The sequence below is a fragment of the Sciurus carolinensis genome, chromosome 8 (assembly GCF_902686445.1).
Source record: "Sciurus carolinensis chromosome 8, mSciCar1.2, whole genome shotgun sequence".
Taxonomy (NCBI): domain Eukaryota; kingdom Metazoa; phylum Chordata; class Mammalia; order Rodentia; family Sciuridae; genus Sciurus; species Sciurus carolinensis.
In genome coordinates this window covers 77,789,248-77,861,336 of record NC_062220.1, presented here as the reverse complement: position 1 = coordinate 77,861,336, position 72,089 = coordinate 77,789,248, and positions in this window count along the sequence as shown.

Genomic DNA, 72,089 nt, shown 5'->3' with positions numbered 1-72,089 from the left:
TTATTTTTCTTAAATCTGTATATGTAGTTAATTACAAGGGTACATTAGAAGAAACAACTTCATACTTCTGGTTGAAACTCCCTTGGTCATGAGGTATTATCCTTTATATATGTCACTGGATCCAATTTGCCAAAACTTTGTTGAGGATTTTTGTCTTCTGTTGGTAAAGAATATAGGTCTGTAGTTTTTGGTTTTGTTTGTTTGTTTGTTTGTTTTTTGATTCATTGTACTTTCTTCATCTGGTTTTGGTGTCATGGTAATACTGGCTTCATAAAATGAACTGGAAAATGTTCCCTCCTCCTCTAGTTTTTGGAAGATTGTATATGTAATTCATATTATCTCTTCCTTAGGTTTCTGATAGAATCTGCCAGCATATCCATATGGTCTTAGTATTTTTCTTGTTGGAAAGTTTTAACTACAAATTCAGTTTCTTTAAGAGGTTTATAGTTACTTTGGTTATGTGTTTCTTCATGAATGAGCTAGTGTTTTTCAAGAAGTTTGTCTATTCTGCCTGAGTTGCTGAGTTATTGATATTTGTAATCATATCCTCTTCCTCTCTTCTGCTCCCCCATCTCTGTCTTCCCTCTTTCTTTTTCTGTCTGCATGGTTTATCACTTTTATTGTTACTTTAAAAAAATCCAGATTTGGTTTTGTTGGTTCTCTCCATTACTTTTCCTTCATAATTTGATTAATTTTCTCCTCTTCATTATTTCCTCCCTTTTGTTTGCTTTGTTTCATTTTCTCCTCTTTTTAAAAATCTTAGTATTGAAGTTTAGATCCTTGCTTTGAGTCCTTTCTTCTTTCTGATGTATATTTAATACCATAAATTTCTGTTTACTCACTGCTTTCTACAGGTCTTTGTCATGTTTTTACTTTAATTCAAATAAAAATATTTCAAATTTCTCCTTTGGCTCTTTTGAACCTCTGAGCTATTTACAAGTTTGCTGCTTAATTTCCAGGTATGTGAGAATTTCTGCTATCTTTTAACCACTGATTTCTAGATTAATTCTCTTAGCATTACAGGGCATACTTTATATGATTTGCATTGCTTTAAGTTGGTTGAGGTTTGTTTCTTGACCCAGAATGTGACTTGCCTTGTCGAATGTTCCTTGTGCACTTGAAAGGGATGTGTATTCTGTGGTTGAGGACATTTTCACTTCTGTTTCTGTGTCTTTGTGTCTAGCATTTTCATTTGACCCTTTCTCATAGTTTTGATGTCTCTGTTGAACTTCCGCCTCTGCTTATGCCTGTCAACCACTTTTTGGGTTACAGTCTTTAATGTGTTTATTATAATGATTCTAAATTCACTATGTTATGGCTCAACATGTGGGTCCTCTTTGGTTTTGCTCATTATGTTTTCTCTTGTAAAAGGTCTTTGTCCTTGCTTTTTTGTGTGTGTGTGTCCCATAATTCTGTCAATGAATGGTGAATATCAGGTGTAGAAAAGTAGAGCATAAGAATCTATTATTTATGCCTGGAAATGGGTATAGCTGTCTTCAGCTAGGTTGCTATTATAGGGTATTTGTTCATTCTACTCAGTGGGTTGGTTTTGGCATTTTGTTGTTATTGTTGCTATGGGTTCATTTACTGCATCTTTGGCTTTGAATTCCTCTGGCATTACCAGTGTACAGGATGGAGTCTGGTTTGCTAGTGGGTTTTTCTTACTCCCCTGCCCTTGTCCTGAGACTCTGTGCAGCTGCACCTCAGTGAGCATTTGTCTCCATTTTTGCCACTATCATAGTGATAGACTGTTGTTGTTGTTTTTTATTCAATTCTTGCTCCCCAAAGAGGGAGAGGACTTCTGTTTCATTAATGCAGAATCATGAAGAATGACTGATAGGGTCTGAATTTCCCTCGTGTCAGCAATTTCTAGGTATATATTAGCCTTGCGTTACTATAACAAAATAGTGTTGAGGAAAGGTTTATTTTGGCTCATAGATTTGGAGGTTTCAGTCCATGGTCAGTTGGTTCTGTTGCTTTTGTGTTTGTGGTGAGGAAACATATCATGGCAGGAGTGCAGAGGAAGCCTGTTTGCCTAGTAGCTGGGTGTGAAGAGGGGGAAAAAAGCAGACAGGGTCCTTTGAAGGCACACCACTGATGACCTAAAACTTCCCACTAGACCCCACCTCTTAAAGGTTCTACCACCTCCCAAGAATGCCAAAGGCTGAGGACCAAACCTAGAACACATGGAGTTTTGGGGGTCCCTTATCCAAGCCTAACCACCAGGGCTTGTGTATTCCCATAGTGGTCTACTCTTGGACTTCAAGCATTTATTAAAACTTTTAATTGAATTTGTCTTACCCACTTGTCTAGTGCCCTGGATTACTTCTGTTCTCATTAGTAAGGCACTGCTCATTAGTAAGTCCCTCCTTGAAGACTCCTTTTTTTTTTTTTTTTTTTTGCATTCAGCTAGTTAAATAACTTGTTCCCTCAGTTCTCCAGGTTTGGTGAAAATCAAGACTTGTAGAATATTCAGCTTATTTTTGGTTGATAGTAGTGATATTCTTTCTATACTTGCATATACAGGGCAGAATCTAGAGGTCAGTATAAGTTTAGTGTTTTTCACTTTTATTAATATCAAAATAAATGTTGAAACTTTTTTATCTTAACCATTTTGAAATTTATTTTGATGAAAAATGGATCTTGGTTTATGAAACCCTGAGCTCAGTCTATAAAATTCTCAAAATGAGGTGCTTGGTCTATAAAATTGTCAAAATGAGGTAACTATAGATTCTATAGAAGGTGATTCTACTTGAAAGAACCATGTCTTTGAGTAGAGAGTTGGTCCCCTTAGTTACTTTCCACTCTTCACTGCTGAATTATGAGTATAATGAGTCATAGGCACATTTCTAAATATATCGACAGTCCTGCAAAGTATTCCAGGGGCACATCCACCAATTATGGTCATGGGAAAGGTCACAATGGTACAAGCTTTCATCATAATCCACTCTTCCCTCCCCAGTTTGCCTTGGGTATGTTGAAATACTGTGATTGTCCTGTTAGGAGCATTGTTCATTTTTGAGGACTACTTACTGGAAATGAGTAAAATATCTGAGGGAGGCCATTCCCATTTAAAGGCCTATTTCTTCATTCAAAAGCTTGTTGTGTAATAAAAGTATTTCAAAAACTCTTCTGTGAGATTCACCAATCTCATTTCTTCCAAACCATCGATTACAATCCACAATTTCAACTGAAGAAAAGATTCACTGTGGACTTGGATGCCAGCCATTTTCACTGAATCCCCCTCTCGTATACTCCTGCTAGTAACAAAAGCAGTGTAGTTCTCAGTGCTGTGGCCTTTCTCTCCAGCATGGTGGGTATTTCTGAAAGTGTAACGCTGGCAGCATCAGACAATTCATAAAGCGCTCTGACATTTTAATGTGACTATAAAATTGGGTGGAATCTGACAGAAACCTACTCTAGAAATTAGCCTTGGATAAAAGAATATTGTTCTGAATCCCGTTACTTTGAATAATGTTCCTTTTTAACCAAAAGCAGTGATCCTGGCAACATTCCACAGCCTGTATAAATAAAATCAGATACTAGGAATCTGGAAATCAGAAAACATCTCAAAAAAGATCTTCTAAAGTTAATACTCTTAGCATTTCTTAGTTTTATTATTCCATTGGCAAACTGTAATTTAAAGCATTCCTTTGCTAACTTTTAGTTCAAAATGATACACATTGGTCAAACCTCTGGAGATTATTTATCAAAATAATTTCAGTAACCTGTTGCTGTATTCTGCCCACATATGGTATATCAATTCTTCCCTGAAGAGTAAGGATCATATTTTCCACATGCTATTAAGATGCAGAAAGCATCCAAAAAGAATTCACACTTCTTGTTTATGTTTTTTAATTTGAAATGCATACATTTTTTTTCTTCCAATTAATTTGGAGATTTTTTAATATAGTACTTTACCACCTATTGTTATTAATTCTCCACCTATTCATATGAAGGATGAGTGGTGAAGTTCTTAAACTAGTAAGTTTATGATTATCTGCAGCTCTGTGAAAGTCTGGAACCACATCATAAGTCTTTTGACACAAAAGTAGAAGATATTTATTTTGGAAGAAAAGCAACACTAGTGAAAACCAAACCATTTGGATATAGTTTTGTTTGTAGTAGAACTAAATTAATCAAGCCAGAAAAAGATTGCCTAGCAACGTCTGACATTAAAAAGATTCCACAACAAAAAATAAACCACATGAAGGATGAGATAGAAGACAGCCCCAACCTCATCCAGATAAGAGTCAGTCTGTAAATGGAGCTGCCTTTAACCCTAAATAGGGAAAGGAGAAAAAAAAAAAAAAAAGAGTTAAATACAAAGGAAGACTAAGTTAATGTAAATAGGCATAGATTTCAGATCCTGCACCAGGGGGATTATATTCACTTCATTTAATTCTCATATAACTAATTATCTTCATTTACAGAGAAGCAGAGCAAGGTAATTATAGCCTATTCAACTCAGAAAGTCAGTTAACTAGAATGTCCGGTTTTTCATACTGATTGACTTCTTATTACTGAAAGACAAATGGCTGATGTATCAATCTTTAGGTAGACCACCAGGGAGACTACACTGTTGGGAAAAGCTGGCTACAGCCCCCTCACATGGGGGGAGGGTGGCCTGACTGAGACTCAGGAAAGGACATTTGGTGCTAGGTTTGGGGAATTTTCCAGAAACAAAGCTAAGTTTTCTAAATAGCAGGATTATGATTTTTTTTTATTCTGAAAAAGTCATAGGTATCAATAGAAAGTTGTCACAGAGAAATGAAGGTAGATGCTAAAAATTGTTTTTAAGATGTAATATTCTCAGGAGTTTTAAGATGGATTAATATGCGAGCACATTTCTGTAGTAGATGGAGACCCTGTAGTGGTCAATACTTGGTGACATAGATGACCTGGTTTCTGGGATATCTGGCTTATAGGATATTGGTTGCTTTTCCATTATTTGTGAGGCTATAGGGAAAGTACCCATCTAGTGAAAAAATGGATTTTTTGTGAGAATTTCACACTGCTTAGTAATCTGCATACTTAACATTTTTCATTTTATTTGCTAATGAATCTTTTCTTATTTTTAAAAATGATTTGGCAAGCCATTAGATTTTTTTTTTTTTTTAATATGGAGACACTCTTGAGCTAATAGAACATGAGGAGGAGAGGACAGTAGTGACCTATTTAGGGTTCTGAACCTTTAACCATGACTGACTTTTAGCATTTGATCAACCACTTGTGATTTTCATGATTTAGGTATTTATGTAGTTGGTTACTTTTTTAGAGTGTGGATAGCTATGTGTGTATGTTCATAGTTTTTTGTTCTTTTGTTTTTTCTTGTGCATGTGGTCCAAGTCACTCAGCACCCAGTAGATTTTTACCTTAGCCTTCTCCAGGGATTACAAGGTTCAGAACCTATGAAGGAGCAGAGAACTTTGCAAGGCACAATCTGTTCTGTGGGTTTGGCTCCTCTTATTACCCCATTTGCTCTCCTAAACTGTCACTCTGCTTTCCTTAGAGTGGGAAAATCTAGGATTTCCTATATACTCTTTATCCAGTTTACATGGAACTGTCAAGAAGGTTATACTAAATTCCTGCAGAATTCCAAACGTCGAAAGAAAAAAAAAAAAGGAAGTCACATTATCCAGGCCAGAAAGGAAAATCAGAATGAGATAGAAATGAAATCTAGAAGGGCTCAATGAGCTTAATCCTACTCTTCAAACTTGGCAGGAAGAAAATTTTGTCTGTCTTGGCATATGGGAAGAACATTTTTTGTGTTCATCTCTACTCTGAAATTTTCAAGAAGGGACAGGCTAATGAGTTGGCTCCCCTGAGAATCACTTGGCTTTCTAACAGAATTATGAAAAAATACATTATTGTTATGGATTCTTTCCATCTTTAGTCTTCCTTCCCTCATCCTTCTATGCACCTATTACCCTACCCCTCCAAAAACTAAAATTCCATACAACCAATGACATCTTCCTAGAGACAACATCCCGCCCTGGGTCAGTGGGCTCAGGGACACAGTACCCTTCTTCCTGTGTCTCTCAGAGTTGTCCAGAAGCACCTCTGGTAAGCTTCTTATTGCTTTGTGAGGGACTAGCCTCAAGAAGTCTGTAATTCTCAAATTTACTCTAGAAATATTATTTGATAATTTTTAAGCTTCTCAAGTCCAATAGCAACATAATTATGACAGGCTTCTAGACTGTCTTATAAAAATGACACAGATCAAATATACATTTATCCTCATGGGAAAAAAGGAACTTATATTTATATTTATTTGGTTTATAAGTAATTTTTTTAAAATAGTAAATCCAAAAGTTTTGCCTTAAAAAAGGAAATGACAACAACACTGGAAAATGTTTAATTATGTTGTCTAAGAACCCTAGGTTTTGACAGTTACTCTGAAGTGTACCCACAGCTTCTTACAGTTGTCTTCCCTAGAAACTTGGATTTTAGAGTAAATATTTTACATGTGGATAATATTTTTGCAGATTTGCATTTAGATAGAATCTCTGGATACAATGGCTTATTCTAGTGAATCAGTTTTAAAGAACTCATTTACAGCTGGACTAGATGTAAGTTAGTGTTGGGGCTAGGTTGGGTAGACTGGAAAGCAGACAGAGTTCAATTCTGTTGTTCTTTTTGCTTTCCTTGCTTAGTAGCACATCCTCCTCCCACTCAGTAATCTAGAAACTTCACATCGAGGTTCCATAGAGAAGGTGATCCATAGCATAATCTTATTGGGGCTACCTTTGAGGTTCAAGGATCTTCTCCAAGTTGGGATTGGGTTCTAATTGACTCAGGCCTACTTCATCAAATGGTCATTGCCAACTAAAGATTTCTTTTGAAATATGTGTGTGCCCAAGAGAGAAAACTGAGGCATGGAAAATGTGGGGAAATGGAATGGACCTGTGATCTGCAGACCCAAATGCCTCGTAACTGACCACTACTTATTTTCTTTCCACATGCCTCACACACAAACACCCCTGTTGAGTAAATTTGTTAAACATAGTACCACAGGAATGTTGGTTTTCTGTTTACTTATTTCAAATTGATGAGGGACTGATTCAAATGGAATCCAAGTTTTCAAACAATACTGAGTGCCATGCCAATGACTTGACTTGGTGAGGAGGACCTAGCTAACCCATTCTGTTTGTCTGCAATTCCTCTTTAATCCCTGCAACTGAGGATTCAGCATTATGATGAAGGGGAGAGCCCCTGTGGAAAAACATCTCAGTAGTTACACTGTGATCCTTGGTTCCTTAGTCATCTATTGTGCTTTGGAAACAGACTTGCTGTTATATTGATACTGAAGGCAGGTTAGTGATGCACATACAAACCTACTTGTTTCGTTTCTATGCTTAAAGGAATTTAACTTCAACTCAGAAAATTTGTATGAATACAAAGAATGCAAAAACAAATCTATAATCAAACAACTCAAATAACTGTTATTGATGTTTTGAAATTGAAATATACTCCCAATCCTATTTTTTTTAAAAGGTGGTGGCGAGGAAGGCAAGCATGTTGGTTATAATAGCTTGTAGCTTCCTCTGTTCATCTTTTAGCTCATTGTGACAATAAATATTCTATAACAATGATTCTTAACCAGGGACAATTTTCATGCCCAAGGGACATTTGGTAGCATCTGGAAATGTTTTTTGTTATTGGCATCTGTACTAGATAGAAGTTAAGGAAGATGTCAAACATCCCCCAGGGCACAGAGGAGCCCCATAACAAGGAATTGTGTTGTCCAAAATGTCAATAATGTTGGGGGTTGAGACTTTCTGTTTTGTAGCACTGTTTTAAATAGTTACCTATTATTCTATCCTATGACAGATTTCTTCATTGCTTTCTTGTTGGAAATTTAGATTGTCTATAAGAACATGAAGTTTGGAAGCAATTTGTTGAATATTCTTGGTCACACATTTTTGTACAAACTTCTGCTTAGGTTGAACTAGAAAAAAATGTTAGATAAGGAAATTACTGGTCAAAGGAAATGTATCTTCTGAGACTTGAATCAATGCTATCAAACTGTTTTCTAGAAATGTGATTTAATATGAGATCCATATCTTTATGCCTGTTCTGTTACTAATGTCCCCCTTCTTAGAATGTCTCAATTTACTTGAAAGGACATTTGAGGTTTTGCTAAATTCATACAAGATCCATCAGAAAGGAATAGGAAAAGTTAGGTAGCATCCATGTGGTCCTGGTGACACTCCCAACTATTCACAGGGTGTTTGGAAGAGGTTTGTGGTACTTGTTAATTCCAGATCTGTCTTCTGACTAAGGGGGTGGAGTGTCTAGACTTTGCCATGGCACCTGGGCAGAAAGCAAAATGGTTTTGACCAGAATTTACACAGAAGCATTTGTCAGGCTACAATTTACACCGTTAGTTGAAAAGGAACGATATGAATTAAGTACTTAGCATAGAGTCTGACATATAATAAGTGCTTCATACAGTTTAGTTAACATTTCGACTTAGAACAGCCAAGTTCTCCAACGTGGCAAAATTCTCTGGGTAGGATTAGCAGTAAATCCACATTGGTATCCCTTTGTCTTTGGACACTGGTTATCCTTTGAGGTATGAGATAACCTCTCATGATTCTATGTTATGATGCCTCTCATGAGCCTACTTTATGCACCTGAGGCTCAGGTCCCCAATCCAGTGTGCAACTGAGCTTGAAAACTGTTGAGAACAAAACCTCCAACTTTTCAGGAAAAGCATTCTCCCATGGCAGCATATTATGAATTTTTTTTTCCAAAAATGAATATAGGTACATATTTTTGTACTTCAAATTAGTCATTTTTTGTTTTTCTTCAAATTGTTAGTTTGTATTGATAATCTAATCCCTTTTCCTTGTTTCTTTTCATCAGGAACAAACATAGATCTACAATATTGTCAAGAAATTCATTTTTGTTTTGAACTTTTTATATGCAGTCTTCACTAATTTTTAAGTGTCTCTTGATCTGTGCTCACTTATGTGTAAAACACCTTTTTCATTTGCCCAGAGTAATACATTTATGCTTCCAATTTCCACCAAACTCAAAATCCCTCACAAGGGAACATCTCATGCCTTTCTTGTCTCTAGAACCAGCACCTACCATGGTACCTGGTGAAGAATAGGTGTTCTACACATGTTTATTGAACCAATGGAATATGATACATCTGCTAGCATCTGTAATATCAGCCTTTATAAAAAGGTCAAGTAAAAATGAAATGCTTTGCTTTTTCTTAGCTCATAGAATCTTATCTTTTCCTTCCCTCCCTCCCTCCTTCCCTTTTTAAATATTGAGGCTTCTTACATTTCTGGGGCTAAACAGACAATAGAATGTGGCAGAATAAAAAAAAAAATCAGAATGACCAGTCCTTTGGATGTCTCAAATTTAACCAGTTGTGTGTACGTGTGACTTCCTCTAAGATCCTTTGAAAGATACTGCTAAATAGTAGGTACAGTACATGAGTGTTTTATGTTGTTTTTTCCTTAAAGGACCAGAAAGTACTGACATACCAATTTTCCTTCAGTGTTCTGCTCTGAGGTAGATTGCTACCACTGTTCCAAGAAAACAAAATCAGTCTAATTCCAAAGGGTGCGAGCTGTCATCTCATCAGAAATATTACATTGCTAATTGTGTACAATAACCAAGGTTCACTTTGCATTGCTGAGATTCCTGGGAGGTGGTGATATTCCCTTGAACATCTCCTCTAAAGATGTTAGTAGTAGCCACATGTCACAAAGTGGTCAGCTGTTTGCTGCATCTCTGAGGAAGCATATTAGGGTGGGGGTCTTGAGCTCCACCACATTCTCTCCATTGCCAACATGTGAAGCACTTAGAACCCTGCTTGGCACAGCGGTGAGCGCTGTACTAGCTCTGTGGGAAGACAGCGGGCATGCTTGTCTTGTCCTTGCTGTGAGAAAAAGAGTGTTTTCATATTTTGCCACCAAACACCATATCTTCCATATACTCCTGAAGACTCCCTTTCAAGTTCCTCACTATTCCTAATTTCCTAAGATGTAAAAAATGAAGAATCATGAATAGATATTACTATTTTGAGAGGCTGAGCATGTAATTTTAAATGTCTTAAATAGCCAGCTTTGAACGTCTCTAAAGTTCATACTTGATGAGCAAATGAGGCAGATGGTCATCGCTCCACATTACATGGAACTCCTAATGACTCTGTAGTGGCCTCTTTTTATATCTGTTTCATGAAAGATACCATCATCATGAAATCATTTCTTTCTGTAAGGAAAGGTTTTAGCCCTTGATGTTACTCAATCCACAAACTAATTAAATTATTATTTCCTGTCTTGTCTTTCCAAAATGCATAAATCATCCATCTGTAGTGTAACCATACTTTAAAGGCCTTATTAGTAGAAACATAAGACTGGGTGGGGTCTTCTACCTACTTGCTTATACATAGCAAAAGCTAGATTTTATACTCGGTTGACAATTATATTTTACTATAAAATAAAGCAGAAGGAAAGCACTAAATTTGAGTCAGATTCACACTTCCTATTAAGCGCCCATGCAAGACATGTATTTTAGTACTTTTCCAATACATTTGAGGATTTCTTCTGCAGGAAACATTTTCATGTTTAAGGTATGTTTATTTATCTGTGAATAAAAGATTACAATGAACTGCAACTGGCTTTTGAAATTATAGCTATGATCTTAAAACAACTAAGTGATTTTCTTCCTTGCAGATAACCTAAATCATTTTCATATATATGGGGATTTTAAATTATCTATGTAAAAAAATGTCTGGCTCATTCTAGGCATTTAATAAACTTTTGTAGCATAAATGAAATTAATGACATTTTGATCTGGGAATTCATCCTATTTATCTCATTGATGCCAAAGTGTTTTTCTTGTGGAGGGGCATAACTTCTATGATCTCAGGAAAAATATTTTGTAATTCAATCAGTTACTCTTAATACCTGTAGTAGTGGGTGATGGGGTTGTGGAACCCTGCCTCTTATGCATCTCCACTAGTCTTGAGGCTATATGTAGAACTTGGTTGTAGTCTCAGTCCAAATTGTTTTCTTCTAGGTCAAAAATCTATATAAGGACATGTGTCTGATATTTAATCAAGTAAAAAATACTTCAAATTCTTAGAGCTGTCAATTCTGTTTCTTTTCTGAAGAATGAGCCATTAAATTCTCTGTAAATATTTCTTTGATCTCCCCAAATCTCATCCTATATAATATGGTTCCTGATGTAGTAAAGGGATTGAATATTTTTTTACCCATTTAGCAATGTATCTGCTATTTTCTAGGAGTTTTAGAAAGGATAGAAGAGCTGGCCACTGGTGACTTTCACTCCAGAAGTGAAAATGTCATTAACACTGGAGGCTATATCTTAGTTGAGGACAAGAATCACCATTGAAACTTTATTTATGTATTAGCCAAGCACCCACCACTAACCTAAGATCATCAATGAAACTGAAATAGTTTTTGGTCAGAGTGAAGATGCTGGTTTTGGTATGTTATGTTTTCAGTTTAGTAAGGTGAATTGGAAATGAAATTAGTTTCAATGTGACTCCAACAGGAAGAAGAAATGGTTTTCTAAAAAGCAGAGATTTTTATTGGCTTGTAATGGACAAATGGTATTTAAAATGGATTAAGCAATACTTTGGTGAATATAATGTGGCCATCTCTGGGCAAGTTCCTTCTCTTAATCTTACAGTCCTGTGAGTGTATCTATCATGATAGTAAGTTAACAGCAAGTTTTTTTTAAATTTGTGTTTTCATAGTAGCATCTCCACTTCCTTTTTCTTTACTTTCCTCACTCCTGTTTCTGTTTCCAGGCTCTTTTGTCTCTTTGAGCGCATTTTATATGCTTACTTTCATATTTGCTCGTGGTCTATAAATTCTACTTTTTACCTTAATGATTGTGTTCCTAAGATGCCACAATGCTCTTCTCTATGAATTCATGTTGCACAGGGCACATCAGCTGCTTAGATAGTGATATGTGTGAGGGTGATTCTTTTGGGGAGCTTAGTTGGTTTGGTGATGGTGCTTATTTTTCCCAAGGAGAGGTTTTAAAGAAGGCTCTTGGGATGGGCAGGGCCTGAGTGGGAGGACAAGGGGGGAAATGCTCAGGAGTGGTGGACAGATGTTCTTATTCATGCTGTTAACTCTTCACTGCCCAGGCAGGCTAGAACTGTGCTCTGATTGTACCCTGCTACCTCCTGTGGGCACTGGACCAGCCCCAGCTTGCCTGTCTCATGATGGCGAAGGGCAGGGCAAAGATCTGCCCAGAGAGAAGGAGGAGAGGGAACAAGACACACAAAAATCTTTTTCTTCCAAATCCACTCTGCCTTCAGTTCTGGGGGCATGTCTGAGTCCTAGTGGAAGAAGATGGATAATGGGTGGTAGGTTCAGATAAGGGGGAAGAAACTGCAGGCTGCTTCAACAGTGTGGCTAGGCACCCTGTGTGGCAAAGAATGAGGAAGTGGACATTTGTGACAAATATCACCACTTCCCTGTGCCTGCAAGCAGTTTTGAAAGCACTCCCTCCTCTGTACCTGTGTTCCATGTTCCTGCAGCATACTTCATCCTGCGTGGGATGAAAAAATAATTCCAGAAAACTTTCCTTGAACCCTTACCTTCACTGTCCCCTGATCCACAGGGGGTCATGTGGTTCCTTGGTGGTCTTTTTGCTTCATCACCCATATGCCTGTCCCATGAGTAACCCTTTTATGTTTTAGGCAGTTGATGTGGCAGTCACATCAACAGGCAGCCATAAAAACTAAGCATTTGTAAATCCTTTTAATAAATATTTGTGAAGTTTCAGAATCCCTGTGTCTGACCAGGGTAAGTCAGCCTGCAAGACAGTCTCCGAGGAAAGCCCTTTGGAGACAAGAGCAGTTCATTCTGGCCATGGGAACTTCCTTGTGGGGTGAGGGGCAGGGAACTCACAGGAGATTTCAGCAAAGATAGAGCAGCCTTCTCAGAAAGCAGGGGCCACAGGAACTGATATGACCTTTTATTGAGAGAGGGGGAGTGGAAGATCAAAAGTATGGTTGAAGGGGCAACATAAATCTAGAAAAGTCCCTAGGGTTTGCTCTCACATTTTCATTAAATGTAGGCAAAATTCCACATTGAGAGAAACTATAAATATGCAAATTAAATATACTTTAAATAAATACACCCTTTAGGATCTTTCCCTGAACTTTTAACATAGACAAACATATCTTAAGTTTTCTACTCGAGCTTTTCCGAATACTAGCTGACTTAATCACTTAAAATTAGAAAATAAACTCCCAACTAAACCAACTAAATAGGTTGGACTCAGTAGTATAGAGTTGGAAAATAACTTTATTTTTCTCCTATCATTTTTATGACTCTGTCAGATATTCCTGATTTGTTTTTGTTTTTTTTTTTTGCCACTTTCAGTTTCTTATTTGAGGTATTAAAAGTGTAGCCTGCACTAACTTCTGATCTGCACTAACTTCTGATTTCCAGTTCCACACTCTTCCCTTGGGCCTGGGCTTGGAGGTTGGGCAGGGATGTACTGAGCCTTTCCTCTTATTGTTACTTCAGATCTTCCTGACTTGTTAACTTTTGCTGTCTGACTTTCCAGAGTTGGATGGGACAGAGGAGTAAGACATCAAAGACAAATGAATCTTATTTACTTAGTGGTGTTGTCTATAATTTTTGGCTGTCGAGAGCTCTCATGGCTGACTCCTAAGTCTGGCCCTTTCTCTACCAGGGCACCACTGTGGGTTTTCTGATCAACCCTCGCCTCTTCCCCTGTCTGACATGGCACAAGTCCTTGCTGCTGGCATCGCTCTTTCTGGCTAAACCCTTTCCTTCTGTACTTTGACTGATATAGTGGTACCTACCAGAACTTTCTTGCCCTGGGTGGCTCAGATGTAGAAGTGACAGCTTGTTTTGCCTGAAGTTTTTTCAAGGTCGCTCACCCCACTGGTCTTCTGTAGTCGTCTGACTCTGGTAATCCAGAGGACTTTTAAGAAATATTGGGTCAGGACCACAAGTTCCTATAGCTCAGGAAGCATGAGAGCATCAGGTATGTGAGTGTGTAAGAGGAAGACATCAGAAGTGACCTCTTGTCCAGTCATGTTCCATAAAAGGCACAGTGAATGTGAGGAATCATAGTTGAACCAATTAAAGGCATTTACGTTGTTTTAGCTCAGTATCAAACCCAAATTCTGGTAATATGAAGTTTATATGGGACAAATACGGCAAGACTAGGATGTTCAGTCAAGATGACTGTACATTTGATGAAGACTGCTTCTGAGACTAATCAATGTGTTTTAAGACTCAAGGGACAGGAGAAGTTCACTAACCATCGTTCTGTATACAGGGCTTCATGATTGGGTCAGTGAGTGTTTCAGAGAATTGAGAATGTTTTCCCTGAAAGAGCCTGTAGATGTCACTAAAGTAAATGACTCCTTTAACCCTAATTTGATAGTGCAGCAAAAAAGCCCATAAGAGTGAAAAAGGATTTCGGGTGAAGTCCATTTATCTTGTTATATTAACAACACTGCAAAACAGCAACACCACCACAATTCACAGTAAATTCACAGATTTTCCTTCGATTTTACAATTGCAGTTTATCTTAGACAGTGAAAGTGTACTCCGTTTTCAGTATATAGCAGAGAGGGAGAACTCCTTTTCCTCTCTGCAACCACATCTCCACAGGTAGGAGGCACATTTCTTCTTTACCTGATGCCAATTACTCATTAGACATTGTCCTCAGGCTAAGAAAATTGATGCCTCATAAAAGAAAGAAAAAATATCACATGCACTGGTAGTAAAAGGAGAATGACATTGCAAAGACATTTGAGAACATATTTGGGCAGCTTTCAATTCTAAAAGCATTTAAATATTCTTTTCTCCTCACTGGTTTTGAAGACCTATACCTTTGGATCATGTAGGAAAGGTATTATTTCACCTCACCTTCTAGGAAAGGAAAACCCAGTGCAAAATGATCAGCAAGGCACTTCACCTCTGAACTTTCACAGCCAGGAGAGAATTTAATCATATTAAGGAGGAAGTTCTTGGCACTCTTCTTTGACAACACTGTGGATGTTTTTAGCTGGAATCATACTCTGGATGCCATTCTTTCATTAAGAGACTAGTAACATTTCAAACCAGAGTGGCCAAGACAGCAGCCGGAGACAGCAGCCCACTGAAGGGTGCTCAGCCAAGAGGAATAGACAGGGCCTCTGTGCCATGTTATGAACAGCCTTTCTTAAGTTAGCAAGAACTTCGTAGGCCTGATGAGAAAAAGAATTCTCTTTAGAGACTTCAGTATTTAAGTAAGTGAAAAAGTAGACATGGAGGATAAAGCCTCTGAAAAAAAGTTGTGTCACAATGAAATATGGCTCAGGACAAGAAAGACCTACAATGCTGAGAATTATTAGCAGAGTCTAAAAGAAAAAAATCCAGACAGAACAACTATTTGAGTTATTCTAGAATAAATATTATTACATGTCCCATGTAAGAAAGAATTTAATATTGACAATAGAATTCCATTGTATACTTTTTAAATTTTGTAATGACTAAGCAATATACAAATGGTGAAACATAATCTTATGTTTCAAAGGAATGTATTCAGACTCTAAGAATTTAAACATTTTCTATTGACCTTTTTTAGTCCTTATAAAAGTCTATACTAAAGAACTTTCTCTTGTGTCACTACCTACAATTATTCACAGAGAATGACCCTATTTATATGGTGCTGTCTAGATCAAAAAAAGTCCAAGTACATGGCATCCTTTACAAAATTCTGTTTTAATGAGATATATTTATGTTGGAAATATTTCCCCCCCTCTTGGCAATGTAACTAAAAAACCCTAAATTATTTCATTCATTAGATACAGTAAAACTTAAAAAATGTTATAAAAAATATTTCTCAAGAAGTTAAACACAGAATTGCCATATGGTTCAGCAATTCCCTAGGTATATATCCAAGAAAAATATGTATACAAATGTCAAAAGCAACACAATTCATAACAACCATAAGGTAAAAACAACCCAAGTATCCATCAACCAATGAATGGATAAATAAGATGTAGTATATTTATATAAAGAAAGTACTGATATCGAGCACAACATGGATGAACCTTGAAAACACTATACCAATGAAATAAAGAGTCAGTCAAAAAGAACACATATTGTAGGACTCCGTTTAGATTAAATGTCTGGAAAGTAGAAACAGGAAATTGGTGGTGTGGTGGGGGAGGGGAGATTAGGACAAGACCACTAGTTGATATTGACATTGGATTTGGGGAAATGGAAATGCTCATGAATTGGTGAAGATCACAACTTTGTGAATATATTAACAACCACTGACGTGCACACTTCAGAAGGGCAAGTTGCATGATACATGAATTGTATCTCAACTGAGAAAAGGAAGAGATGGATTGTTTGTTGGGCATCATGAATTCAGTTTGAACTTCCTTCCTTAATGTGCCCAGGAAGGGAAAGTTTCTTATTTGATCAATTCAAGAACAAAAGGTAATTATTATGATTCCATCTTTCTTTTTCTTGATAGAGACAAATGTTCTGGAGACACAATATACTGGGATGGAAAGAGGGACAGACTTTTTTTAGTCAGCCTGAAGAGGGCCATTTTCCATAGTGCAGTCTATTTGTTTAAATTAGTCACATTAAGTTTGGGGGGTGCTACTGGGGACTGATCTGGAGAAGATTATATTCCATGAATGCATGATTATGTCAAAATGAACCTCACTATCACTATAATGTGCCAATAAAGCATTTTTTTAAATGTGGGGTGTGGAGCAGGATGGGAGAATCCTCAAATACTGGAATTACATTAGAAAATAACAGATTTGCAAGAATTGTATGTACATGTATAGAAATTTTACAGGAAACCAATTTAAATCTGCATTTTGTGTTTTTTTCTATGTGGAATACAATTAGAACCAAACGCCTTAAACTCTAAAACTACAAGTTTAATTATTTTAAATACAATAACCTTTAACAGAAGTCAAGTTAAAGTGACTTCTGCAATAACCTCTCCTTCCCAAGTACTATGAAGAAATTAGATTCAAGTTGAGGCAATCCTGTCATTGCATAGTTTACTCCAGTGGCTTTGAGTATCAAGTGTGTTTATGAAAACAAATGGAATTTTGTAACTAGTAAAGCCCACAAGATGCTCCTAACTATAGCATGTGATGTGCAGTCTTTACACTGATGTTCTGAAAGCTCTTTTAGTAGACCCAGATGGTTCCTTTGGGTTTCAACATATGTGCTATTGTGCATCTGGTTCAGGATGGGTTCCTTTCATTTGGCATCAATAAGCAACACAATAATGACTGTACCCATGATGACACTGATTTTCAGCTTACTGGAATGTTTATCTCGCTTCTTCCTTAATGTTCTTAGAGTTCACTTAGAAGGTGTATAAGCAACTTTTTTCCTTTCAAGATCAAAAGTATAAGTATAGGAGCAGAATTTGTACATAGTTACATCAAAAATCATTTTAAAGTACAGGCGGAGTTCAAGCACTTCCAGGCAGCCTAGCATATAACATAGGCAACAACAGACAAGGGACTAACAGTAAAACAACCCTAAAGCCTCTTCTTTAAAGAAATCAAAGGAACAGCAGGTTTAGAATCAGGTGCTTGAGTATAAAGTCCTCCTCACTCTGGCACTGTAAGCCTGTGTCCCCCCCACCTGCCCTCCAGCCTAAACTTCTCCTTCTTCATGCCTGCTCCAAGGAGAGTCCTGCCAGTAGACAAGTTCTCTGCCTCTTTGCGTGAAAAGACCTCACCTTTTATTATAGAATAAAAATATGAAACAGAGGAGACTTCTAATTTATATTTTAGAAAATTAACCTGGTCCACACTACTCTTCATAAAGACAGCCAAAGATTATTTTAAAATATGAATAGAACTAGCAGCATGAGAGCAACCCAAACAAGAACATTTACTTCAGAAGGAAAAAATTATATATATAATATATATATATATATGATTATATATGTGTGTGTATGTACACACACACACACACACACACATATAATTTAGGAAAAAGAAGAAACTTCAGAAGCTAATTGTTTTCCTCAGGAAAATTTGAGAGGATGTTGCCTCCAAAAATAAAAATAGGAAATGATGGTAAAGGAATGAAGGAGAATGATGAATTCTTTTGTCGAGAAGATATGATTGTAAAAGTCCAAGATAAGAAAATGAAGTTAAGAAAATAAACACAACAAGAGAAAACCAACAAAATAACAATAAAGGGAATGAAAAAGAAAAGTAAGAAACTTGGAGGCTGAATCCAGGGAAACTGATACTGACTTAATAGGATTTCTAGAAAGAAAAAGTAGGGAGGAAAATGGTACAGAGGAAGTTGGCAAAGAAAAAATAGAAAAGTTTCCAAAACAGGCACAAGATATCTGACATTTAAGAACGTAATGGATTTTGAAAAGTACGTAAAAGTTTGTGGTTTGAATGCAAGGGATGTGTCATATTTATGATTCATAAAAGTGAATCAGATTGACATCAGACATCCTATGAGATGCACTGGGTCCTTCAGGCAATGAAGCAATGCCTTCAAAGCTCTGAGGAAAACTTCTAGGCTTAGTCACAGTGCTAATCAAGTGTGATGGCAAAATACAGCTATTTTCAGAATTCAGAAACTTTTATGTACTTTTTAAAGGCATTTACTTAAAAGAGTAACTACAACAAAACAAAACTAGAAACCAAGGAGGGAAAATATATGGGGTAAAAATACAGAAAAATTAATCCAGGTGTTTGAGAGCAAATACTAGCACATCAAGTCCACAGGTGATTTGGAAAGCCAATGACTCAAATTGCATTAAGGCCCAAGTCATGACAGAGACCAGCAGGCTGCATTAAAGATTTGGGGTTAGAGGAAAAGGACAGAAGGAACTAAGAACACAGGCAAGAAATCAGGCTGAAAAGTTGTAGGAAACAAGTTAAAGCTCATTCAGGTTATGATTTTTCTAAAAGTGAACATAGAGTTGAAATTTTTTTTGACAAAGACAATGTATGATTTAGAATTAGACTTGGAAGCTTGTGACATCAAAAAAAAATTAACAATAGTTTAAAAACACAAGGTTTGGTTCTCTTCTACAAGTGAAGTGCTGTAGACAGAGTTCTAATATAGAATTTCCATGAATCATCAAATCCCTAGGTTCCATCTAGCTTGTTTCCAAAGTTCATCCAGCTGCTCCTAGTGTATGGTCCTTGTCAGTATTGTTTACATTTCACCTAGCAAGGAAAAAAGAAAAAAAGACAAAGTGCACAACCCTTTTTTCATGGATTGCTCTGGGAACATCTCACTGACTAAAACGATGCATATACTACCTATGGGAGCTTGGATGGGACAGTATGCCTGCTAAAATCTGAGGAGGTTTAAAGCATGGACCAACTATTTGTAAAGGAAAAAAATGGAATAGATAATTGTGAACTCCTTTTCCATAGACCTCCAAGGAAAAGTTCCTTTGGTGATAATTCTAATATGCCTCAATGACCATATTTTATTAAAAATAATCATTGTATTCACATTAAAACTTTCATTGTCTTTGAGAAGATACAGAATGCAAGTAGCTTTAGAAAAAGTAGAGTTGCTAAGTCAGGGCATGAGGCTTTTTGCAAGAATGGCCTAGGAGATCAAATATTGTTATTAGATAAAACATTTGTACATTTATGTGCTTACTTCCCTTCATATGAATACATTTCTGATTCATAAAATATAGTTTCACTTAACTGAATTCATTCTCGTTTATTTGCGTATTTCATCAGTGGATACTTGTGCAAGTGTAATTGTGATCAGGGTCATTCCAGGGATTGTATTTGGGGGTTGGTCTATGAAAATTTCTAACTATAGAAAAAGCAACGTCACACTTAGAGGTTGAGAACCTTTCTGATCAGATATTATTGTAAAGATCACACGTTTTTCCTTCTTGACTTTTTTCATAAGTGCTACTTTATTTTCTCTTTGCCTTGATTCTTTCTCTTCTAATTTTTATTATCAGATTGCAGCATTTCTTTCTCATTTGTGGTAAGCCACTTTGTATTGTTTTTGGAATTTGGCAGATATAAGCAAAAATTCTGCTAATATATTTTCCTCTCTCTGTAGCCAGGTACTAGTCACCGGAGTTGATGTCTTTTGTGTCTAGAAATTGCAAAAGACCTCTCTCATAAGTGTGAAATGGGTTCCAAGTTGCACTGACAGTGGACTTTGGATGGTTAATTGTCTTTTGAACTGGTATTCAATTTTGCCCTCTTCTTCCTTGAAATAGCTGGAAATGTGGTCAGTTTCCAGCTGGTTTATGGTTTGCATTTCCTGGAAATTCTGGTTTCCTTTTAAATTCTCAGGGTCTTTCCTCAAAAGAACTGTGCCCTGGGTTTTTTTCAGGGCCTCCAGCTCTCCGCCACCTTGCTAATCCTCTTTTGTATATTTATTTTCTTCCCTCATTTCTTCTTTTTCATTCTCTGGATATTTAACATTATCATCTGTACTCAATTCTTTGAATCCACAATGGTACTTTGTGCTTCTTATTCTTTTTCTTCTTCTATGATGGGCAGGACATACTAAGCGTTTTCCCTTGGGGATTTTCAGTTTTCTTTTACATTTATTTTTAGCCTGCTTTGGGGCTATTAAATCCAGACTTCCTCTTAGTTAATCCTGAGTTTCTATGGATTATCTTGTCATCATATCCAAACAGAACTGCCAAATGCACAATCTTCATCTTGGCTTGGGTCAATCCCCCTGATCTTTTATGAGCCGCACTGAGACCTTTGAAGTCCAAGTTCCTCTCTCCACTCTTGGCAGAGATGCAGCTGCCTGAGATTGATGGGGGGATGGGCAGGCATCATTGCCAAATAGTTGTGGCATCGTAAACAATACAGAGTAATGCAGGGTACCTTGCCAAAGCCTGTGCTCTAACCCTGTTTGGCTCTGAGAGGGATGAGGTAAGACTGTTGAAATAAATTTGACATTGTGAAACAATCTACCATCAAATACCTAAAAGTAGGATCACCCTTCTCTGTAGAGTATGCAACACATTTTTAGAAAGAGAAATAATTGTCCCCACAGACTGTGGCTTTTTCCTTGTGACTTAGAGAATTTTCATTTACTATGATTTACCAAAATCAGTGTTGGTAAGTCTAAGCTGAGAGTAACCCCAAATGTGACTCTTAATAAAACTGCTAAGGACTTCAGTTATCCCATAGGGATGTAAAAAATATAGAAGAGAAAATATATCTGGTGTTAAATGTTCATAATTCCCTTTATATAGAATATGCAGGTTAGTTAAGGTTAAGCAGTAACTCAGGTGCTAATCAATAGCACAAAAGTCAGAGGACAGCCCAGCTGGAGATCTGATAAGGAAGGCAATATTCCACAGTGTTTAATAACACAAGTGCTTTTTTTTGTTTGTTTGTTTTTGTTGTTATTGTTGTTTTTTTTTTTTTTTTTTTGCATCTCAACCAATGTGGCAATTGGCATAAAGATGAGATCTTTATAGCTTTTATTTGTTAAATTGGCAGCTTACAAATTAGTATGATTTCACTATATGGTAAAATTAATTTTTCAGGAAAATAGATGTTGTCAAAAACATGTTAGAGACACAGCATGCTTACATGCACAGAGCATAAGAACCAGCAAAGCTCCTGACCTTAAAATAATGGCCAAGGCTTATCTCTGAGTGGTGCTGTGGCCTGTCACTGGTTGTTATAGAAAATATTTCCAGTTGTCTGGAGTTGGCTATTGGATATTCAGTCCTGCTTCTGGAAGGCTGTTATAACTGGCTTTAGTTAATTCACTATGTAGGGAGGGGGATCATTTCCATGTGATCATTTAAAAGGACAGCTAGTATTCCAGGGGAAGCACAGTACAGGTTGCTTTTTGCCTGCTTGTTAGTGAATGTTTTAATTTTAAGTGTAGAGGAATTTCGTGTGAGACTTGCTTGCATTGCAACCTGATAGATTGATTTTCACTCAATAGATAACTTCCAGACTAACTTTAAAAAACATAATAATAAAGTATGTAGATTGGGTATTCTTATTATTTAAATTTTCTATTTTGAAGAAAAAGAAATGTTTTTGTTCTTAACTTCTTCAATTATTAAAGGTGAATTTCACATGTGCTAGCCATGTGTGTTTCCTAATTTGTAAAGGCCCAGTTTCCGTTTATTGATTTATTTTGCAAATAAAAATTTGGGCAGTTTTCTTTTCTTTTCTTTTTTTTTTTTTTTTTGCTATTTATGTTTTCAATTTTTTAATAGGAAAAAATTTAACATTTTTAGAACTTTAAAGTTAGCAATCTGTTTTTTTTTTTTTTTTTTCCTGGTACCTAGGATTGAACTCAAGGGCACTTAACAACCCAGCTTTTTTTTGTATTTTATTTAGAGACAGGATCTCACTGAATTGCTTAGGGCCTTGCTAAGTTACTGAGTCTGATTGAGAGATCCTCCTGCCTCAGCCTCCTAAGCTGCTGGGATTATAGGTATGTGCCATTGTGCCTAGCTCTATTTTCTTTTTTTAAGGTTATTTTCCTCCCATGATCGGAAAATTTTCTTAAGGTTTTTAAAATTTTAATAATGTAATTAAAAAGCTTTTTGCACACTTTCTTCATTCGAGAATTGTTTCTGAACTATTCATCAAACAAATATCCCCCCCACCCTGCCACACACACTTAGAATGCTTTACTTCTTATTTCTTTCTCTATTTAATTCTTACATATTTGACAGTACCATGCTTTTCACAGTATTAGCTTTGTAGTATATTTTAAGATTTGGGTGAGGTAAATTTCCTTCTTCCATTACTCTTCTTTTTCGAAATTTCTTAAATCTTTTTCATCATCCATTCTTTTATGGTAAACCTTAAATATTTTATCTAGTCCCAAAAGATGCTTTTAAAAACACTTTTTATGTAATTACTTCATATTTACAAATAAATTTTAAATCAACTAACTTTTTATATTCCATTTCCTCAACCATGAACATGGATTTTTTACTATATATTCTATTGTTCATATGAATAATTTAGGAAAGATATTCATAGTTATTATACATTTGTTTAAAAGTTTTTGTCTGTATATTTTGTTTTCTCTTCTGTCTTATAACTAGCTATTGCTATTATGCTGAAGAGCAATTGATTTTTCCATTTTATCTTGAATGTATTTGATTGACCTTTCTTATGAAGTCTACCAACTTTTCAATTAATTATCTTGGATTTTCAGAGTTGAATATTATTCCTCATTTCCAATTTTGAAATCTTCAAGTTCTGCTTTATATTCTATGTAATTAGCTACTCATAGAAAAATGGTAACTATCAGTGGGGATTATGGATATCCTGTGCCTATTTCAGACTTTAATGCCCAGGGATAACTACTGGAGTTTTTTGCAAGAAAATGGCTATTAATTTTAGGTAGATCATTATTTTGCAAAATATAAAATGCTTTTTCATCCTACTTTTAAAAATATTTAAAACTAAGAATGAAACTGTCTTTTATCAAAATGATTGTTAGCAGCTGTTGAGATAATCAAATGTTTTTTGGTTTGTTTTGGGTCTTGATGTAATATTTCACATGAAAAGATTCCCAGTTCTTAAACCCCATTTTCCAACAATATGCTTTCAAAATGCAAACTCAGTGAACTCCAGAATAAAGTTATGTAAATAATAAATTGTGTAAACAATAAGATTATGTAACTTTATTAAATCTCTTGTAATAGATCATAATAGCATATATTTAAAAATGGGGATCTCACCTAAAAGTCTCTTTTTTAACAGTGCCTCAATTATAATGTAACTCTAAAAAACTACCTTCTTTCCATATTCTCAGTATGATAATACTAAGCTTTCCTTACCCCTTATTTATTTGTTGCCTCTGGCTCGGAAATGAATATTTAGTTTGGACGATTTTTCTCTTTTCAATTATATTTGGAAATTTTACTGTTTCACAAATGAATTGCTTATGTTTTTCTTTCACATAACTTATTCCTTCTCATTCTGGTTTCAGGAAATTATCTGTGGCCAACGCTGTTTTGTTATTTTTTGTTAGCATCTGACTCACGTCCTTTTGTCTTCTTTCTCCATTTAGTTTTAAACAAGCTTAAAGGAAAAGACTAAGGGATTGAATCTCTGTGGCAGTGACAACAAATTAAAAAATTATATAATCATTAAAATTGAAAGAATCGTTAGTTAACCAAGTTTGTATTTAATACAAATGAACTCTAGTTAGCCAAGGTATTTTGAGAGCTATCAGGGGCATGGAAATTATATCTTTTAAAATAAAAGTTTGTAGATTGAAGTGGCTCATACCACCCTTTTAGGGGAAGTCCACATTAATCACCTTTTTTCCCCACCCCTTGGGCTTAGATTTTGTGTCTGTGGTTCACCTTCTATACAAAATCAGGGTAAGTGAATGAGGTGAAGCAAGTCAATGTGCTTTAGAAACTCTGCTGAATCGCAGAGCTGGAATAGCCTGAAGATTCACAGGACAAAATATCTCTCTTTAGCTAGATGTTTGTACAATTTAGACTTAGGCCAGGTATTCTAGAAGATATTCTAGATATTCTATAGCATTGAGCATGATAGCTCTGACTTTTGAAATAGAATGTGAAAAATAAAAAATGGGAGCTCAATCACATTATGAAGGAATGTTATGCAGTTTTTTTTAACAAGTTGAAGAATTTGAAAATAACACCAACTTTGCAATGCTTTTCCACACAATGCAAAGAGTAAGGGAAGAAGTCAAGGATGGTTTTCAGTCCTCTGTGCCACTTATTTGTGTGATTGGACAAGATAACTTTATCCAGCTTCAGTTTTCTTATGATAAATTAGAGATAAGGATAACCATTTCATAAAATTGTTCTAATTATCTCATGAATTGCTCATGAATACACACACACACACACACACACACACACACACACACACATATATATGTGCCTGTGAGTTTATATATGTATGTGTGTACATAGGTGTATGTGTGCATGTATATTGGTGAGTCTCTGTGTGTGTGTTGTGTCTTGCTACTCAAAGGAGTTCCAGAGCAGTAGCATGAGTATCACCCATGACCTGGTTAGAAATAAAGAATCTCAGTTCCACTGAGGCTTCCTAAATCAGAATTTGCATTTTAATAAGATGCCTTAGGAGATTCCTTTGTATGTATAAGAAGCACTGCCTTCTCTAACCTAGTGCCTCACACAGGGTTGTTTAGTTAATGTAGATTTTTTTTTCCTTTTAAATAAATTTTAACCCATGAATCTGCCTTCCTTCCCATTAAAACAAACCCAACCCAACAACGACTACAACCACAAAATGTGGACTTGACATATCTCTCATTTGACTTTATTTCTGATAGCCCTTCCAAACAGTGTATGTTTGAGATATTTTTTTTTTTGCTAGAAAGCTTGTTTTTTGAAACAGTATATTAAAACTGAGTTTTGAATCAAGAGAAAAATACATGAATTTCCAAAGACAGATCCTAAATACAGAACTTAACAGTTCCACAACTCTTTGACCCTTCATCAGATGAAGGATAAACTGCATGCCAGAGTGAAGTGGAGTGGATTTTGGGCAGAAGACACCTTTGGAGAAAGCTGGGCTGGGAGCCATACCCTGGTTGGGGCAGGGCACCTGCTCCTCCTCAAACTTGAGTACCAGGAAGTTTCCAAGAGCACTTGAGAAGCTCAACATGTGGGCCTGCATTGAGGCTTACAGCCTTCTGTCCCTCATCAGGTGTATCTAGAAGGCAAAGCATGCTAGCCACCGTGTTGGTGATGGAGCCAGTAAAAGAGGCACAATGGGGATTCACCTACATTTCTAAGATTTGCTGGGGCAAGAGATTTTGTTTAAGTGTTGACCATGGACCCACTGTTGTGCTGAAAAAATGGATTCTGGAAAAATTTGTAATTCTTTTCCCACCCTCAATTTGTGATGTTTGCCAATTTCTATGGCACACTATGGCTCTTATTGTCTATTGGAAGCTGTCAACCTGACATCACTGTACACTGAACCTTGGAGCTGGGAAGAAATGAGCATGGTCTTCTCTTAGAGCCTGTGAACTGCTCTAGCATAATAGTGCATGGGGGAGAGAAAGAGGGGAATGGAAACTTACCCACAGGGGGATCCCAGGTTTAGGAAGATGGAGAATTTATAAACAATGGCTTGGGATAAAAGTATTCCCTTTTAGAGCAAAGAAACTGCAGTTTAAGCAGCTAATCAGAGACTCTTTGGAAACCCCATTCAAGTGTTCATTGAGAAAGTCAATTTTAAAAATCTGCTCTTTGGCCCAAAGGATGTGAAGCCTGCTGATGGATTCAAGGATTCTCTTACCTGGCTTCTTTCCTTTATGCCAACCCCAGGAAGGGTCAACCAACTGGGGAACAGGCCCAGCTGGTGGAAGGAGGAAGACTTTATGTTCAATACATTTCAAATTTTGCATTGCTAGCATGGACTAGACATTTTAATTACTAAATTATTTGTCATACAGTAATGATAGCACTGTGTGTTATCTGAGGGGATGCATGCAAGTTTTCATCTGATACTAGAGGAAGTTACTCCTACTGAATAAAGTTTAGAAAATAATTGTGGAAATAAAAATAGTGTTATATTTGAATTAAGTCATGAGTCAAGCTAGTTCATTGTAGCCATTAACATACACACCTTCAAGTTCAAGCTTCTAGTTCAAAACTTTACCTTTAGGGAAGGAAGACTTTCATCTCATGCTGGTTACACTAGCATTGCCTTCCCAAGTTAGATGTGCTTTGTAGTGCATTGTACAATAAATGTGTAATATGCTCTTGTGAAATCTTGATATTTTTTCTGATTCCTATATAATTGTTGTGCTTCTAACATTAAATATTATTTCTTCTACTTTTTGTAACCTTCCCTTCTCTACTAAAACCTTCTAATCCTTGTTGCCTAGCAGAGGCTACAATTAACAACTACTTGTTAAAAAAATGAAGCTATGCTTTATTTCAGTGATTTTATTTTTTGTAGTTAAAGAAAAAAAAAACATGAATAGAAAAGAACTGCTATGTGAATTTCTTATTTAACAATGTTTGGCAATTTTAACTCTTTAACATGGAACATGTTATGGGGGGAAATGAATATCTTAGAATCTCTTTTTGTGTTGTATTTCTTGAAAATGGCATGTTTGCAATAGTCATAGCTACTGAACATAATTTAGAAATGAACACATTTTAGATTTATAAATTATAGCATTACATTTGATTAGAATTTTGTTGTATTATATTCTCCAAATGAGCATGGAAGTTTCAAGTTAATCATAGTGAAAAGTGTAGTCTACTGTAAAAAGTCATGCTATAAAAATGCCATGCCCAAAACATGTACTATTTGATTTTAGAGATTTCATATTATTTTGTTAGATTATTTATAACTGTTTTTATCATGTTATAAAATTCTAACAAAAATTATTAGAATTTCTTAACAGTGTTTTAGATAAGATTATCTTCGCAAAGGTACTAAGACCAGTGTTTCATGCCTAGACTTCTATGCATACAGGTGCTTCAAAATGTCGGATAGTATTTTCTTACCTCTTCCATTGGACACTGGGAATAAAACAGAATATCTATATTTAACATCTGTCATCAGAATTGTCAGAAAAAAAAAATGGGAAATGTTATTTTAAGAGCTCTTTGGGAGGTTAGATGCAAGAACTTTGGCACTGACTGGTACCGAGGTTCAGGGAAAGTCAGAAGACCACCATATTTAAGACTGACCAGGAAAGAATCTCTTTACTTCTTCAGAGAGGGAGAAGGAGATGGACCTACAGACAGACTGAAGCATGGGAAAAACAGAGAAAAGGTGAAGAGACCTGGGGTTACATAAAGTGAAAGGCTGATAGAAATCCATGGTGGTGATGTAAACAAAAGAATTTTAAGACAGATGACACCAATTACTGAATTTCAAGTTGATCTCATGGTGGAATGTAAACCTTTTTCTGTTCTCCATTTCAGAAATAATTTAACAAAATCTGTGCCCTCAAATTCTTACTATTTTTGCTTATTTGTTTGTAGAACTCAAGGCATTTCAAATTTGAGTTGGAAAATGAGAGATGTGAAGTGTGAAGTCAGAATGCTAGATTAAAAATCCATAAAAATGAAGAACATGTCTCTTCCTCACCATACCTTATAGATTGTGGAGAATGTGGGGAAAGATTTCATACTTTCAAAATTCATGGGCTTGTTTGGAGTTGAAGTGGTAAGTCAGATTAATAGAGCTTTATATAACTGACATTTGTGTTACAGAAAATGTCTTGATTGTTAGCATTTAGATTTGAATTTGTTTTGATGGTTGTTCCTTTTGAAGAAGACACCTAGCAGACTTTCTGTAAATCCATACATGTATCATAGCACTCTTTTTTCTTACATATTCTTGAGGTCAAAGTATTAGGAATTAAGAAACAATTTTCTTGGGAAAAGCTTAACCCAAATAACATCTTCTTTCATCAACTAAATGGCAAATTTTTGAAAAGCAATTTAATGGCAATGAATAATTGGAACCAGCTGTCCATATTAGTGAAAATGGCAAAGTGCCTGACATCTGGATCTGTACTGTGCATCAATATCTTTCACACACAAAAAATTAGGAATCGATGAACCAGAAAAATCCAGTTTTATTGTGCATATCCTACATATTAACTTTTTCTCATATATGAAAATGAATTATTCATTGAAGAAAAAATTAAAAAAATTTTTTTTAAATTGACTATACAGTATTTCAAGGCTCATTATGAACTTTCTAGATTGTCTACTTTTTTCTCTTTCAACATTTTTTTTGACAGCTGCATTTTTACTTTCTTCACTTTCAAAGTCAATGTCATTCCATAGAAGTCAGAAGAAATAGATTAATTGGAAACATGGTATGGATAAGTGGGTCTCTCAGATATTCAGTGACTATGTATATGAAAGAATAAGTTGGATACTTCTATAGAGTAAAGAAAGAAATCAGTCTGAAAATTTTTTTTATTTTTATTTTTTGGTACTGGAGGTTGAACTCAGGGTTCTTAACCACTGAACCACATCCCCAATCCTTTCTATTTTTCATTTTGAGATGGGGCTCACTAAGTTGCTTAAGGCCTTACTAAGTTGCTGAGGCTGGCCTTGAATTTTCAATCTTCATGCCTCAGCCTCTTGAGTCATTGGGTTTACAGGCATGTGCCACCACACCCAGCCATAATTATTTTTAAAAATGCTAAACTTTACTATCCATGGGAGTAGATAAAATACTATACAAAGCAGAAGCAGAACAATAAGTTATACTGAAACTGGGGTAGAATTATCCTTGGGCTTTTTAATTTGGTTTACAGGAAATCACACTTACATCAAGTAGTAAACCTCAATGTTTTCTAAGGAAGTTTTGAGTAGGCCAAAAATTAATTTGTTTTATTGAATTTATTTAGTATTTATTTGAAAGTGAAGAAAGTAAAAACATAGGTATCTGTTTTGCTGTGTTGTATATATTAAATCAACAGTTTTCTTTTGAATAAGAGGTAGCTAAATTTTAGCTCTAAATTTTGACTCTAAAATTTTTAATGAAAGAGATCAGGTAAACTCTCTACATTAATTTTAGACTCTTTAAAAAAATATTTCCATATGTCTTTCTCGGTAATCGATATAGTAAGTGAAATGAAAAGGACTAAAGAAATAGAAAAAATGAGTGCCATTATCAGCCAGCTAGAGTGCATGTATTTTTATAAGGTTTATTTATTTATTTTCAGAGCAGTTCCAGGTTCATAGCAAAACTGAGAGGACTTAGAGATATCCATATTCCTCCTTTTCCCATACATGTATTGCTCTCCCATTCTCAACATCCCCTCACAGGAGTATATTTGTTATAATTATTGAACTTAAATTGACACATTACTTTTATTTAAAGCGATTAGGGTTCACACTTATACACTGTATGAGTCGTAGCAAGTGCATGGTGACATGCATCTGCCATTATTGTGCCAGAGTAGTTTCACTGCTAAAAATCTAAAAATCTTCCATGCCTCACCTATTTGTCTTTTCTTCCTCCCTAATCTGGCAACCTGATCTTTTACCTTTTTCATAATTTTGGCTTTTCCAGAATGTCATAGAATTGGCATCATACAGTATGCAGCTTTTCCAGATTGACTTCTTTTATTTAGTACTTTACATTTAAAATTCCTCCCAAGTCTTGATAGCTCATTTCTCTTTAGTGCTGAATAACATCCCCTTGTCTGAATGTACTTCAATGTATTCATCCATCCACCTCCTAGAGAACATTTTGGTTGCTTCTTAGTTTTGCCAAATTTATGAAAAAAGTAGATATAAACATCTCTGTGCATATTAGTTGTCAGCTTCTTTAGGTAAACACCATAGAGTGCAACTACTGGCTTACAGGGTAAGAACATGCTTAGTTTTAAATGAATTCACCAAACTCTCTTCCCACCAGCAGTGAATGAAGGTTCTTGTTGTTTCACATCTTCATCAACATTTAGTATTGTCCATGTTCTGGATTTTGGCCATTCTTAAAGGTATATAATAGCATCTCCTTGTTTTAAGTTACTTCTCTGGTAATGTATTATGGGGAGCAGTTTTTTTATATGCTTATTTGCCATCTGAATCTCTTCTTTGGTGAGGTATTCATAAGGTCTTTGGCCATATTTTGATAAGACTGCCTTCTTATTGTTAAGAATTACTATAGTTTGGACCTTGAATATTCCCCAAAGACCTATGTGTTGAAGGCTTGGCCATTGACCAGTGTGTGTTGCTATTGGGAATTATTGAACCTTTAAGAGATAGGGCCTAGTGGATTGTATTTAGGTCACGGGGGTCATGTTCTTGAAGGTGAAATTGGGATGCCAGCCCCTTCCTGTTTCATTTTGTTTCCTGACTGCCAGGAGTATCTGATTTTTGTCTCAGAATCTTTTTGTAGCAATGGGAAGTTGACTAACATTAGATTTCTTCATGTATTTTGGATAATAATCCTTATCAGGTTTATATTTCACAATTATTTTTTCCCAGTCTGTAGCTTGTTTGCCTTCTCTTAATACCATCTTTGCAGAACATAAATTTTTTAAAAATTTTATTGAAGTCTAGCTTATTAATTCTTTCATTTGTAGACTATGTCCTTGGTGTGGTGCTTAACAAGTCATCACCAAACCCATGGTCATCTCACTGATCTATTTGTCTTTCTTTACCACTCCTGCACTGTCTGGGTTACTATGGCTTGACAGTAAGTTTCAAATTAGGTAGCATCAACCCTTCCACTTTGTTCTCCTTTTAGAGTAATTTTTGCTATTCTGAGTCTTTTGCCTCTTCATATAAACTTGAGAATAAGTGCACAAAATAACTTTCTAGAATTATACTAAATCTTAGATTTAGTTGGGAATAATGGACATCTTGATAATACTGAGTCTTCCTATCTGTAAACTTGCAGTATCTTTCAATTTATTTAGTTCTTTGATTTTGTTAACTCTTCTCATGTGAAGCATGTATGTATTTTGTTAGATTTATACTTAAATGTTTCAGTTTTTGTTGCCAATGTGAATGGGATTATGTTTTTAATTTCAAATCCACTTATTCATGCTGGTTTATAGGAAAGCAATTAACTTTTGTATAATAATCTTATCCTACAGCCTTGTAAGATCACTTCTTAGTGGCAGGGTGTACTTTATCAATTTGTTTGAGTTTTCTTCATAGACAATAATATCATCTGCAAGATGTTTTATTTTTCCCTTACCAGTCTGTATGTATTTCATTTCCTTTTCTCCTCTTATTTAGTTGGGACTTTCAGTATGATGTTGAAAAGTGCAATGAAAGAAGACATTCTTTCTTTGTTCCTGACTTTACTGGAAAGGCTTCTAAATCCTTACATTAAGTACTTCACTTGCAAAGTTTTTGTTATAGATGTTCTTTATCAAGTTGAAGAGGTTCCTTGTATTGTTACTTTACTGAGTGTTTTTATTTATCAATCATGAATGGGTGTTGGTGTGATGATAAGGCATTACATATGTGTGCAGCTGCTGAATTTGGCAGCTTGGATCTAACAGGCAATAAAGACACTCTCCTTTTGCAAGATGACATTTATTTTAATAATAATATGAAAGCAAGAGCAAAAGCAAAAGTGATAGGCTAGAGACAAAGAGAAGAAAATACATCACCAGATGGGGGAAACACTGACACCTGAAGTCATATAGCTGGGGAGTCCTGTGGCAGCTTTTCAGGGTCCCAACTGGGAAGTCCCGTGCAGAGTGTCCTCTTCATGGATAAGATTCCAAAGTCTTATTCCCAGTGGGTCTCCTTAGATACAAGTTAGAAAAAAGAAGGCTCCGTTCTAACAACCTGCTATTACCCAGAGATCCCCTCAGGACCCTTCATCCCCCCAAGAACCCTTCATCCCCCCAAGAACTGGCCAGATCCCTGAAAGAAGGGAGTGAGGGCCTTGAGATAAGCAAATGACTCTATGACTCGGACTTCTTATGAGTGAGTGAGCCAAACCCACCCAGAAAACGTCATTTTTTTTTTTTTTTTTTTTTTTTTTTTTTAGTGCCAGGGATTAAACCCCAGGGGCACGTAATCACTGAGCCACATCCCCAGCCATTTTTATGTTTTTTGTTTTTTTTTTTTTTTTTTTTTTTCTTTTTATTGTAAACAAATGGGATACATGTTGTTTCTCTGTCTGTACATGGCATAAAGGCATACCATTTGTGTAATCATAAATTTACATAGGGTAATGTTGTTTGATTCATTCTGCCATTTTTTCCCTTCCCCCCCTCCCCTCCCACCCTTCCCCTCCATCTATACAGTCCTTCCTTCCTCCATTCCTGCCCCCCTCCCTAAACCCAACTCCAACCCCAACACTAACCCTTCCCACCCCCATTATGTGTCATCATCCACTTATTAGCGATATCATTCTTCCTTTGGTTTTTTGAGATTGGCTTATCTCACTTAGCATGATATTCTCCAGTTTCATCCATTTGCCTGCAAATGCCATAATTTTATCATTCTTTATGGCTGAGTAATATTCCATTGTATATATATACCACATTTTCTTTATCCATTCATCAATTGAAGGACATCTAGGTTGGTTCCACAATCTGGCTATTGTGAACTGAGCAGCTATGAACATTGATGTGGCTGTATCTCTGTAATATGCTGATTTTAAGTCCTTTGGGTATAGGCCAAGGAGTGGGATAGCTGGGTCAAATGGTGTTTCCATTCCAAGTTTTCTAAGGAATCTCCACACTGCTTTCCAGAGTGGCTGCACTAATTTGCAGCCCCACCAGCAATGTAAGAGTGTACCTTTCTCCCCACATCCTCGCCAACACCTGTTGTTGGTTGTATTCTTGATAATTGCCATTCTAATTGGGGTGAGATGGAATCTTAGGGTGGTTTTGATTTGCATTTCTCTTATTACTAGAGATGTTGAACATTTTTCCATATGTTTGTTGATTGCTTGTACATCTTCTTCTGTGAAGTGTCTATTCATTTCCTTAGCCCATTTGTCAATTGGATTATTTACATTCTTGGTGTAGAGTTTTTTGAGTTCTTTATAGATTCTGGAGATTAGTGCTCTATCTGAAGTATGATTGGCAAAGATTTTCTCCCACTCTGTAGGCTCTTTCTTTGCATTGCTGATAGTTTCCTTTGCTGAGAGAAAGCTTTTTAGTTTGAATCTATCCCAGTTATTAATTCTTGCTTTTATTTCTTGTGCTATGGGAGTCCTGTTGAGGAAGTCTGGTCCTAAGCCGACATGTTGAAGCTCTGGACCTACTTTTTCTTCTATAAGATGCAAGGTCTCTGGTCTGATTCCGAGATCCTTAATCCATTTTGAGTTTAGTTTTGTGCATGGTGAGAGATATGGGTTTAGTTTCATTCTGTTGCATATGGATTTCCAATTCTCCCAGCACCATTTGTTGAAGAGGCTATCTTTTCTCCATTGCATATTTTTGGCCCCTTTGTCTAGTATGAGAAAATTGTATTTATTTGGGTTTGTGTCCATGTCCTCTATTCTGTACCATTGATCCACCTTTCTATTTTGGTACCAATACCATGCCGTTTTTGTTACTATTGCTTTGTAGTAGAGTTGAAGATCTGGTATTGCGATACCCCCTGCTTCACTCTTTCTGCCAAGGATTGCTTTAGCTATTCTGGGTTTTTTATTCTTCCAGATGAATTTCATAATTGCTTGCTCTATTTCTGTAAGGTACATCATTGGGATTTTAATTGGAATTGCATTGAATCTGTATAGCACTTTTGGTAGTATGGCCATTTTGACAATATTAATTCTTCCTATCCAAGAACATGGGAGATCTTTCCATCTTCTAAGGTTTTCTTGAATTTCTTTCTTTAGTGTTCTGTAGTTCTCATTGTAGAGGTCTTTCACCTCTTTTGTGAGATTGATTCCCAAATACTTTATTTTTTTCGAAGCTATTGTGAATGGGGTAGTTTTCCTGATTTCTCTTTCTGAAGATTCATCGCTTATATATAAAAATGCCTTCGATTTATGTGCATTGATCTTATATCCCGCTACTTTACTGAATTCGCTTATGAGATCTAAAAGTTTTCTGGTGGAATTTCCTGGTTCCTCTAAGTATACAATCATATCATCAGCAAATAGGGATAGTTTGAGTTCTTCTTTTCCTACTCGTATCCCTTTAATTTCTTTGGTCTGTCTAATTGCTCTGGCTAGAGTTTCAAGGACGATATTGAATAGAAGTTGTGAAAGAGGGCATCCCTGCCTTGTTCCAGTTTTTAGAGGGAATGCTTTCAGTTTTTCACCATTAAGAATGATATTAGCCATGGGTTTAGCATAGATGGCCTTTACAATGTTAAGGAATGTTCCCACTATCCCTATTTTTTCTAGTGTTTTGAGCATGAAGGGGTGCTGTATTTTATCAAATGCTTTTTCTGCATCTATCGAAATAATCATGTGATTCTTGACTTTAAGTCTATTGATATGGTGAATGACATTTATTGATTTCCTGATGTTGAACCAACCTTGCATCCCTGGGATGAAACCCACTTGATCATGGTGCACTATCTTTTTAATATGTTTTTGTATGCGATTTGCTAAAATTTTGTTGAGAATTTTTGCGTCGATGTTCATTAAGGATATTGGTCTGAAATTTTCTTTCCTCGATGTGTCTCTGTCTGGTTTAGGAATCAGGGTAATATTGGCTTCATAGAATGAGTTTGGGAGAGTTCCCTCCTCTTCTATTTTCTGGAATACTTTGAGAAGTATTGGAATGAGTTCTTCTTTAAAAGTTTTGTAGAACTCGGCTGAGAACCCATCTGGTCCTGGACTTTTCTTTGTTGGAAGGCTTTTGATGACTTCTTCTATTTCATTACTTGAAATTGGTCTATTTAAATTGTGTATGTCCTCCTCGTTCAGTTTAGGCAATTCATATGTCTCTAGAAACCTGTTGATGTCTTCGAAATTTTCTATTTTGTTGGAGTATAGATTTTCAAAATAGCTTCTAATTATGTTTTGTATTTCGGTCGTGTCTGTTGTGATATTTCCTTGTTCATTCCGAATTTTAGTGATTTGGGTTTTCTCTCGTCTTCTCTTTGTTAGTGTGGCTAAAGGTTTATCAATTTTGTTTATTTTTTCGAAGAACCAACTATTTATTTTGTCAATTTTTTGTATTGTTTCTTTCATTTCAATTTCGTTGATTTCAGCTCTCAGTTTAACTATTTCCTGTCTTCTACTACTTTTGGTGTTGGTCTGTTCTTCTTTTTCTAGGGCTTTGAGCTGTAGTGTTAGGTCATTTATTTTTTGAGTTTTACTTCTTTTATTAAATGCGCTCCATGAAATAAATCTTCCTCTAAGTACCGCTTTCATAGTGTCCCAGAGATTTTGATATGTTGTTTCTTTGTTCTCGTTTACCTCTAAGAATTTTTTAATTTCCTTCCTAATATCTTCTGTTATCCATTCATCATATAGTAGCATATTGTTTAATCTCCAGGTGTTGGAGTAGTTTCTGTTTTTTACTCTTTCATTAATTTGTAACTTCAATCCATTATGATCTGATAGAATACAAGGTAGTGTCTCTATCTTCTTGTATTTGCTGACATTAGCTTTGTGGCATAATATATGGTCTATTTTAGAGAAGGATCCATGTGCTGCTGAGAAGAAAGTGTATTCGCTCTTCGTTGGATGGTATATTCTATAAATGTCTGTTAAGTCTAAATTATTGATTGTGTTATTGAGATCTATGGTTTCTTTGTTCAATTTTTGTTTGGAAGATCTGTCCAGTGGTGAAAGAGGCGTGTTAAAATCACCTAGTATTATTGTGTTATGGTCTATTTGGTTTCTAAAATTGAGAAGGATTTGTTTAACATATATGGATGAGCCACTGTTTGGGGCATAGATGTTTATGATTGTTATATCTTGCTGATTTATGCTTCCCTTAAGCAGTATGAAATGTCCTTCTTTATCCCTTCTAACTAACATTGGCTTGAAGTCCACATTATCTGAAATGAGGATGGATACTCCAGCCTTTTTGCTGAGCCCATGTGCATGGTATGTTTTTCCCCATCCTTTCACCTTTAGTCTATGGGTATCTCTTTCTATGAGGTGAGTCTCTTGCAGGCAACATATTGTTGGATCTTTCTTTTTAATCCAATCTGCCAGTCTATCTTTTGATTGATGAATTCAGGCCATTAACATTCAGGGTTATTATTGAGATATGATTTGTATTCCCAGTCATTTGGTTCATATTTAAAATTTTTGACACATCTTGGTTCCTCCTTTATTTGACAGTTCCTTTAGGATAATTCCTCCCTTTGCTGATTTGCTTCTTTGTTTTTTATCTCTTCCTCATGGAATATTTTGCTGAGAATGTTCTGTAATGCTGGCTTTCTTTTTGTAAATTCTTTTAGCTTTTGTTTATCATGGAATGATCTTATTTCATCGTCAAATTTGAAGGTAAGTTTTGCTGGGTATAAGATTCTTGGTTGGCATCCATTTTCTTTCAGAGCTTGAAAAATGTTGTTCCAGGCCCTTCTAGCTTTTAGGGTCTGGATTGAAAAATCTGCTGATATCCGTATTGGCTTCCCCCTGAATGTAATTTGGTTCTTTTCTCTCACAGCCTTTAAAATTCTGTCTTTATTTTGTATGTTAGGTATTTTCATTATAATGTGCCTTGGTGTGGGTCTGTTGTAATTTTGTGCATTTGGAGTCCTATAAGCCTCTTGAATTTGATTTTCCATTTCATTCTTCAGATTTGGGAAATTTTCTGATATTATTTCTTCAAATAGATTGTTCATTCCTTTGGTTTGTTTCTCTAAGCCTTCCTCAATCCCAATAATTCTCAAATTTGGCCTTTTCATGATATCCCATAGTTCTTGGAGATTCTGTTCATGATTTCTCACCATCTTCTCTGTTTGTTCAACTTTGTTTTCGAGGTTAAATATTTTGTCTTCAATATCTGAAGTTCTGTCTTCCAGCTGTTCTATCCTATTGGTTGTGCTTTCTATGGAGTTCTTAATTTGTTTTACTGTTTCCTTCATTTCAAGGATTTCTGTTTGGTTTTTTTTCAATATCTCTAACTCTTTATTGAAATGATCTTTTGCTTCCTGAATTTGCTCTGTTAACTGTCGATTGGTGCGATCGTTCAATGCCTGCATTTGCTCTTTCATCTCATCGTTTGCTTCCCTAATCATTTTAATTATGTACATTCTGAACTCCCTTTCTGTCATTTCTTCTGCCATGCTGTCGTTGGATTTTATTGATGTAACATCTAGATTTGTTTGGGGCATTTTCTTCCCTTGTTTTCTCATATTGTTCAGGGATCAGTGGGTCATTAAGATATTGCAGATTTCCTCTATCAACTTATAATGTCCCTGAAGATTGTTAGTATATCCCCTCTTATCCTTCAGTAGCCTGAAGTCTTGGAGGAGGTTGATAATGCAGAGCTCCACGAAGAAGCTGCCTCTCTAGGGTGGCGTATATTCCCTGCTAGTGGGCAGAGGTGTCTCCACTTGTTGACCAATGGTCATCCAACGGGGAAGTAGGCTGCGGGCTGAGGCAAGGCCTGTTTGTACCTATGTCTCTGACTTTACTGTCCCTGTGGGAAAACCTCCCCTGGCCGGGAAGAGTCACTCGGTGGGGACGTCTCGCTAGTCAGTTGCCCTCCTAGAGGTTCCCCTCAATCTACAACTACCCCCTGGGCTGGGCTGTCTTCTTCTGCAACGATCCCAGGGGCCCGGACCTACGTCCTGGGCCTGGGAGCCTCACCCTTCGCAGGCGAGTCTCCTTAGGCTGCCTCTCCCAGAGGATCTGCCCGCCGCCCTGGAAACCTCGCTCCGCCCCTAGGCGTGTCTCTGTGCGGCTCTTCCAGCAAGAAGCCACCTAGCTCCTGGGACCCTGCTCTGCACCAATCGCCTGGCTATGCAGCCCCTCCCCTGAGCCACCACCTGGAGCCCCGTACAATAGCTCCGAGACACAGAGACCCGCCACACACCTCCTCCTCCGGACAGCCGCCCGGTTTCCGACGCAGTCACTAGGAATCCAAACAACTCACTTTGGGTCTCCTCCTCCCACCAACCACCCGTAGCCCTAGGCAGTCACTCCAAGTCCAAGTGACCCGCCCTGTTCCTCCTCCTCCTCTTTGGGGTAGCCGCCCGGGTGTTCAGGAGCGGTGGCTCCGAGACCAGGTGACTCACCATGCTCCTTCTCCAGGCAGGCCACCGGTGTTCCGGAGCGGTTGCTTTTAGTCCAATCAACTCACCACTCGCCTCCTCCTCTGGCAACCGCCTGTGGTTCTGATGCAGTCACTCACAGACTAAGCGTCCCACCGCTCTCCTCCTCCAGGCAGGCCATCAGTGTTCTGGAGCAGCTGCTCCGAGTTCAAACAGCTCGTCACGCAGCTCCTCCTTCGGCAACCGCCCGCAGCTCTGATGCAGTCACTCCCAGGTCAAACAACAAGCCACGCTCCTCCTCCTCCTCTGGGCAACCTCCCGGCACTCAGGAGCGCTAGCTCTGAGTTCAAACAGTTCACCACACAACTCCTCCTCTGGCAACCGCCTGTGGTTCTGATGCAGTCATTCCCAGACTAAGTGTCCCGCCGTGCTCCTCCTCTTCCTCCGGGCAGTCCCCCGGCGCTCAGGAGCGCCCACTCTGAGTTCAAACAGCTCACCACGCAGCTCCTCCTCTGGCAACCGCCCATGGCTCTGATGCAGTCACTCCTAGACCCAAGCGACCCGCCGGGCCTCTCCTCCTCCTCCGGGCAACCCCCCGGTGTTCGGAAGCGGTCACTCTGGGTCCAAACAGCTCACCACGCAGCTCCTCCCCAGGCAGCCGCCCGGAGCCCCAGTGGCTGCTCGAGTCCAAGCGCTATGCTGAGCCGCCTCCTCTACGATGATCCCAGTTGTCCGTGTTTACCGCTCCAGTGGGGGGAGGGGCGTCTCGCCGAGCAACTCCACTTCACAAATTCCCTGCGTTCCGGGGCTACCGCCCCATCCGGGACGCCTCCCCAACAGGAGAGACTCACCCGGCAGCTTTGAGTTGGTCCCAAGTCTCTCACTATCTCCTCTTTTGAATCTTGCGTCCTGGAGCAGCGTGAAATGCAGCCGCCCTCTAGTCCGCCATCTTGGCCCTCTCTATGTTTTATTTTGAAACAGGGTCTCAATGAGTTGCTTAGGGCCTTGCTAAGTTGTTGAGGTTGGCTTTGAACTTACCATCCTCCTGTCTCAGTCTCCAGAGTTACTGGGATTATAGGCATGTAGACACCCATCAAAGTCTACATTTAGATGTTCCATCAAGGATGGGCAAAGGTCACAGCAGGTACATGGACAGGGAAGATCTTTAATATTTTCCTTAGGCCTTCAGTTAGGATTTCCCAAAGGATTTTTCTGCATCTATTGATAAATGTGTGCTTTTCAAGTGTTGGGCTCTAAAATTTGTTTTAACATATATAAGTAGATTAAAATCAGGCAGTCACAATTAAATTGAAAAAAAAATAGCCAAAATACAACCAAAATATCTTCAAATACTTTGAAATCAAGAAACAATTTTAATTTAAAAAATTACAAGCTCAATGAAAAATTACTAGAAGAACTAGAAAATATTTATAACATAATGACACCTAACATAACATATCAAAATCTGTGGGATGCAACTAAATTTTAGCAGTGCTTAGATGAAAATCTATAGTTTTAAATGCTCACTATAACAGAAGGGACTACAGAATAAATTCTATCATCCCCACTGCAATAGGTTAAAAAAAGAAGGGCTATTGAACCTAACATAAATGAAAGGAAGAAAATAAAGATAAAAATTCATTAATATGAAATCGGTAAAACAAAAGCATATGTTTGAAAGTCCAATAAAGTTAAAAATCTCTAGGGAGATTGACAATAGTGAAAGGAGACAGACAACTGATATCTGAAATAATAAATAGGGGAATCACTATAGATCCTACTGACATAAAAAGGGATAACGTGGTGAAGCCAGCATTCCCCTTATACCACGACCAAAGACATTCAAGGAAAGAAAACCATAGGCCACTATTCCTCAAAACCACAGGAATGAACACTATAAAGATTCTAGCAACATACAGATAGGATGACCACATTGGGTTTATTTTAGAAATGTAGGATTAGTTTTACATTAAAAAAAATCAATAAATAAATTTCACAGAATGAACTGAGAAAAGGTAAATGGAAACTATAAGATTATCTCACAGATGTAGAGAAATAATTGGTTTAATTTAGCATTCATTTATTATAAAAATTCCCAGCAAACTAGAGATTGAAGGGAACATCATCTCTTTGATAAAGAAATTCTTAGGGTTGAGCCGTAACCCCAGTCGATAAAGAATTTTTAAAGGTGAAAGTGTAAATGCTTCCTCTTCTAAGATCAGAAACAGGCAAAGAAGCGAACTCACCACTTACATCCAACATTTTACTGTGGTACTCCCCCAGTGCAATTGGCAAAATGAATTTAGATTGAAAAGAATAAAGCAAAACTATTTTTATTTGTGAGTAATCCGACCAACTGTGGAAAATGCAATGAAATATAGAAATGCTATTAGAACTAATAAATGAATTTTCTTTTTTTTTTTTCCTTTCAATTTCCCCTCAGTGCTTCTTTTTTTTATTATTATTATTTTTTTTTACGTTTACATAGGGTAATGATGTTTATTTTAATTTTCCCCTCCCTCCCACCCCTCCCACCCCTCCCACCCCTCTTTTCCCTCTACACAGTCCTTCTTTCCTTCATTCTTACCGCTCTCCTTAGCCTAACTCTAAACCTAACCCTAAACCTAATGCTAGCCCGTCCCACCCCCCATTATATGTCCTCATCCGCTTATCAGTGAGATCATTTGTCCTTTAGTTTTTTGAGATTGGCTTATCTCACTTAGCATGATATTCTCCAATTTCGACCATTTGCCTACAAATGCCATAATTTTATCATTCTTCATTGCGGAGTAATATTCCATTGTATAAATATGCCACAGTTTCTTTATCCATTCATCAACTGAAGGGCATCTAGGTTGGTTCCACAATCTGGCTATGGTGAATTGAGCAGCAATGAACATTGATGTGGCTGTATCTCTGTAGTATGCTGATTTTAAGTCCTTTGGGTATAGGCCAAGGAGTGGGATAGCTGGGTCAAATGGTGTTTCCATTCCAAGCTTTCTGAGGAATCTCCACACTGCTTTCCAGAGTGGCTGCACTAATTTGCAGCCCCACCAGCAATGTATGAGTGTTCCTTTTTCACCACATCCTCGCCAACACCCATTGTTGCTTGTATTCTTGATAATCGCCATTCTAATTGGGGTGAGATGAAATCTTAGGGTAGTTTTGATTTGCATTTCCCTTATTACTAGGGATGTTGAACATTTTTTCATATATCTGGTGATTACTTGTACATCTTCTTCTGTGAAGTGTCTGTTCATTTCCTTAGCCCATTTGTTGATTGAATTATTTGTATTCTTGGTGTAGAGTTTTTTGAGTTCTTTATAGATTCTGGAAATTAGCGCTCTATCTGAGGTATGGTTGGCAAAGATATTCTCCCACTCTGTAGGCTCTCTCTTCACATTTCTGATAGTTCCCTTTGCTGAGAGAAAGCTTTTTAGTTTGAATCTATCCCAGTTGTTGATTCTTGCTTTTATTTCTTGTGCTATGGGAGTCCTGTTAAGGAAATCTGATCCTAAGCCAACAAGTTGAAGATTTGGACCTACTTTTTCTTCTATAAGATGCAGGGTCTCTGGTCTGATTCCGAGGTCCTTGATCCATTTTGAGTTGAGTTTTGTGTAGGGTGAGAGATAGGGGTTTAATTTCATTCTATTGCATATAGTTTTCCAGTTTTCCCAGCACCATTTGTTGAAGAGGCTATCTTTTCTCCATTGCATATTGTTGGAACCTTTGTCTAGTATGAGAAAATTGTATTTATTTGGGTTTGTGTCCATGTCCTCTATTCTGTACCATTGATCTACCTGTCTATTTTGGTACCAATACCATGCCGTTTTTGTTACTATTGCTTTGTAGTAGAGTTGAAGATCTGGTATTGCAATACCCCCTGCTTCGCTCTTGCTACTGAGGATTGCTTTAGCTATTTTAGGTTTTTTATTCTTCCAGATGAATTTCATAATTGCTTGCTCTATTTCTGCAAGGTACATCATTGGGATTTTAATTGGAATTGCATTGAATCTGTATAGCACTTTAGGTAGTATAGCCATTTTGACGATATTAATTCTGCCTATCCAGGAACATGGGAGATCTTTCCATCTTCTAAGGTTTTCTTGAATTTCTTTCTTTAGTGTTCTGCAGTTCTCATTGTAGAGGTCTTTCACCTCTTTTGTGAGATTGATTCCCAAGTATTTTATTTTTTTCGATGCTATTGTGAATGGGGTAGTTTTCCTAATTTCTCTTTCTGAAGATTCATCACTTATGTATAAAAATGCATTGGATTTATGAGCATTGATCTTGTAACCTGCTACTTTACTGAATTCACTTATGAGTTCTAAAAGTTTTCTGGTGGAATTTCCAGGTTCCTCTAAATATATAATCATGTCATCAGCGAACAGGGATAGTTTGAGTTCTTCTTTTCCTATTCGTATCCCTTTAATTTCTTTGGTTTGTCTGATTGCTCTGGCTAGAGTCTCAAGGACGATGTTGAATAGAAGCGGTGAAAGAGGGCATCCCTGCCTTGTTCCAGTTTTTAGGGGGAATGCTTTCAGTTTTTCACCATTTAGAATGATATTAGCCATGGGCTTAGCGTAGATGGCCTTTATAATGTTTAGGAATGTTCCCACTACCCCAATTTTTTCTAGTGTTTTGAGCATGAAGGGATGCTGTATTTTATCAAATGCTTTTTCTGCATCTATTGAAATAATCATGTGATTCTTAACTTTAAGTCTGTTGATATGGTGAATGACATTTATTGATTTCCGAATGTTGAACCAACCTTGCATCCCTGGGATAAAACCCACTTGATCGTGATGCACTATCTTTTTAATACATATTTGTATGCGATTTGCTAAAATTTTGTTGAGAATTTTTGCGTCGATGTTCATTAAGGATATTGGTCTGAAATTTTCTTTCCTCGATGTGTCTCTGTCTGGTTTAGGTATCAGGGTGATATTGGCTTCATAGAACGAGTTTGGTAGGGTTCCCTCCTCTTCTATTTCATGGAATAGTTTGAGGAGTATTGGAATGAGCTCTTCTTTAAAGGTTTTGTAGAACTCGGCTGAGAACCCATCTGGTCCTGGACTTTTCTTTGTTGGTAGGCTTTTGATGACCTCTTCTATTTCATTGCTTGAAATTGGTTTATTTAAGTTGTGTATGTCCTCCTCGTTCAGTTTAGGTAGTTCATATGTCTCTAGAAATTTGTTGATGTCTTCGAGGTTTTCTGTTTTGTTGGAGTATAGATTTTCGAAATAGCTTCTAATTATGTTTTGTATTTCACTCATGTCTGTTGTGATGTTTCCTTGTTCATTCCGAATTTTAGTAATTTGAGTTTTCTCCCTCTTTCTCTTTGTTAGTGTGGCTAAGGGTTTATCAATTTTCTTTATTTTTTCAAAGAACCAACTATTTATTTTGTTAATTTTTCCGATTGTTTCTTTTGTTTCGATTTCGTTGATTTCGGCTCTGATTTTAACTATTTCCTGTCTTCTACTACTTTTGGTATTGGTCTGCTCTTCTTTTTCTAGTGCTTTGAGCTGTAGTGTTAAGTCGTTTATTTGTTGATTTCTACTTCTTTTTTTGAATGCACCCCATGAAATAAATCTTCCTCTAAGTACTGCTTTCATAGTGTCCCAGAGATTTTGATATGATGTGTCTTTGTTCTCGTTTACTTCTAAGAATTTTTTTATTTCCCTCCTGATGTCTTCTGTTATCCATTCATCATATAATAGTGTATTATTTAGTCTCTAGGTATTGGAGAAGTTTCTGTTTTTTATTCTGTCATTTATTTCTAATTTCAATCCATTATGATCTGATAGAGTACAAGGTAGTATCTCTATCTTCTTGTAATTACTAACAGTAGCTTTGTGGCATAAAATATGGTCTATTTTAGAGAAGGATCCATGTGCTGCTGAGAAGAAAGTGTATTCATTCTTTGTTGGATGGTATATTCTATATATGTCCGTTAAGTCTAAATTGCTGATTGTGTTGTTGAGATCTATAGTTTCTTTATTCAATTTTTGTTTGGACGATCTATCCAGTGGTGAGAGAGGTGTGTTAAAATCGCCTCGTATTATTGTGTTGTGGTCTATTTGATTTCTGGAATTGAGAAGGATTTGTTTGATGTACGTGGATGAGCCAATGTTCGGGGCATAGATATTTATGATTGTTATGTCTTGCTGATTTATGCTTCCCTTAAGCAGCATGTAATGTCCTTCTTTATCCCTTCTGACTAGTTTTGGTTTGAAGTCCACATTATCTGAAATGAGGATGGATACTCCAGCTTTTTTGCTGTGTCCGTGTGCATGGTATGTTTTTCCCCATCCTTTCACCTTTAGTCTATGGGTGTCTCTTTCTATGAGATGAGTCTCTTGCAGGCAGCATATTGTTGGATTTTTCTTTTTAATCCAATCTGCCAGTCTGTGTCTTTTGATTGATGAATTCAGGCCATTAACATTCAGGGTTATTATTGTGATATGATTTGTATTCCCAGTCAATTGACTCATATTTGTTTTTGACATGATTTGGTTTCTCCTTTATTTGGCTATTCCTTTAGGCTAGCGCCTCCTGTTGCTGATTTGCATCGTTGTTTTTCATCTCTTCCTCATGGAATATTTTGCTGAGAATGTTCTGTAATGCTGGCTTTCTTTTTGTAAATTCCTTTAGCTTTTGTTTATCATGGAAGGATCTTATTTCATCGTCAAATTTGAAGGTAAGTTTTGCTAGGTATAAGATTCTTGGTTGGCATCCATTTTCTTTCAGGGCTTGGTATATGTTGTTCCAGGCCCTTCTAGCTTTTAGGGTCTGGATTGAAAAATCTGCTGATATTCTTATTGGTTTCCCTCTGAATGTAATTTGATTCTTTTCTCTCGCGGCCTTTAAAATTCTGTCTTTATTATGTATGTTAGGTATTTTTATAATAATGTGCCTTGGTGTGGGTCTGTTGTAATTTTGTATGTTTGGAGTTCTATAAGCCTCTTGTACTTGGTTTTCCATTTCATTCTTCAGATTTGGGAAATTTTCTGTTATTATTTCATTGAATAGATTGTTCATTCCTTTGGTTTGTTTCTCTAAGCCTTCCTCAATCCCAATAATTCTCAAATTTGGCCTTTTCATGATATCCCATAGTTCTTGGAGATTCTGTTCATGATTTCTTACCATCTTCTCTGTTTGTTCAACTTTGTTTTCAAGGTTAAATATTTTGTCTTCAATGTCTGAGGTTCTGTCTTCCAGGTGTTCTATCCTATTGGTTATGCTTTCTATGGAGTTTTTAACTTGGTTTATTGTTTCCTTCATTTCAAGGATTTCAGTTTGGTTTTTTTTCAGTATCTCTAACTCTTTATTGAAATGATCTCTTGCTTCCCGTATTTGGTCTTTTAACTGTTGATTGGTGCGATCATTTAATGCCTGCATTTGCTCTTTCATCTCCTCCTTCAATGCCTGCATTTGCTCTTTCATCTCCTCATTAGCTTCCCTGATCGTTTTAATTACGTACATTCTGAACTCCCTTTCTGACATTTCTTCTGCTCTGCTGTCATTGGGTTTTATTGATGTAGTATCTAGGTTTGTTTGGGACATTTTCTTCCCTTGTTTTCTCATATGGTCAGTTGTCAGTGGGACCCTGAGATATTGCAGTTTTCCACTATTGGCTTATAGTGTCCCAGTAGATTTCCAGTGTATCACCTCCCAGCCTTCAGTAGCCTGATGTCTTGGAGGAATCTGATAAAGCAGCTCATTCGAAGAATACTGCCCCTAGCCCCCTGCTGGTTCCACGTTTTGGAACTGGCTCTGTGCGGAAATGCTCTCACTGTGTGCCTGCACCGTGCAGCTGGCCGTGTGGGAAGAGCCCACTGCTGGAGTGTGGAAGACTACCTTGGGAAGACTCTAGCTGCCCTGCCCGGCTCCGCTAAGCCACCTCTATCTGGGCCTGCCACCCGGGCTGAGCTTTACCCAGTGGGCAGACTCACCCGTGGCTCTATTTCAGTCCGAGTCTCTCTATGCCTCCCCCTCTTAGCTCCTGGGTTCTGGAGCGACCGGGGGTGCAGTCTCCCTCTAGGCCGCCATCTTGGATCGCCCCGTGAAGAGAGCCCGCAGCCGGAGTGGGCAGAGCCGCCTGAAGAGGTCTCCGGCTGCCCTGCCCTTATCCCTGAGGCTGCTTGCAGATCGAGGCTCTCCGCTGGTTCTTTGCAGGAGTACACTGCGCTGCAGCGGCTGCGGGACTCGGAGCCTGCTCTGTTCAGAAAGGCTCTCACTAGCGGGCCAGTTCCGTTCCGAGAACCTGGAGAAGCTGGCTGTGTGGGCGGGGCCCACCACCGGAGTGCGCAGGACTGCCTGTGGATGACTCTAGCTGCCCTGCCCGGCTCCGCTAAGCCACCTCTATCTGGGCCTGCCACCCGGGCCGAGCTTTACCCGGTGGGCAGACTCACCCGTGGCTCCACTTCAGTCCGAGTCTCTCAATGCCTCCCCTTCTTAACTCCTGGGTTCTGGAGCGACTGGGGGTGCAGTCTCCCTCTAGGCCGCCATCTTGGATCCATAAATGAATTTTCTTACTTGTAAACAGCAGAGTCAACTTAGCAGAACTGTGATTTACAAAAAATAACAGATTCTAGTTTATTTGGAGGCTGGTTCTCCAGATGCTCCTACTTTTCTGTATTGTACCATATCCCATATGCACACCACAAGTGAATTACTTTTATCTGTACATAAAATCTCAACAACATAATTTCAATCCTTGTGTAAATTGTTAGCTTTGAAGGCTATTTAGCTGATAAAAAAAACATTTGGGAAAAGAGGTGATGAATACATTTTGGGTTTATATGTGAAATTTAGTCCATATAATGGAAGCTTGAATATTACTTCATATTTATGTTTCAAGGATAAATACAGGGAGGAAATAATTTCATTGTAGGTAGAATTTCTTTCTGATAGTAAAAGCTATCATTTCCCCTTTATTGAAAATGTAGACCAAGTGTTATATTTGGTATAAAAATTAACATTGATATTGATATTATTTTTTACTAAGCAGCATTTGCACTTAATATTTCAGCCAACACCAGGTTAGTAAAGCACCTAAAACATACAACTTGGAATAATATAAAATGGTATTATTATAAGCAACAGAAAAATGTCTTAATTGCTTAGTTACATTGATATTTGTTTATTTCCATCATTAGTCAAATACAACATTTTAGGAGACTAAACTCCAAACATCTGTGGATGTTCCCTTCATCCATTTCTGGAAAATAATCACTGTGCATTTATAGTTTACATCTATGTCAAGGAGTCTCACTCTCCCAGCATTTGTGTATTGTAAATCTGCCAAATTGCCTTCAAGTACATGATCATTGGTATTTGAAGGGATAAAGAATGAGATGAGAATTAATGGTTAGAAATTGGTAGAGAGTTAAAAGCTTTCTTGTTGGAATGAGATAAAGGATTTTAGAACCTATCAATAACAGCAAAAAAGAGTCAGGTTGGTGCCTTGTCATTTAATTACTTCTATTTTATTGTAGAAGATCCATGTATCCATGAAAATATGAATCATGTTTAAAGGCCTGAGAGCACTGAGAGCTTGGTAGCAGTTTATAAATATTTGAAGGGTATAAATGTCATGAAAAAGCAGGCTTTAATGTGGAACATGAACAAAAATGGTGGAACTTGAAGCAGAGTCGTAAAAATTTAAGGCAGAAGACAATGTAGTTCAAATATGTAGAAGAATAATTGCTCTGTGAATAATCATTTCTATTATTTTGCTTTGAAATTCAGTATATTAGAAAACATGGTGTTCTTTGTGTAAAATCCTAAAATCTCCTCTTACTCTTTAAATTTTAAAGAGCTTTGGCCCATTTAGAGATATAACAGCTAAGTGAAATAGACATGTGAGCCTCACAAAGCTCAACTATTGCAGATTAATTGGGCATCTAACCATAAAATATTCCACATGAATAGAAAAGCTTTTTGAAGATGAAGTTCTGGCAACACTGGAATGTTTACAAAGGAGAGAATGGCAATTTAAAATGCTTCCTAAGTAGATAAAGCCTGTTTTGTTGTTTACAACCCAGTCAAATCAGGTATACTTTTTGCTCATTGCCAGAAATACCTGTTAGCAGGAATTAAGTTCGTTTATTAAAAGGCTCTTGTATTTTCACTTTTCTCAGAGTTGTTAATTTGTGTATGTTTCCCCTTTTGCTTTTCAATGCCCTGGTCACTTCTGGTGAAGTGCTGCTCCCCCCAGATTGCTTATCACTTTATGTCAAAAAATCATGGAGCAACTAAATGAGCAATTGGAATAAAAACGCTAGAGGACGTTACACATGTCTACCTATGAAGTTTTTTCTCAGTTTCTTAATATGTCATATTGTAAATGATGGCAACGGTCTCAATGAACTCCTTATTCCAGACTCCAGAAACATTTCTAACTTCAGCAGTTAGAGTAGAAGGCAAGCTCCCTTCTCAGTGTCCATTCAGCCATGTAACAATTCTATATTTAGCTACTCTAATTTTTCCATGAAATGTAAGTTAAAATGAATTTGATATGAAGAAAAGATTGCTTAGATTTCTTCAGAAGAAGGTACATGTCCTTAAGCCCTTCTTATGAAGAGTTTAGACCCCTTTTCGTTTTTCAACATTTTATTATTTTTTTCTTACAAAATCATAGGTTTCAATGTGTTTACAAGACAACCAAATGGTATTCTTGTTAGTACATGAGATCTGGTCAATTTCAAATTGTTAGCATTTTGGACAATTTAATATTTTGATGACAACCGTAAAAGCCATTTAATGATAAAACTATCCTAAAACATGCAAATGATTTGTCAATGTAAGATGGAGACTTGGTTTTTCTAAGGCAGGATTCTCTGTGAGGTCAAGTGAAGTAGTACACAAACTCCTGGTTGGTCCAATCTGATCTTCCAGATTGGTACGAAGTTCTGTTAGAACATAGCTATGTCTCTTTATTTAAATACCATCTATATTGCAACAGAAACACTGTTGCCTGAAATTGATTTTTGAGTCTGTTTGCCAACCTGTGCTCTAAAATACTAGTGTTAACCCTTTAATTAAATTACAAACTAATGAGAAAAAAGGGTTAGAAATTGGTAGAGTCAAAAGCTTTCTTGTTTAAATGAGATGAAGGGTTTAGCATGTACAAACGTCAGCCAAAATGAGTTGAGGAGGTGTCTTGTCATTTACTTCTATGTTGTTGGAGAATATCTGTGTACCCATAACCACATGAATCAGGTTTACAGGCAGAAATTTGAGAGCATCTTTGCCAATCTTTAATAATTTTGTGTTTAGATTTAATTTCTGTCTGAGCTTTTCCTACTTAGGTTTTTAAAATGTAAATTTTATAGATGTTTTGATAGTCAGATCCTATGTTAAGCTCTTATAATGTTTTCCATACTTAGAGTCTAATCCATGTGAGTCATAGTTAAATGAAAGCTGACAGTGGTCTTTCATGGCTCTTGGAAGAGTTCTCTGTGAGGTCGAGTGAAACAGCAGAGTAGTTGTACCTAAAATCCACCTGATCCTAAGAGAGCAGAAACTTCTCTATGAAGGTCAGATCAACATTCCCTAAACATTCAGAGATTATTTGCTGAGAATCTTTTGACCCATGACAGCCATCCCAACTCTAGTTTTGTGCCCAAATAGACTTGGAGGTAGCTTTAGTGAATTTCAGATTAAGTGAGAAATAGTTACTTTAACTGTGGCATGAGAAACACATCGGGGTGGCAGTAACCAAAGAGAATTTCATGATTAAGCCTGCTGTAATCCGTTTTTCTTGATCTAAAATACAATTGAAAATTCTGTTAGTTGCTACTTAACTTTATATTTCTACGTCTCACTGATCTAGTGTTTTTCTAGCTAACTCATGTATTTCTAGAAAAATGACTCATAATAAAACAACCCTCTAAACCCAAATCATCTAAGTCATCCATAATAATTTTGGAAAATGTGATTAATGATTCTATTATTTGCATCCATTGAAAGAAATCAACATTTAAGTAGGTATCTGGTATATATAGAATTTAGAGTATGCATTTGTTATCAGAAGTTAAGCCATCTCCATGAAACTTTTCAGGAGAAGGATGACTGTCAAAACATACAAAGTCCTCCTTTTAAAATAGAAACAAAAGCAAAAAAAAAAGTTTAAAATACATGGGAACTTAGTGTCTTGGAACAGCAGAACTTCAAGGAATTTTAAGCAAAGTCCGTGGCTCAGTCATACCAAGCTAGTAGGGTTGTATGATGTATAGGCTTTAAATTCACCTAATTAATGATTTTATTTGATCTTTACAATTTCCCTTTTTTATTGAAAATCTATGTGTATTTTGTTATTATATGTCATTTCATGCACTTTTGAAAACTCTCTGTATACTTGTTGGAGAAAGGGTGAAAAATAAATTGTTAATAGAGTTAAAAATCAGTTTAAAAGTAGCTGAAACTGTCTGCCAGATTTTTCATTCACAAAGTCAGGAAAGTTTAAAAGAAAAAAACCACTCAATACTAGATGTAAAATAATTAAATTGTGTTAGATTAGACAGGGTTTTTGAATTGTTACCTCTACTTTTTTTTAGAAGAAATGAAAAATTCACTTGTAAAACTAATTTAATGGCAGTCATCATGCATTGAACACATGACAGATGCCTTTATACATTATCCTACTAAATTGTCCAAAACACTGTTATTACTCAGATGTTATAAATGAAGAAATTGAGGCTTACAGGGATTAAATAATATAAACATTTGAGGAATAGAGTTCACTTTTCTAGGTTTTTTGAGTGAAGATACAGCTTTCTATAGCTGCAACTCTGGCTTCATTGGTTCAAGAGCATTCAGAAGACCTAGTTTTTATGATAAAGTACAATTGACAAATTTCTGGCAGGGGCTTTCTTCAGTTCCCAAACCAGCAGCTTTATTATGAATGCCATAATTATTTAGCTTTAAAATTTTGTGTAAAATTTATAAGTGAAAGATTTATAGTTTTTATAAATAAACCTGTAGCAAGTTTTGAGTTTTAAAATAATACCATCTTCATAAAATGATTTGGGACTATTTTCCTTTTTATAATCTGGAGTGATTTAAATGCCGCTTGAATTATCTGTTTTATTTTTTGAAGTGTAGATGCAATTAAGTCACAAAACCAAGTGGTCTTTGTGTCTTTGTGATAGAGGAACTCTTAACAGGCGCCCTACTGTCTTTGGTAATAGATCTACTTGTGCTTCTGACTTTTTCTTGGGTCAAGAGAGGAGGGGCCTGGGTTTCAAGGACTGTGGACCTGTCACCCCAGCCTTTGACATACTACATTTACATACTAGAGAAAAAAACCACTTCCATATGTTTTAAGTCACAATGACTCGTTATTTGCTTTTCACAACTGAACTTGGCTCTGTTTAATACAATGTAGAAAAGTGAATTATAGGACTATGATCCAGCGACTGTTAAAATGCTCAATTTACTTGAATGAAATAAGGACTATTCACCAGAAAACAATAAGTACATCTCTATCTGGTGAAATATTAAGAAAATATTTTAATCAAAATCAAGGACCAGACAGGTCGATGACTATTGTCAACTATTGGAAGTCCTATCAAATATAATAAACATGAAGCAATAACATGTAAACCTCTCTTTTTACTACTTGTTATATGTCTATTAAGAAACACCAGCCAGATGCAGTGGTGCACACCTATAATCCCAGAGACTCCAGAAGCTGAAACAAGAGGATCGGAAGTTTTAAACCAGCCTTGACAATTTAGCGAGGCCCTGAGCAACTTAGCAAGACCCTATCTCAAAATAAAAAATAAAAATAGTGGAAAAGATGTGACTCAGTAGTTCAGTGCCTCTGGTTCATCCCTGATATCAAAAAGCAAAACAAAAACAGAATCTGCCACTGGGTCAATAAATATATTTGGTAAGGATGTATACAGAAAAAATATAACCAAAATCAACAGGTGATAGTAATAAAATATAGAATAGGAATACATTTTATTTATAATAGAGATAAAAACTATAAAAAATTTAACAATAAATTTAATTTGAACAATTCAGAGGCACCTGTATAGAATTTTATTAAATATCAGGAAAAAAACGAATCTTAATTAGTAGGAAGCATATTACATTCTTTGATGAGAATACTTATTGATACAATATCAATATTTTTATAAACATAAATATAATGAAATGCATATTAGACTCCTAACCAAAAATCCCTGTACTAACTTATAAAACATGATTTTTAAAAATCTTGGAAAAATTAAGACTCAAGAATAACCATAATATTCTGAGGAGAAAAATTGAGTAGAACTTGCTTACCAGTTAGACTTAGACTACAGAAGAGCTAGCAGTGAAATCAGTATGTTTGGAGTATCAGCATTAAAAAAAAAAATGTCAGTGAAACAGAACAGAAAATCAAGAAATGATTTCTATAATATGAAAAAATATATTTTAATTTTGTAGGGAATGTATGGTTTGTTTATTCAGTTAATAAATTTATATTCCTAATTTCCATCTGGACCATGCCATGAGGGGCTTGAGCTCATTTTGGTCAACATCCTATCTCTTAATTTCATGCTCTATTCACAAAACCTATACACAGCTAACCCATGGTTATCTCTGTGCTTAAGGGGTACCTGCTCCCATGCTCTTGTCTGCTTTCACAGGGATAGACTCAAAAGAGGCCCTCGCAGAGCTCATAGAGGTTTGAATCCTAGGATCCTGGTAACTGAAGCCTAGTCTAGATTAGTGTAGCTTCAGACTAGGCATGGTCCTTTGGCCCATCAGACTGCTTGCCCCACGAGGATGTTCATTGTCAGAGAAAGTTCAGTTCAGTGGCTTCCAAGGAGTATGGACTAGAGCAGGGTACCTCTCTCCTGGGTTCAAATGCAACAGTGTCACCTTGTTCTTCCTTCCTCTGCCCCATAGTTGCAGTAAGCTCTCCAACAGCAGAATGTTGTGGTAAGGATAACTTGAGCAGATATGCTACTCACCTAAAATGGAAATATGTCATCAATGAGTAAATAATTGTTAGTTATACCTCTGGGGGTCATTTTATACAGCAGCACAATCTAGCCTTTCCCTTCTGATACATGCATATGTGGTATTATGTGCACATGTATACCTATACATGCTTATGCAGATATGTATAAAGATGGAAGTTTATCAACTACTTTATTAACATGGGTTACTGGTCAGGGATGATATGTGCAGAGGTTGGGAAAATGGAATGAAATGGAAAGGGTAACGAGGTGAAAAATAAAGGAAGAAAATAATAAGATAACATTATAATTTTAAAAAAGCATATAAGATATGCTATTTAACTAAAACAACATGTCTATGGATAGCTGTATTCAAGGAGGACATGACAAGATGAGCAATAAGATGTTAGTGGTGATTATTTCAGGGTGGTGGGATATCAAGTGAATTTTTATATTCTTTGAACTTTCTGCCATTTGAATATTCTAAATGGTCATGTTATTTAAGTAAAAAATAAAATTTAAAAGAAAAAGAATGAAGTTACTTTCATTCTAAAGAGAGAAAAAAAATGTGGAGCCTGAAGGATGAGCCCATTCTCTCTTTGAACTGAGTGACTTCTTCTTTACGATCCCTATAATTGTGACCTCCTTCCATCTAGAAAACTGATCATTCCCAGAATGGTCTCAGAATCCAACCATTTTATAGAAGAGAAATCATGAAGTTTTCACCAGGGTTATTAAATGGATTGGCTGATTCATGAGGGCAGGAAGACCACCATCATTCAGCTATTGGAGTGTGCTCTCCAAAGGGGTACATTATCTTTATGCTAAGGGTATATTTTTATCTTGCATGTTGATTAGGTTCCTGAGCTTGAAGGGGTCTGAGAGTGGTCACACTCTTTCAGACTGATTTTTCAATCAGATAATTTATCCAGAGAAGGAGTTTAGGGATGAATTGTAGCAATCTGGAAGAGCTGTTGTAAAACACTTCAGAGAAAAAAAGTTTCAGCTCCTTTTGCTCAGGGCCTAAACTGACCTCCCATATACTTCCTTTTAGTCAATATTTCTACATACTATTTGTGAAACTGGGTAACATTCAAAAGAAAATAAAAATTCTATCTTATGAGTAAATGATAAATATAACCAAGATAACATAATCAGACGGTATGATAAAGAGGTATAAAATAAGCACTATAAAATGGTAAAATAAAAACTAAGCATTGAAAACATGATAAAAATTGATAATGAAAAGTGGAAACTAAAAGATTAAAGAAAATCTTAGGTTTAAAAAGCAAATCTTAGCTAGAAGAGTAAACTAAACAAAGTCATAAAAGAGTATATAAATAGCTAAGGAAATCGGATAAAATGGCTAGAATAATAAATGAGGACATAATTAAGGGGTTCACTGAGGCTGCTGTGGACAGTCCCTGAGCTTCATGCTGGATTCTTCCTGGCCTGGGAATCTGTTGGCTGGGATTTCTGGCCTTCAAGGTTCCCAGATAGATGTTCAAAAGAGCAAAGCCCTCAGGTCTGGGTCGTGGAAATTCCTTCTTGCATTTCCCCTATCATGACCTCACCCATCATTTCCAGTCAGGCAAAACCGACAACACTCTGTACCTCTCCCAACGTACAATTGGTGCAGTCTTTATTTTAACATATTTAAATATTTGCCACTTTATTTGGGAAAAGAGAAAGATTAAAATGAAACTTCAACTCAGCAAAAGTCCCTAATTTTTACTCATAGCCCTTACTCCCATTTTCAAAAGAGGAACCATTCCACACATGATAACTTTCCAATTTGTAAAGCTGGTTTAAATTACTTCTATGCCAATACCAATTCACATTACAAAATTTTAATGTTTACTTCATTTCACATAGATGAAGTTCTTGAAGATGTGATTTATCTCCCATTATCTACTCTATAATTCAAGTGGTCCAGACTGGTTTGCCTTTCAAACTCTATGAATAATAATTTTACCAAAGTTTCATTTCACTTTTAAAAATAAATGCAAACTTTTCTTAAATGAAATTGGTATCATTGAGATATAAATAATATTTTCCTTACTTGGAGTAACTTGGGTTCATTTCATTTGATCAACCTGTAGTGATTATGTCATAAACATGATTTGAATTGAGCAAATGTCCTTGAATAAAATTTCACCTTGACTTGCTTCCCATTTGACTAAATCTATTGTGGTAAATCGGCTGCATGTTGTATATAAGTAGTACCACATGCTCGCATTCTCTAAATAGGCAACAGATGGTAAATATATTAAAACTGACACACAAGAATAACTGTGGTTCAGAAAGTTCTTGAAATCTGGGAAAATTTGATAGGCATTCAAGGATGGCCTCTTCAGATCCAGTGAGTGGGACAAGGCCAGCAAAGAGACCACTTTGAAAATTAGGCCTTGACTGTTCTCTCTGATTTCATTCACTTTATTCTAAAGATAAGATTTCAGTATAACATAATGAAACCTCTTTAAATATAGTTTTTCATTAAAAAGAAATAGCAAGAACATCAGCAAACCTAGAATTGTGTGTTAAAGGATTAGATAGAGTTAATTTTTCAGTTTAACAATTAAAACCTAAGATGAATTTATCTTAAAGAGTTTCGGAGGATTTAAACTGAGTTTGCAGTCACAGTTCTGATGGAAGCTGAGAAGACAGTAGATACTGTGGTGACACCACACAGAGGACATGACGGCGTTGCCTGGCAGAGCTGTGGTACTCAACATAGAACAAGGGGCCATCTGCACCACCAGAACCTTTGGCACCTTCCTCTGTCATGACTCACTTTGCTGAGCCAGGTTAACAAGGATTTCAGATGCTTCTAGACTTAGCATGCTTGAGAAACCATATATATTTCTGATTCCTGAGCATGTAGGGGGATGATAGTATTAATTTATTTTTAACTTCTCTCCATCACAAGTTCTGATGATGGACTAACCAACAAGGTACAGATCAAGGCTTTCGGAGGACATTGTTGATCTCGGACAAGACAGCACATTTCCTACAGGAAGAATTTGACTGTATACCATGCTCAGAATTACTGTTTAGAACCCTGGGCTCCTGATCATGTCATTTTAGAGGGACACTGTTTAGTTTAACTCACTTTAGAAACCTGGCCCTATCTCACCCCACCCCCACCCCAAGATAATCTGCTTATAGAACATTCCTGTGGATGCTCAGTGTTTGCCAACAAAACTTCCCCAAGGTATTTTTGCCCATCTCTTGGATTCTTCCTTTTCAGACACATCTTACTCTGGTCCAGTCTCTAGTCGCACCTGGGTGTTTTCCTGACTTGACTTGTGGAGTCAGAATTCTAGTCACCTCTGACAGAACCTTTTTGCAAAGCGCTAATGTTAATGACCTCCTCCCGCTTCTCCTTTCATCTGTGCTTTCATAGCAGTGTACTATTCTTGCAGACAATTTATTCCAGGCATGTCTCATTCTTCAGGCATGCACTGAACAAAGTGAAGACTAAGACAAAATCTGTGAAAGTGGTTCAATCCAATGTAAATTAATTCAACTTAGGTCCTGCCTTTAGCAAACCAGGTGCAAAAGGATTCAAACTGGATTCGGATGGTTAAAACTTATCTTTTAACAATGACCATATTTGAAATTGGAGATCCAGTTCCACTTTGTCTCGTTTCAGTGCTGGTCAGTATCTGCACTAGGAATCAATTGGAATAGGAATGTTTTCCTCATTTGGCATCATAAGATCATGGATGTGAAAGAACTATTTATATCATCAACCTATTTTGAGCCTAAGAAAGTAATGGGAAGTTAACTGAAATTTTAGTAAAATATTGATAAGAAAATAGATATCATTTCCAACATTATTTCTTTGAATATCTAAATGGTAAAATCACCACTGTCTGAGGATATGAAAACAAAAAGCAGCATAGCTTTTAAATCCAATATTATTAAGGGAAATTGGGAAAGAAAAGAGAATGTTAAAACTATGTAAACTATTTCCATTTGAAATGTAGTTTATAAAATTCCAAACTTTGACCTACACTTTTCAAACTATTGAGTCAACACTGAAAATTAGATATTTAGGCATCAAGTTGTTCCAAAGTCAAAAATTAAAAAGGAATCCCTTTCTATTAAAAGGATAATGTATGGTGTAAAAGTCATTTTCCTTTGAAGCAGTGCTTATATCCAGCTTTTTATTTTAAACCTACCTAAACATCTTATTCCTACACCATATTTTTTCAATCAATTTTTGGCAGCATATCTTAAATTTAGAATTGAAACTGTTCCATTGAAGGCTCCCAGAAAAGAGAAAATGAAAAATTAAGTGCTGATTTCAGGCTTATTGAAGTCTCTGCCTAAATATGCTTTGGGGAATTAATAGTGCCAAAGTTATTTCATTTGTGACTTATTTACCTTTTGGCTGAGATGAAACAATACAAGTCTTTACCTTATCACTTCTTTGCTTCTAGGGCCAGCAATTGCCCTTCGATGAGTGCCTTGTAAAACAATTATGATTATAGAAAAGTGGTGTTTATATTACTAAGTAGATCTTAACTTTGTTTCTAATGAAGATGTCTCTTTATATTTCATGGGTGAATGATGCTTAAAGTTTGTGTTATCCTTTGTGAAAAGCTTAGTACCTTTGGTACTTGTTGTTTACTATGAAAAACAATAGAGTTACAGGGCAAACTGTCATTAAGATGTGACCTAAGTAGTGAAAATAAATGGTATCACTGTATACATCTAAGATATTTTGGGGTAAATGCCTTGGGAAGGAGGAGAAAACTATATATTATTAAATCAGAGCATTAAGAGATGGGAAAGATCTTTGAAATCATTCAGCTCAGACTTATTTCAGTTAACAAAATTAAAATCTAGATAATTTTGGGATGTTCTCCAAATCCCATAGGTTGTTTAAGGCAAGAATCAAGTCCAGCTTCCATAACCCTATTCTGGAAATGAATCAAATAAATGTCTACACTGTACTTTAAAGTAGAAAGGAATCTCTAAAGTCACTCAGTTGCCCACAAGTACTGTCAGTCAGGCTATATATTGTGAATACCATGATTCATTAGAAAAACAACAACAAAACTTCTTTTTCTATTTGAAGTTGTGCCTAAAATATTCAAGTGAGTTGGCAAAAAACTAAATGTCCATCAAAGATTGTGTTTTGTTTAGCTGATTTCTCCCATCTGAACTTGGTCACTTAATTTTGTACTGAATTTAAGGACAATAATGGATAACTCTAGGTGATAGTGATGATGAATCATCAACAAAATTGCCACAGGGGCTTTAAAAACACTATTGCCAGAGTCCACAGATTTTATTCAACAGGTTAGGCATCCCACATGGGTTGCTTATTCTGAACACCCTCTCCAGATGATTCTAATGTGGTAACCACTGGGTAAGGAAAAATGGTAACTATCCCTGTAGTTCACTGGAGGCCCTTGGAAATTTCAACTCCTACTGTGGCACCTTGAAGTTAGCATGGTGGGCTACTGTGTCTCTAGAGTAGAAAGTACTCGCATAGCAGAGGTGTGGAAATACAAGTGAAGCCAAGTGCACTGCCATGCTGGGTCAGAATTTCCCACACCCTGCTTCGTGGCCATGGAGGAAACAGATGGGTATTTCACAGCATACTCAAAGTGAGTAAAGCAGTATTGTGATATGTTCTTTTAAAAATTTCTTTTAGACTTTGAATACGCTTTGAATTGTATTACATATTATTAAGGTATTCAGTGTGAAAGTTCTTCGCAGTTGCCACAGTTTTAGAAGGGGCTTGATCAAATTTTGTTTATTCTGAAACCAACTCCAATATAAAATAACTGTGTTTTATGTGCAAAATATACCTTTCCAGAATACTATAATTGTATACTAGATAAACCCCCCTGTTAATCATACTAAATAAATAAACCCTATTACTAACTTGTATAATTCTGTAGATAAAGTTACCCTTGTGGGATGGAGCTCAGTAGTACATCAAAACCTAACCTTGAGACTTTCAAGTTGGGGTCGGTATCAAGATTGTATTTTCTGTGACCTGTGGTATTTTACATTAATGTCACTTCTCCATTGATTGGTTGCCACCAAGCCTCTGGTGCTGATGCAGTTTTGGTTCCCAACAATAAGACCTATATACCTGTTACGTGTCCTGGTTTTCTAGTAGAGCATTCCTAAAACTTCTTTTTTTTTTTTTTTTTTTTTTGGGGGGGGGTGATATTAACAACCAAACACCAAACAGCAACATGTGTAATTTTATTTATATTGATTAAATGGTAATTAGTCATTTCAGAGGTTCTAAAAGACTCAATGACCTCTTTTTCTAATACTATTTTATAATCCCCCTCTACTTGGTGCTTTCATGAAAGCATCAAATGTAACATATTTCTACTAAAACACTGCTCCTCCCACCAAATTCTTAGTTCTCCTACTTCTCATCTCTGCGTCCTGTTTTTCTCTTTGTGAAGAAACAATATGGCTCATTGCTGCAGCTCCTTCCTAACTAATAGTGATAGAAAGCCTATGTAGCTTTGTTCTTACATTTGAATTTGATATACTAGATGTTCACCCAGGGCAGGGAAGGGTCTTAGCAGATTCTTTAATGGGTCAGGATTGCTGAATCCTAAACCGTTTTCTAAAGACAGGATCATGATTATTTTTTTCCCCAAAGTTTAAATTCTTAGCTTTTACTGGTCTCACTTAGTACAAAGGAGCCAGGAATCTTGGGTTCCTACATGAAAGCTCCAGTTTTTTGCTAGATTTCTGATTTGACAGCTCTAGTTGGAGTTTTTTGATGCAGCCAACTCTGTTAAAATTTTAACAATCTGACCTCTCTGACAGAAACAAGTCTATCTGTTATAGACTGAAAGAAAATATATTTTGAGATCCATGTGAATTACTTTTTTCCAAACTATTTACTCATTATATATTTAAAGGTCATGAGTATACATGGGTGTTTCAACTTTCTGGGAATTCATTCACTGCTGGTAACTTAAAATGAGGCTTCCCTGGTTTTCATTACTGGTTAGTATTTTTAAGTCCCTGAATCCTGACCTTCTAACTTTGAAGCAGGGCAAAATAGCTCAGTTCCAGAATTCTGAATCATGGCAGAGAAGTTTCCTAATTCTCAAGATGACTATAGGACCTGGATGTGATATTACCTTCTTCAATAACCAACATTATACTAAGCAAGAGGCTCATATTTTTGCCACATTGAATTAAATCTGATGGGTGTAAGTTTCAGTTCAAGTTTTTGTTTGAACAGGATAAAATTATCTCTTTTAATAATTTGTTTTTATTTCCTCTGGAAACTATTCTTTGGGTAGAAGAATAAACAGTTATCAAATTTTCTCCACATGGCAGGATTACATGTGATTTGCATTTGCTTAATTAAGCTTTTCCATATTTTAGTGCTTGCCACTATAAAAATGATTTTTTAATTAAAAAATCCCTCACCAGATATTATTACAATTATAATCAATATTGTCTATTTTTTTCCTAAGTGTGTCTCATCAATCATCTGGGTGAGGGTTTTGAGGAGGAAATTTACCAGGACTCTTGTGTTTCTCATACTTTAATATGCACATAAATTACCTGAAATGTCATTAAAATGGTGATTCTGATTTAGTCTGTTAGTTGGGCTAAAATCCTTCATTAACCTTGTAAGCTCCGTAGTGATGCTTTTGCTGCTGATCTGGTAAGCACACTTTGAACAGCAAGGCTCTGCCTGGTAGTCCAAAACTTCAGGTAACATCTAAAGCACCTGAAGGGTTTATTAAATTGCAGGTTACTGGTACCTCTCCCCTGGTTTCTGATTAAGTCTGAGGTTGGACCTGAGAACTTGCATTTCTAAACAGTATGCCAGGTAGTGATGTTCATGCTGCTTCAGAAGACTTACTTTGTGGCCACTGATCTAAAACCCTATTATTCATTCTGGTTCCCAGACCACATCATCATAAGCATTATTTGGGAGCCTGGTAAAAGTGCAAAATCTTAGACCCTTACTCCAGACCTACTGAAGAAAATTTGAGAAACACTATTAAGATAATCTCTGCATTTCTCTAAATTACTGATGCTCAACTTTTGCTGTTAGAATCATCTGTGGCTCTTTAAAAAATCCTAATGCTCAGACTAATCATCAAAACAATTCCATCAGAATGTGTGACTGGGACCAACACATCCGTTTCTAAAGCTCCCAATAGGATTCCAAGATACAGCCAAATTTCATTTCCCTCTTGCCACCCTATTAGACAATGTGTTACCAGTCCTTGGGCCAGAGGGAAAACACTTTGGGCCAGAGTTAAATTGTTCGATATACGGGATTTTAGTGACCTGCATATGCATTTTGACTCTGTCTTGGATTCACATGGCGTTAACTTTGTCACATAAACTGTAATAACTGTTAGTGTATTCTTCCATCTCTGAGTCAAGACCTTAGAAATATAGCCCATAACTCATAGGCATTGGAGTTATTTTCCTAACTCACTTTCATTCAAGACTGGTATGATTTTCTTCTCCACCAGATTTTTTTTTCTCTTTTGGTACTAAGGGTTGAACTCAGGGGAGTTGAACCACTAAACTACATCCCAGGACACCCTACCCCGCCACTGCCTTTTTTTAAAACTTTGAGACTGGGTCTCACTAAGTTGTTGAGGCTGACCTTGAACTTGTGATCAAGCTCAGGCTCTCCACCAGATTTTGATGGGAACAGAGAGTTTTCTTGTGTGGGTAGTGTGCACCAGGGTACAGATGAAGTTATTTTTAATAGCTAAACAGTACATAATTTTACAGATATGATAGTTGATTTATGGGATAGTGTAAATACAGTAAAATGCTATCCTCAAGTATCCTCAAGTATGTATTGGCCATTTTCTCTAAAAGCATAGATTTGTCTTGTGTGGACCTGTCAGTGGGAATACTTGCTTGTCCTAATATTCTAAAGCCTTTAAATCTTCCTTATACCAGTCAAGTGTTTGTGGTTGATCGTTGATTTTGGTAAACAAAATCATGCATTACTCATATGAAGAAGTGTTGAATTGTTACAATTTCTATGGTTTATGAAGGCAGAATTTAACTATGGACAATGAATGATTCCTAGTTTTATGTCTCAGTAAAGGGACATTTTTATGCACAAACCATAGCATTTCCTGTGTGCATAAGAGCCATGATTTATTTTGTTTTAGCAAGAGACGCTTAGCTCATGAAGAGTTTAGAATTTATTCTAAATGCCTTTTTAAGTCAGATTTTTCACTTCTGGGAGTAAAAGACCTGACAAGAACAATCTTAGAGGAGGAAAAGTTTCAGAGGTCTCAGTCTATGCGGTCAGCTCCATTGCTCTGGGTCTGAAATGAAGCAGAACATCGTGGTGGAAGGGTGTGGAAGAGGAAAGCAGCTCAGAATATGGAACCAGAAAGCATAAAGAAAAAAAGGCAAACTACTCACAAGGACAAAATATATATCTGAAAAGCATGCCCTCAATGACCCACTTCCTCTAGCCATACCCTACCTACCTTCAGTTACCACCCACTTAATCCCTATCAGGGGAAGATAAGGCTTTCATCAATCATTTAACCTCTGAACTGTCTTGCATTATCTTACACATGACTGTTTGGGGGACACCTACTAGCTAAATCATAACCTTCTTTAGTGATAAGGACTAGTTTGAAATGTTTTCTTTCTTTGAATCTCAACTTTTTAATTTATTTAAATCTTTTTTATCCCATTTCTACTAAATGTTAATCTAAAACTTCCCATAAGTTTACTAACCTGGTCTGATTTGGTGAATTCCTTTCACTTTGCCTACATTTCCCTGCCTTACTAAGTCAGAGTCAATTGTTCTTCATATTTTCTGGTTCTGCTGTTTGCAGTTCACAAAGAAGGCCTTTGCCAGTGCCGCTTGCATCCCTCTCCTGATGTGGGTTGTCTGTCAGGAACCTCTCCACCCTGCCATCTGTCCTGAGTACAGCAAGCACGACGGCACAGGGAGATCAGATGTGGTTTAATTCACCATCTTGTTCAGGTTGAGAAAAAAATCCCCACCATAACCATCATTGAGAAAGTTATTGAATAAAACAAACTGCACACTGTGGCTTTTTTATTACAATCAACAACATAGATCCTTAAGGAGACCTCCTCATTTCCGCCATAAATGTTAGTAAATGTTTAAAAACTGGGTGAGAGTAAGAGATTTGATGAATATAGCACTTACCAATTTCTGTGGTATATCGACTCCTGTCATGGCTGATTTCAAGCTATTGGGAAGAGTCGTACACAACAGACTCTAGGCAATCAAAGAGTCAGACCAGGCCCAATGCATCAAAATACTAACCACCAAAACACTTATGCATCTGTGGTATTATGGGCTTCCAGATCTCACTTTCCTTTTGCTTTCAAGTGACACTCAGACTTGTTAGTAAGAAGGAGTCCCAAAGGTATATATTTCCCTGGCAGATGTTGTCTTTATAATCCGTTCCTGCAATGGTCTCTTTTTCCCAGGGGTATTTAGAATCACGATAAAGGAAGGAATTTCCTACCTAAGGAATCTCCAGTAAAGTGTATGTTTCCACCTGGCCAGAATCCCCAAAATTCCTGCAAAACACAGAGGGTGGGAAGCAAGCAGGATAGTTAGAATCCAATAGTTCATTCAGGAGTCAAGGTGTAGAGCATAAACCACAAGTCACAGCACTGATGGTATTTAGACCTGGTTTAAAAGTCATCTAACGCCATCTTTCCTAATATTTTTTTTCTCCTCTTTAGGTCCATGTATATTTGTGGCTATTAAAAATAAAACATTGTGGCTTCCATCCCCTAGTTGAAACCATAAGACCTGTGAATATTGCTACCAGCTGAGATTTTGCCAGTTTTTACAGTCTGTAATTTTGTTTTCAGAAGTTTCTATTGTTTTAAAAAATGTATTATAATGCATAATATGGTTTTTTAAAATCCATATATCCTGCTCCTTCCAAACTCAGGATTCCAATGTACTTGGGGAAGGTTAGAGGGCAATGTGGCAGATCTGTACCTGTCCTTGAGAAACTGATCTAATGACAGAGCAATCTTCCACGTCACAGCTGGAAGGAGTAACACATTCCCAAGTATAAAATCAAGCACACTACCACCCTTTGGCTTACACTTCATATTGAGAATTTTATGTCTATATTTAGAATATTTTATCCTCTGAGTGGCAAAATTCTTTGGAAATCAGTTTAATAATTTGGAAAGTAAAGCATCAAATTAAACAAAAGTTCTCATGTTCTAATAAAATGCTCATGGCTAAGTTCTGTCAATAACTCATTCTAGTTAAATTGCATAGAAAATCAAACACATTAGTTATATAGGATATATTGCATGCCTCAGATTAATATTAATAAATAAGCATATTTACTGGAACAGGGTAATATGAAAATCTTTAGTTAGCAATAAAATATAACCATTCTTCCTATTGTTAATATAATACGTATGTTTATATATCATAAAATGTTTGGGATACCAATTATATGAGGTCAACAAGACAATTATCCAAAATAATCCTCTAATTTTGATTATATATGTATTTTCATAAAGTCAAAGAAGAAATGTGTACATGTTGCTTCATATAATTTTGCCATTAGTTTCTCTAATGGTGTAAGGACATATGAAATATGAATGACTATAATTCTTATTAAAGTACAGGGTGAGAGAACCTTGATACTCACCTGTGGCCAATGTTTTTCTCAATGTTACTTTTTTGTTATGATAGTTATGAAATTCTCGCTCCTAAGGGAGGAAATCATTAATTGGTTAAATGTTATGGTTTGGATCTGGAATGTCCCTTAAGAGCTTATTTGTTGAAGACTTGGTCCCCAGTGCATCAATATCAGAGGTGAGACTTTTTGGAATTATTGGATCATGAGGGCTATGACCTTAGCAGTAAATGAATCCACTGATTGATAATTTGATGGCATTATTGAGAGATGATTAAAAACTGCAGGTGTTGGGGATGAGTTGGAGAAAGAAGGTCATTGGGGGCATGCCTTGGAAGGGTCTGATTTGTCCTGGTCTCTTCCTCTCTCTGTTTCTATAAGGCTGCCTTAAGGGGGGAAGTTTTCCTCTGCCGTGCATTTCAGCCATGATGCTTCTGCCTTGGAGGTCAGCCAACTATGGACTGAAACCTCTGAACCTATGAACCAAATAAGTCTTTACTCTTAAATTGTTTTTCTCAGGTATTTTGTCCCAGAAACAGAATGTGGACTAATATATTCAGCAATATATTATATGCAGATTTTGAATGACTGTATTCCAGTTCTGGTTAGTCTTGCTTTAACAAAAATTCTTTCTAGTAGCCTAAGAATGGTAGAGTTTTGATATACCATTTTGGGGGAAAATTGGTACCTCAATGATTAGCATATTTCTTACTAAACCAAACATCCCTGCAATCATTTCTTTCTTTCTTTTTCTTGGTTTGCAGTGCTGGGATCCAAACTCAGGGTCTTGTGTATTCTGGGCAAGAGTTTACCACAGAGCTATACACCCAGTCCTAAAATCATCTCTTGACACCTCACTTTCCAACAACTTTTAAGTCATAAAATATACCTTGAGTTCTATATATAAATTGTTGATGTTGTTCCTTCAGAACTGGATAAACTAGCTTTTGAATTCTCTCACTTTCTCTGTTACTTTCTCACTGATGACTTCAACTTTGGGAAAGTTATATTTGAAACATAAACCTTAGCTTTTCTCAGGAAAATTGGACAATCAAATATCTGTCTTTCAAATAAATCAGATTTGTCATGAGGATTATATCTGATCATATCCTCCCAATTTGTTGTGAGGATTATATGTGAAAATGAACATAAAACATTTTACACAGTCCTGGTACTTAGGATATATTGTTATATATGTATATGCATAAACAGGCATAAACACATATAGACATGCATTTATATAGATGAATATACATAGACATATCCCTATATACATATGGAATTTAAGACTTTTGCACAGCCCCTGCACAAATTAGTGAATTTCCCTGGGAATCTGTGGATAACTATAATCTAAATGTCAAGAAGAAGAATGCATTAATTTTTCCAAGATCAGAAAAGTTTTTGTTTTGGTGCTAAGGATTGAACACAAAGCCTCATACATGCTAAGAATGTGCTCTACCACTGAGCTACATCTGTGGCCTCTCAGAAAGAATTTTGCCCACTTCTGGGTAGACATGACAATATGTTATAGAATAGGGTCTTTTCAAAAGATGTGTTCCAGCAGACATGTTTTATGAATTCTTTTGCAGAAGTATTCAGTGACCAAACAAGTTGTTTAAAGAGACCTGTAGAAGGAGAACTGGAGGACATTCACTAGCATCTGATCTACCTCATCATTTTCAGAAGAGAAAACTAGAACCCAGAGAACTGGAAAATGACATTTGAGGTCTCACACATTGACAGTGAACACAGAATTACTTGTCTTTTCATGTTGACAATTCTGGAGGATTCATTTCTTGTTAGGGCTTGTCTGATCTTAACCTAAGAAATTTTGAAGACAATGCCTACCATCCAACTTTGGAACAAATAGAACAAGTATCTCAGGATGATTTAAATATCTTGCCTAAATAATATTCATTCAGGAGCAGGGAAACAGCATTAAATATTTAATCATTTTGTTTCCCAGGTCATATGTAGTGGGAGATTAATTAGCTGAACTTTGTGAGGGTAAAAACTGTGTCTAATTTTGCTTTGAACCTTAGCCAATAGGAGACATCTACTAAGTTTATATTACAAAGCATCTAGAAAACTATAAATGCCCAATTAATGTATGAATCAATTAGCATATGCTGGACAGATGTTTGTTGAATTTGGCAGTTGTAGTCATGACTACACTTTGAACAAGTGATAATGATTTTTATATCATCCAAGCTCACGAGTTCTTTAACATGGAAACAAAGAAGGGGAACAATGGATAGGGTAAGGAAAAAAGTTCTTCTACTTATTCCATAAAGTTCAAGTGACATACAAATGCAGAAAACAAATAACACAAGGATAGGAATCAAATTTTGGAACATAATTAAAGAAAAGTCCATTTGTAATGTGTTTGTGTTTAAGTGTCTTACTCTTGCCAAAACAAAAATTCTTATTTGGAAGATAAAAGGCTTATTCTAACAAATGGCTTCAAATGCAATGACTTTCTACAGAGCAATTAGTTACCAATAATGTTTAATGGATTAATAAAAATGAATACAAAATACATGAACCTGAATCTCCTGAATTCCAATATGACTCAAAATGAATGGAAAAGATACCTTCATAAATAGTTTTGGAGTTTTTATAGACTCAAATAGTTTTTTGAGTAGTCTGCTATGTGAGGGATCAAAAATGTATCTGATTTTGCATTTATTTGTTACTTCTACATACATTCATTGAAAGCCTAAACAGTGTCAGATACAGCAAGGAGTTTTTATTTAAGGAGCAGACAAAACTTCCCTGAAGGGTTTTGAAAGTTGGAAATCCAAATTAAGAAAATAGTTTCTTGATTCTTGTATCTTCTTATCCTTGGTACCTTGTGTGGACATGATTGTCTATAGTATGCCAATGTGCAAGTGATAAATTAGATCAATTAGGTCTCATCCTGCAATGATGAATTTTACCTTCCGTCAGGTATTTGGACAACTTTGATATACTTCCTGCACTTTCAGCTACATACACTTTTATCTTCTTCCTTACCTTGTGTGTTGTTTGCTTTATGTTAAACATCATATGTTTCATCTCATACATTTTATGGGATTATAGATGTCTCCTAGATTATTAATGGCTTTGTGTAAAGTTTAGCTTCATATGGAATATATTTCATAAACTTAATCCTTGCAAAGGCTTTAACACCATTCTTAACATTGGTAAAAATTGAGGTTGCACTTACCATAAGTCCTCCTAAGAACTGCTGATTGCATTTCTTGTGTTCTAGATGTGTTAAGGACCCTCAAGTAACAGAAGAATTAAAGCTGGGTTCTTTTAAAAGTTGGATTTGGAAAAAGTAGATTGATCTTCCCCCAAACTACCAATGTAAGACCATAGGAATGACCTACTCTATGACAGCAAAACCCTAAAAATGATAAAGTTGATTCTTTCAAAGAAACACATGTAGGAATATTAATTGTCCTAAGAAAGTATACAATCTTTTATATTATAAACAATGATGATAAGCTTCTAAGTCTTCCCAATATATTGAACCATACCTTTATGAAGAAACCCATAATTGTGAATGACTTTAAACTTTGGGGAACACTATGCCACACAAACATAAGCTCCCTTTAGCTAATTAATGTTAGATTTTGTTTAATCTTATTTAAGCTAAAATTTCAGTTGAAATTAATAGATTGCTTGTGCAGTGGGTAGAAGGTAATAAACCTGGATCAAGGAGGGAGGGGAATGTGCCAGGAGCAAAAAAATAGAACTTTTTCTTTTAAAAATCACAAGCCATAGTAAGTATTAAATTTTATATCATGCCCCTGCATTGTACATATATACATATATTTTTACATGCATAGCTGACATAGATGTACTGAGATTTATTCTATGTGGGATGATTTCTAGTATTTTCTATTCTATTGTATTTTTTGAATCATATCTCTCATAGAGATTTCCTTAAAGGTAGTGTCATAATCAGTAGTTTGGAAAGCACTTGTCCTGGAAGCTAATAGTGGACACAGGGTCAGAGAAAATATGGAGAGGACAGTCAGTCTTTGGGGAGCAAGGTGGCCAGCATTAGGGTAGGGGCTCTAACATAAAAGCCTTTATTAACAGGACCTTTGAGTGAATGCTTCCTTAAATTTTATACCCTTGTACCTCACTCCATGCCCTAATCTCAACCCAGGACCCAAAGACTTTCCTTAATGGAGCACCCATTCCATTCTGATTGAAGAATAACATCAGAATAAATGAATGCAAAAAAACTCAACGGAAGCAAAGATTTCCGGGCATGTAGCAGGTCAGAAAATCATCCACAGACTACAGCTTTAAAAATAATATTCCAAAAGGCAGATCCAAGTTAGAAAAATCTAAGCCAAGAGGAGCTACAGAAGCAAAAGGTTTATCCTAGAAAGGCCATATCTTGCCAGTGCCAGTGAATATCTGACATGAATGAGCACTTCTGGGGACTTTGATAAAGGATTATATTTTGTTGCACATATCAGAAAACAATAACAACAGTGGCTTACCCAAATAGGGAGCTTATTTTCCATCTAGGGAGCCACCTAGAACCAAAACTGTAATTCACCATCCTTGGACCTTCATTGGATGGGTACAAATTGGTTGCTCCATCTCCAGCCTCATACATTCCAATTAACAGAAAGAGACTAATAGAAGGAAGAAAAGAAGAAATGAATGAAAAAGAAGGGCAAAGAACACTTTCCTAGGAACTTTTAGCCAAATTCATCTTGGGTCTTATGAACCAAAACTATGTCATATGGCAATTCTTAGCTATAAATAAGGATGAGGGATGTTTTTATCTGAGTACATTGCTGTCCCTCCTCCCTCCACCTAATGATGAGGTTCTGTTGATGAGCAATAAAAGGAAGGACAGAAAGGTTACTAGTATTGCCTGTTAGGTACATACAGGACTGACCAACCCCAGTCTCCTGACCAGTTCATGTAGAATAGACATGAGAGCACCTACTAGTGGAGGAAGTAGGAGTTAGCATTCTCTTTTTATGCCCAAGGATGCTGAGACTCAGAAAGCAAGGAAATGTCAGGGCTAAGATTTTAAATCTAGTCTGATTGACTCTAAAGCCAGAATTTTTTTCCCCTTGACTCCACGATACTCTGAAAGGATAAGTCAAGAAATTTCAGTTTCTTCTCCAAGTTTTTTATCTGCAGGCCCATTTAGTCAAATTATCTTTCTTTTACAGAATAGGAGTTCCATAGGAACTCTAGATTATGTAGAGGGAAATGAGAGGGAGGCAGGGTATGAAAAATGGTGGAATGAGACAGACATCATTACCCTATGTATATGTATGATTACACGAATGGTATGAATCTACATCATGCACAACCATAGAAATGAAATGATGTACCCCATTTGTGTACAATGAATCAAAATGTAGTCTGTAAAAAATAAATAAATAAATAAATAAATAAACAAATAGATCCAAAAGTCAATAAGCCTATGACTCAGAGAAAGGAGAGCATAAGGTTGGTAAAAATGAGATTCTTTAATTATCCCAGAATAACTTAGATTTTAAAGAAAGGGAGGCAAGACTGTACTACAGTTTTGTCTTTTCTTTGAAGTCTTCAGAAATCAGAAGGTCTAGGTGAGGATAGGCCAATGCCAACCCCTGGATTGTATCACTTCTCAACATGTGGTTCATTGACCATGTAGATCGGAACTACCAGTTCCGTCTACAAAAAGCAGATGCTAGATAACAATTCCTGCCATAGAAGATCAGAGGTGGTAATGGGGCCTGCGAATATGAACTATAATAATCTCCCCAGGTTTATTGTGATGTACGATACAGTTTGGGATACATCGATATTAAGTATTAATAATAGCATTTATGAGCACCTAATTCAGCAGGCACTGGATCAGACACATTGTTTAATGTCAACACTCACAATATCTGTCATCTTATTTGTTGACTACTGAGGAGTTCAAGCTCAGAGAGTTTAAGTATCATGTCAAACTCAGTTGTAGACATCTTCCTTCCCAGGTAGCAGACTCAAAGAGAGTGGGGGAATTCTATGTTGTTTTCTCCAATTCCACTAGAGAGCCTACTTTTTTTTTTTTTTTTTTTTAATGGAGCTTCTGGGTTCATATGAGACTTAAGAAAAAAGACACATAGACAAATACAATGTGTTAAGGTAAGAGAATCACAGATGGAAACAGCTATCTCAAATTTCTATATTCTAACTTTTGGGCTACCACAGAATTTCTCAATATCAGTACTAAGGACATTTTTGACTGGATGATTTGTTGTGGTGAGGTGCTATCTTGTACAACAGGAGGATGTTTAACAATATACCTGTAACTACAAGATACAATAGCAGCCTTCCCCTTCCCTACCAGTTGCAGCAATGATTAAGGTCTTCAGACATTGCCAAATGACTCCTGGAGTCAAAACTGTCCCCAGTGGAGAATCATTAAGTTAAAGTGTAAATTCTAATAAACTTACATCCTGGTGGCTTTACTGAATTCGGAATTCTACTTAGGCCTGGAGACAGAAACCAAGGCCTTGGGAGAACCAGAGGGAACCCACCAGTGATTTCAGGTCTGCTTGACTCCAGCCCAGAGGATGCATGTTGAAGTAGGCCCTTTTCTTTTACCTGAAAGGCTAACATTAGAGAAGGGAGAATAATAGAAAAACAGCAAATATATCCCAAATCTGCCAAGATATCACTAAAACAACAACAGAGAGCAATAGAAAGCCAGGAAAGAGCTCTCATGTGGCTTTGATATCATCTTCTTTCCTGGGAGTCACTTTTTTTTTTTTTTTTTTTTTAACAGAATCATTTCATCTGAGTTGGAAAAGCAGTAAATAATTAAGCTAATTTGTTTGTGACTGTGGTTCAAAGAAGCCTC